At 60.5% G+C, this 69,485-nt stretch overlaps 3 protein-coding genes across 3 annotated transcripts in view; 1 reads left to right on the top strand and 2 right to left on the bottom strand.

The window, feature by feature from the left end:
* Positions 1–924: 924 nt before the first annotated feature.
* Positions 925–49,136, bottom strand: LOC117640323 (LIM/homeobox protein Lhx9-like). The gene is made up of 7 exons (XM_034376742.1): positions 48,847–49,136; positions 35,467–35,546; positions 34,957–35,274; positions 8,720–8,950; positions 8,358–8,566; positions 6,752–6,963; positions 925–3,415 (listed from the first exon to the last, which is right to left on the bottom strand). Exons 1-7 carry the CDS (start codon positions 48,892–48,894, stop codon positions 3,227–3,229), a joined length of 1,287 nt encoding a protein of 428 aa, XP_034232633.1. The 5' UTR covers positions 48,895–49,136; the 3' UTR covers positions 925–3,226.
* Positions 49,137–58,655: 9,519 nt separating this feature from the next.
* On the top strand, positions 58,656–66,376 carry LOC117639989. The gene is made up of 9 exons (XM_034376124.1): positions 58,656–58,700; positions 61,301–61,430; positions 61,512–61,664; positions 62,167–62,302; positions 62,543–62,670; positions 62,907–63,032; positions 65,491–65,655; positions 65,743–65,967; positions 66,057–66,376. Exons 1-9 carry the CDS (start codon positions 58,683–58,685, stop codon positions 66,176–66,178), a joined length of 1,203 nt encoding a protein of 400 aa, XP_034232015.1. The 5' UTR covers positions 58,656–58,682; the 3' UTR covers positions 66,179–66,376.
* A 1,355-nt stretch (positions 66,377–67,731) lies between these two features.
* The window catches only part of LOC117639988, a 9,022-nt gene continuing 7,268 nt past the window's right edge, over positions 67,732–69,485 (bottom strand). Inside the window, 5 exon segments of the mRNA XM_034376123.1 lie at positions 67,732–68,071; positions 68,158–68,321; positions 68,694–68,815; positions 68,895–69,115; positions 69,200–69,481. Coding sequence (XP_034232014.1) covers positions 67,982–68,071; positions 68,158–68,321; positions 68,694–68,815; positions 68,895–69,115; positions 69,200–69,481 — 879 coding nt within the window. The 3' untranslated portion in view covers positions 67,732–67,981.

The raw sequence follows: 69,485 nt of genomic DNA on the forward strand, positions 1-69,485 counted from the left end.
CTGCCGGGGTCCTAGAAGGGGCTCGCAGGGAAGGGACGCGCAGCGCGGCGCAGAAGGCCCTCCCCCACCCTCCTTCCGGATGTTCTCTGAGAGTCGTCTGGGAGGCGGGGAGGCTTTGGGCTGATGCCGTTGCATTAATTGACAAGTTGGCTTCCGAGCGCCGCGTGACAGAGAGGGCTGTGAGGGGCGGGCGGCGGGGTGGGGGGCGGCGCGCCCGCTGGCTGAGCGGAACGCCCGAAACGGGTCGGGCTGGGCCGGCCGGGGCCCCGGGGCACCCAGTGACCCCCAAAGGGCCACCGGTCCGACACCACCCCGACGGGACAGGGACGGAGACACCTTGGGGGCACATGTGGGCGCCCGGGCGGCGGGCGGGCAGAGCCTTCTTCTTCTTGACAGGCCAACATCGTCGTCTGCCGAACGAAAGTCGCTTTGTGAAATTTTGCCGCAAAAGTGCACGCCAGAAGAATGTTGCAGTCGTGTGGCCACTCGGCGGGGAGGGTACCGCCTCGCCTCTGAAATTAGGGATGCACGAAAATCGTTGCCGCATGATGATGCGTTAGGCCCCTAAGCCAACGGAGCAGCGGAGCGTGGCGCCCTCGGCGTCGCGTCGCCTCGAGACGCGTCGCGGAGACGGAGTGAGAGGGAGAGAGAGAGAGACGGGAGACGGATGGGGCGTGGAGCGAAATGGCGGGAAACTAATCGGCGGTTCAAACTTCGTGGCCAAGCAGGGTGTCGCTCAGGCCGAAAGGCGGAAGGATATGAGTCGAGGCGAATTGCGCTGCCGGTGGAGGGGGAAACATGTCACCTCGACGACGCGCGCGTGGATTCGGAAATTCGGATCTCTTTTTGATGTTTTGGTGCTGCTGATGGGAGAATGTTTTCATTTCGGGGTTATAAGGGAACTGTGAAATAAATACGCTGGGATTAAATAATGTGCCAATTTTTTTAATCTCATGTAGGTATTTAAAAAAAATGACAGTCCAATTGACAAACAATTGGTGTTCTTGACAGACAATATACAATCACAAAAACGAGGCGTTCGTCTTGTAATTCATCACAACTGCCAAAATATGAAAAAAAAAACAACATCAAGGAACATAACGTGATAAAAATAAAATTAATATTTGTATATCATTTTGACATTGTACACTAATTACAAACCGTAAAATTTAAAAAATCCTTAACTACATCGATCGTTTTTCTGCTGTTTGAAATTCTAGAATTCGGGCAAGGCAAAATGAAGTACGGCAAAGTTTCGGCATGCATGCGGGGCGCGCGGCCCCGAGCAACGACCCGCGGCCCCAAAAGTTCAACCATCCCATAAAACCGAAACGCGAGGATGGCCATCGCGAGAAAAAGCAGTCCGACTGAGGAAACGGAAAAATAAAATAAAAAAATTTTGTCTCGGCGAAAAATAGAGGCCGCGAGAGAGTATGCAAATTGAGTCTAAATTCGGGGCTTCCGCGCTATCGGGATCCGTAGCAACAAAGTGGCCGACTACACTACTTGAAGTGCGGCGCGGCACGAGAGCCCCGCATCGGCCAATGAATAATTAGCATAATTAATTCGACAAGCTTTTAACTAACGCGACTCGAAAGAGCAAAGAAGTGAGGCAACCGCACACTCTGACGTCCAAACACATTCATGTTTTTCTTGTGGTTATTTTTTTGCGTTCGTAATTTAATTTTTCCACTTTCTGAAATTAACTAAACGGCAATATTTCTTTTCAGGTTCGCGAGCACGCGGGCACGATTCGTAATTTTTTTTTTTTTTTTTTTTTTTTGCAGTGCGTGAATGGCACGGTACTACACCCTTTTGTCCTTACAGTGCTGGCTTCGCACTGTTGCATCTGCCCCTTCACTGCTATGGCCCTGCCTCGCCCCACACGCTGTTCAAGGAAGACGAGGCCGGCCGGTCGGTCTCCCACGACTGGTTCCCCCTCCCCTGTTACATGCTTGCCAACACTGCAGCAGCACTGCTGCCAACCTGTGAATTTTCGCCGATTCTCTCGCCAGGCTTCTGAATCAGCGATAGCGCTTCGGCGAAGCAGCCAATGGCGCTGCAGCGCTGCAGACATAAGCAGCCTGCCCGCAGACCTCGTATGCTTTCATACCCGTGCAAAAAGTATTTGGCCATGCCCGCAGTTTGAACAGTAAGAAACCCGTTTTAAAAGTGCCATTTTCATCCTGGTTTCTAACGTTTCCGAAACTTTGCCGTACTTCAAGTTCCTTTGTCCCGGAATTTGGGGATAAAAATCCGCCACACACTTCACCCTGTGGCCAAGCAGTCTTACATGAAGGAGTTCACATAAATATCAGTACTCGAAACAAAAAAAAATCAACAAAAAACAAATCGTTGTTGTTCGGAGAAAAAAAATAATCCTGCGAAAGCGTAGCTTCATAATATGCACACTTTTCCTTTGCGCAGATAACACCTGCCTCAATCACATATTGCTACAATGCAACAACACAATAACGAATTCACAGACTTTTCCATACATTTATGTTCAATATTATAGCACTGTGTCCCAGCAAGCCTTGCGTTCGCCTTGGAGTAAATAGTCATTACAAACAGGTTACACTTGTATACACTTTGTACATCGCTCAAAAAAAAGTCAATAATTAAGATCACAAGCCACGATTTATTATCATTAACACACATTACACTTATGTAATGCCATTTGGTAGGAACTTATACAAGAAGTCTCTGTTGGGGCCATGGATGTAGCGCGCGCGCTGTGTGCCATTGTCCAAACCTCACGATCCGAGAGGGGGAGGGGGCACGAATTGTCTGGAGAAAAAGGGGGGGGGCAGGGAAGACGTTTGTTCATCAGGTACTTCTCTGCTTCATCCACAGCGGGTATCACAATGCACTGGCGCGTCTGCCGGACCAACAGCGCGCGCCTGGCCGCACCGAGCCCAATTTTTCACAATTAAATCGACGTTTCGATTAGTCGACGGCACGGCAGGCGGCGGGGCGACGCGGCCAGCGCTCAGAGCTGGGCGAGGCAGAGGTACCGCGAGGGCGCCGTCGAGCAGGACGACGAGGACTCCTCGTCCAGGTCCAGCAGCGAGGACGACGAGGCGTCCTGGAGGTGCTCGTCGACGGCGCGGTCCTGGCGGTGCAGGCCGTGGAGGAAGTAGGGCGCGTCCACGGCGCCGGCCTCGAAGGAGGACGGCAGGTACACGGCGTCGGACTCGGCGGTGCGGTCCGACGCCGCCCCCTGCTAGCATTCCAGCGGCGAGCCCCCCAGGATGAACTGGGGGCTGTGGGGGCCGCCGGGCGCGCCGCCCAGCGAGCCTCCGAAGCCGTGGTCCATGTCGCCGGGGCTGTCGCCGCCGCACTTGTCGCCGCCCTTGCCCTCCTGCTTGAGCATGAGCCGCCTCCACTTGGCGCGCGCGTTCTGGAACCACACCTGCAACAACAACAACAAGGGCGTCAGGACCAACAACAACAACACGGCAGTTACGGCACGGACACGCAGCGTGCGTCGTAACTCGCTCTTTTTACGCGCGAAATCGCTGTCACATTAGAGCGGCATGCAGATCGCGCCACCGCACCGCTCTGTCTCTCTCGCTCCGCTACGGGGCGCCCCGCGAGTGCGAGAGAGACGGAGCGGCCCGCCGCGCGTGGCAAGGCGGCAAGGCGCCCCCGTGAGTTACTCCGGCTGTAAAACGGCCCCAGTTTGGAGGCGCTGCCCCCTGCACTGTGACTGGGGCTTCCCATGGGCTTCCCGACGCGACTCGGCTAGACTAGACCAGACTCCCCCGCCGTGCCACGCCGTGCCACGCCGTGCCTGTTGTTCTAGTGACGTCGATGCCTATCAGGCAGCAGCCAGGCAGGGAGACACTCCAACCGGGCAGGGGTCGGTCCAAGTCCCCCGCCAAGTCCCCCTCGCGACAAGTACAAGCGATGCGACACGGCGATGTGTACCGCGGCGCGGCGCGGCGGGCACGGAGCCAGTCTCGGCGCCAGCACACCGTCAGCGCGCCAGCCAGCGCCAGCGGGGCGGAAAGGAGCCGATTTCAGGGAAAGGTGTCGGAAGGGCGCCGGGACTCGCGCCTAGCGGCCGTCGCGCCGTCACCGTGCGTGTACGTGTGTGCACGTGCATGTGTGTGTGTGTGTGTGTGCTAGGCGCGAGAGCACAGGTGCGTCGAGGGTGCGGAAAGCTGAGAAGAAGCGACGAGGAGAATGAGCGCTGGCGAGAGCGCTGCTCTGTCGCGCGTGTGTGTGTCTGTGTGTGTGGTGACGACGGTGTGGCCGTGTGTGTGTCTGTGTGGAGACAGCAATTAGCCACGGTGGAAATAACCCGCGAATTGAAGCGTGGTGCCGCGGGCGGGGGCGCCGCCGCGCTCGCTCTCGCGCCGAGGCGACGCGGGGCAGGCTACTAGGCGGGGCACCGAGGGGCACCACAACCACACACGGCCCCCGCCACCACCACCGCGCAACCCCCGACCGAACATATAAAAGTAGCGACAAAAAATAGGGGGGCCTTTTCTTTTCCTCGGCGTGTGTGTGTGTGTGTGTGTGTGTCCTCCTCATCCGAGGCTCATCCCCGGGTCGTCACGTCGTGCACCCAGACGGCACGGCGGCGGGACGGATCGGGCGGAGGAAATCAGCCGTATGAGCGATCACCTGCTGCCCGCCGCGCTCGGCACCACGACGACGACGACCACGGGGACGGCGGGGACGGCCTGCCCCGGGGCGCCGCCGCCACCGTCGCAGCCGGCAGGGGGTGGATGAGAGGAGGGTCCGCGCCGACGCCGCCAGCGCGACTGTGTGACGCACTGCAGCGCCTCGTTGCAGAGCAGCAGTCGTACACACACACAGCGCACCTCTTGGGCAACGCAACGTGTTTGATTCACTGGCGACCCCCACCCCCTCGGCGACGCGGCTTGGCGGCGCGGAAGTCCTTTCCGATCGTCTCTCTCTCGACGCGCGTGCAAGGCGGGATTCAAGGGACGCTGCTAGGGCTCATCGGCTCTGTGATGCCGGACACAGTCGTCCTCTCTCTCTCTCTCGCACTCCTTGGAGACCAGCGGGACGGCCCGTGAGTGCGAGGGGGACGGCGTCAGACGGCGCGCCAATTAATGAGAACGGGGCAAAGTCTTTGATGCCTCTGTGTGTCCGCGGCGTGTCCGTCAGCCCGGCCATGGGGCTTGGGGCCGAAAGGATTGGCTCGGCGTGCCGCTTGGCGCTTACTCCTCGCCCACCTCGCTCTCTCTCTCTCTCTCTCTCTCTCTCTCTCTCTCTCTCTCTCTCTCTCTCTCTCTCTCTCTCTCTCTCTCACTTCTCTCTCTCTCTCTCTCTCTCTCTCTCTCTCTCTCTCTCTCCCCGGTCGCGGCTCATCTCGTTTCCAGACGCCATTTGTTGGCCGCAGAGGCGGGCCGTGGTCTGCGGTGATTTTCCCGCGGTCGCTCTGTCTCTCTCGCACTCCGCTGGGACGCCGCTTGAGTGCGAGAGAGACAGGGCGACTGCTGTTTGTAATCGCCCGCGCTGGTGGTGTCCGCGACACGGGTAAAAGGTGAAGAAACAAAAAACGAATGCGAGGGTGGCGGGGGGGGGGGGGGGATTCGAACCGCAGCCTGTCGCTTTGTGGCGCGCTCGCTCATTGGCCGGGTTCTTTTTGCAGTGCAGACGCACCGCAGACGCAATGCGCAATGCGCGAGGTAAACGCACACTATAAAGTTGATTTATAAAGCGACGCCTTCGTCATGACAAACTGGCTGGCTAGCCGCACGGCCTACCCCCGCCGTGACGCCCCGCCCCGCCCCGCCCCGCCCCGCCACGCCCGCCCCGCCACGCCCCGCCCCGCCCGCCACGCCCGCCCCGCCCCGCCCCGCCACGCGCTACAGCGTCGCGGCCGCGTAACCCGAGCCATCCCGCGCCAGCAATAATAATCGAAACGGAAAATCATTCCAATTATTGCAGGGGCTTTTCAAGGCAAACAGACGGACAGGCGGACAGACAGACAGACAGACAGACAGACAGACAGACGGACGGGCGGCGGGTGGCGTCGCGGTGACACAAGGGGCAGAGTGCAGGCAGCGCAGGGCAGGGGATTTGTCATCACGGGTCGAGTGCAGCGAACAAGCCGAACAGCACAGAAATAACAAGCACACACACAGACACGCGCGCGCACGCAGCGCACGCACACAGACGGGCGGGGCGCGACCCTCCCTATTTAAATTTACGGGCGCGGGCCGACGGGACGGGCCGCGGTGGCAAGGCAGCGCGGCAGCGCGGCAGCGCGGCACCGCCAGGCAAAGGGAGGCAGGGCCGTGCAGGGCGCCGCAGGGCGCCGCAGGGCCGGCCGGACGTCGGGGCGACAAGTTCGGGGCGCCACAGCCAAGGGGTAGGGCAGGCCACCCGCACGACGGCCTGGTGTTGACGCCGTGTCGACGCCGTGGCGCGGCATCCGGCGCGGCCAGGCCGGCGAGGAGGACAAGCACCGCGAGTTCCGCGGAATAGGACGGCCGTTTGGGCAGACGGCCTGCTTGTAGTGCAGGGCCGCGTCTGTTTTCCGCGCCGGGGCGCGCGAGGAATGGAGGCACCGCGTCCACGCACACACACACACATCGACACTCACAGGCGCCGATTGCGACGCCCGGCTCCCCTCCGCCGGTAGGGAGAGAGAGAGAGGGGAGAGAAGGGCGCCAGACGCAGAAAAATGCCCTTTTAATTGATGGCACGGTCGCTGCCGAGCAGTAGCACCACCAACAACAACAACAAACAACATCAGACGACTCACCTGCAGTACTCTCTTGGGCAGCCCCGTCTTCTGGGACAGCTGCTTGAGGTCCTTGGCGTCGGGGTTGTGGTTGATGGCGAAGTACGACTTCATGGTGCGCAGCTGGTGGTGCTTGAAGGAGGTGCGCATCCGCTTGGAGCGCGAGTTGCCGTGCATGCCGGGGGTGCCGGGGCCGAAGGGCCCGTCCAGGTACGAGTCGCCGCCCATGTCACCTGCAGCAGCACAAGCAACAGTCAGGAGAAGCAAAGCCATGACGCGCGCTAGGCCGTCGCCAAGGTTGTCACGGAGGACGGCGCCGAGGCCGTCACCGAGGCCGTCCCCCAGGACGTCACCCGGGACGTCACCGTGACAGCGTCGTGGCGCTCGCCTGTCGCTCAAACGGCGCGGCGCCAGTCCCCGCCCCTCCCCGTGGCTTATGGCCCTCGCCGTGCTCGACGTCCCCGTCGTCCTCGTCGCGCATGCTAACAGGCCTAATCGGATTGGCCTAGTCCATCCACCCACCCTCCACCCGCTGCCTTGCCGCCCCGCCCGCTGCCCCGTCAAGCGGACATCCCTCGCGGGGCGCGGCCAGAGAGCCAGAGAGGCCAGAGAGCGCAGAGCCCAATTAGGCCATATCGGTACAGCCAAAGCCCCCACCCCCCACCCCGCGGAACGACCCACCGGATGAAAAATTCTCAAGCGCGAACAATCGCAAGCGCGCCGTGGAAAATTTGGACTTTGGAGGCGCAATGCCCCCTCGTGAGTATTCACGCCGGGCGCCTCAGCCGCCGCCGTGGGCCGTGGGCCTCGATATGCCCCGGCGACCGTCGTCGTGAGGCTGCCCCGCCCCGCTCCGCCCCGCCGCGCCGCGCCCCGCCCCGTCCCGCCCCGCCCCACCCCGCCGCGCCCCGCCCCGCCTCGGCGCCGTGTCAATGAATCAAACGCGGCAGCCACGCAGGACAGCGCGGCCCGGCCGAGGCACGACGTCGCCGCGTCTTTGCGGTGCCGACTGCGCCGACTGTGCCGACGCACCGGCGTGCTGCGGGGAGGGGGAGGGGGCGCCGGCGCCTCCATCGTGATCGAGCAGCTGACTGCCGATCGTGGCCAAGGAGTGGGAAACGTTGCGGGGGCGCTGGCGGCACCGCACAGGGCACCGCGATGACGCTTCAGTGACCACGTGGCCGAGGTGGCCGACGCGGCCGGGCCGCCAAAGCCACCTCCAAGTCGTGGGAACGTCGCCGTCATCGCGCCGCCGTCATCGCGCCGTCCGCCGCGCGGGATCATCCCGGGTTCGACCCCGGCCGGCGGCGGAAGTGAAAAAGGACGGCGATGGAGACGTCGCCGTCGTCGACCCGATTTTCACGGCCTTCACGTCAATGGGTGGTCCGCGGGGCGCACTCGACGCCCAAAACAAACGGCTGCTGCCTGCTCGGGCTGGCCGCCCGGCCGCCTGTTACGCGGGCAGCGGAGCGTGCGCCGTCTGGCCGCGGGCAGCGGCGGCACCAGGCCGTCGGCAGCCGGGCCAGGCCGACCAGGCCGACCAGGCCAGCGCGGAAGTGGGTTAGGGGCCGTCCCTGACGCGGGAAAAGGCACCGACCGGGGCTCGAACTGGGAGGACTGGACTTACCCATGGCGGCAGTGATGCCCTCCAGCTCCTTGGGCTTCCGCTTCCTCGGCCGGCCCTTCTGCCGCGGCCCGGCGGACACGACGCCGACGGGGGGCACGCCGCCGTTGAAGAAGGGCAGCTTGGGGTCGTGGTGGTGCGGCGGCATGGGGCCGTGCGGGCCGTGCGGCGGGCCGTGGGGGCCGTGGGGGCCGTGGGGGCCCATCGGCATCATGGCCGCCCCCGGGGGCAGCGCGCCGGCCAGCCCCCCGGGCGGCATGCCGGGACCGCCGGGCCCGCCCCCAGGCGACATGCCCTGCGGCGACGGCGGCACCGTCCGGAAGGAGGCGGGTGGCGCCAGGGTCGGCGAGAAGCAGGCCGAGTCGTGGGGCGGGAAGGACGGCGTCGGCGACGTGGCCGGCGGCAGCGTCTCGTAGTGCAGGCGGCACAGCACCACGCCCTCGCGCAGCCCGAAGTGGTCCCCCTTGGACAGCGGCGAGTGGCACAGCGCGCACGTGAAGCAGGCCACGTGGAAGACGAGCTCCCTCGCGCGCATCACCAGCTCGGACGACGAGATGGCGGCCTGGCAGCGCGCGCACCGCTTCATGCCGAACAACCTGCGGACACACAGAGGATGGCGATGAGCTTGGGCTTGGTCAACTTTGGGACGTTGTTTGTGGCACTGAGGGCGCCAAAGGGCGCGCTAGGGCAGCGAAGGGTGCGCGCCGACGCCCCCCGCGGTGCGTGCGGCCCGGTGCGGCCCGGTGCGCCGTGCCTTGGCGCGTCCACACCGGATGCACGGGGCAAGCGGGCAAGCGGGGCAAGCACCCAGCCTTGGGCAGCGCGGCCACTCGGCCAGCCCGACGGCCAGCCGGCAGCACATTGTCTGCGGACACATTCATCACGGCGGGGCGGGACGCCGGGACCCTGGGCGCCCTGCGAGAGCGAGCGAGACAGACGCCGCCGCCGTGGCGCGCCCCGCGAGAGCGACAGAGACAGAGCCGCGGCGCCACACCGCCACACACAACTGCACCCGCTCATAAGGGAGCTGGCTCTATTTATTTGGCCGGTGATACCCGTCGACGCGCACCGCGGCCCGCACCGGCCTCTCCCTCGCACACTGCGCAACGCGGCGCGAGTGCGAGAGAGACAGAGCGTTGATGGATGTCGGCGTGCCGCGGGCCACTCAGCGGCCCGGCAAATTTGAATACTTGAACGCACGCCGGGGCCGGGGGTCGAACCTTCAAACCGCGACCGCCGAAACGCGCGGAGGGAAATTAAGCGCGACTTTTAGGACGCCAACACCTCGGTGTGACGCCCCGGGGGGGCGGGGGCTGGCGGGGGCCTCAGTGGAGCGAGAGAGGGGGGGGGCGCGTCTCCCTGAGAGATGCGCCGCGGATAGGGGGACATGCTGATGAGGCCGCGTTTGTTTTTGGAAGTAAAAGTCGTGTCGCGTTGCGCTGCAGTGAGGGGCCATGCCGTGAGGGGCGGCCCCGGGAAGCGGAAACAGATGCTGGGGCGGGGAGCAGGGGGCGACGCTTAGCGGGGAACGCTTAGCGCACCGACGGTGGCAGGGCGGGCCGCGACCGCGACACCGCGACACCAGAGGGGCTCACGGGGCCACACGGACGCGCGTGCTCAACAGACACCGATGAAAAGAATTACACGCTCACACACACACAACATCCGCGTCGTCGCCACCCCGCGCAGGATTGACCGTTGAAAAGGTGCTGTCATAATATGACAGGGTGATCCCCTTACCTTGGCCGCTCCCTTGCCGCTCCCCACCCCCCTTCCTTCCTCTTTCCACACTCTCACTCGCTCTCTCTCTCTCTCTCTCTCTCTCTCTCTCTCTCTCTCTCTCTCTCTCTCACACACACACACACACGTGGAGATTTTTTCAAGCGCATAAGGGAGAAATAGTGGTGGTGTTGTTAGGGACAATATTGAGATGTATATAAGTTGTATCAATGGCTCGCTGGGTGGGGTGGCTGCGCTGTAGCGCAGGGAGGTGCCCCCCCCCCTCTCTCTCACTAGCAACCGGCCCCGCCGCTCTTGTTCGGTCCTTTCATGTCCACCGAGACGAACGCGGTCGCGGGGTGCAGCGAGACGCGAACCGCAGACTGGCAAGACTAGCCGAGTGGCAAATGTTGTTTGCACCCTGATCTCGTATTCAGCGCCGTTTTTGTTCCGTCCTGGGCTTTTGGCGGCGCGCTTGGCCGTACGCGGCACGTGCTGGACTCACCGCGAGCAAGTCTGACGGCGACCCGGTGCGCCCTCGAGCTCGCCGACGGCCTACATCGCCTCGACGCGGCGCGGCCTGCGCGCGCTGCTGCAGCCCTCGACCAACTCCCTCGACAAGCCGCCCCGTCCGCCCGGACGACTACCCGGGTTCGGCGCGGCGGGGGGTGCGCCCGGCCCGGCCCGGTGCAGCCACGAAGGGAGAGGCCTCCGCCGGTCGGCCCAGAAATCGCGTCATCATGGATGGCATAGCACTGCGTTATTGACTCACTCACATCTCCCCGGCAATTTCGCGGGATTAGGTCATCAGTTCTTTGTAAGCGCGGTCCAGCATACGCACTATCGAAAAGAAAAACAAAAAGAAATACTAAAATGAAGAAAAACCTGTAGTTTTGGGATCTCTTGTTCAAATTCCGAGCCGGTTCCCGCTGCTGTTCTCTACCCCGCGCTGTTCGCGCTGCCACACCTGAGGCCGCCACGGCACGGCACGGCGGGGCGGGGCGGGGCGGGGCGGGGCGGACGCGGCGGGGCGCACACCCCGCACACCCTCCCCGCGCTCCCCGTGCATGCACTCGTCATTCACAAAACACAAACAAACAGAAAGGGAAACATTGTGCGAGCCGCGAGGACGCGGCGGCGACGCGGCGGCAGCGGTGGTTGGAAGACATTCAAAAGGAGCGTCGGCGAACAGCTGGTGCGAGTGTGTGTGTGTGTGTTGCACGGGGGAGGTGCGCGCCCCTGTATGCGCTCGCACTACAGACTACACCGTCGTGATAAGCACATTTCCGACACCGAGAGAGAGCGCGCGCGCACACACACACACACACACATGCACACACACACACACACACACTCTCGCAGACACACACACTCGCAGACACGAAGTCTATACAGGCAGAGCGACGTTTCCCGACGTCGATATTTGGCTCATGACATGTGCACGAACCTGACGTGCGGATACCTTTTGTCTGATGGAGGCGCGTCATCGACACGGAGGGTGATGAACGCATCGCGAGATCTACCTCGACGGATTTCTTTCTTTCTTTTTCAATTTTTTTTTCGTTCCGCGACGGCCATTTTTTTTTTTTTTTGCCGTGTATAAACCGTGCGCTGCTGCTGCTGCGCGGGATCGCGGCACATCTCGGCTGGCTTTACCGCTCTGGGAAAATACGTTCAACGGGCCGGCGGGGCGGGGCGGGGCGGGGCGGGGCGGGGCGGGGCGGGACGGGGCGGGGCAGGGGCGTCGCGGCGGGCCGGCGTCGCCTTTGTCTGTGCGCTTTGCTAAGCAGGTGTAGTGGTGTTCCCGAGTCCAGACAGACTGGGGCTCCCTCCGCCGCGCCCCGCCGCTTCGCGCTTCGCTCCGGACGGACGCCAGCGAGACAAGCCCCATGAATCAGCCCCACCCCCGCCGGCCCAGTCCAGTCCAGCAGGCCAGCAGGCCGCCATGCCGTGCGAATGAGACGATCTTGAAATCGTTTGCAAACTTTGCAATCGCGCAAGAGAGACATTGTTTCAGGAGAGTGGCGAGTCCTCGTCCAGGGAGTCCTCGTCCAGGGAGTTCTTGTCGCGTCCTCTGCAGACCGGAAGTCCACCGACTTCAACGTCGTCGTCTTGACCCGGGGTGGCGGCAGACGGTCCTCATCTATCAAGTGCGCGCGCCCTCGTCTGTGTGTGTGCAGGTGTGTCTGTGTGTGTGTGTAAAGCCTCATTCATTTACGGCCACCGCCCACCGGGACGCGATGAAAAAGCATCTGGTAATCGATTCATCCCCATCAGATTAAATCATCATCTCTCTCTGTCTGTCCGGGCCGCCGCCGCCGGGCTCGGCCCATGCCCCCGCCTGCAGCCCTGCGGGGACCGCGGGGACCGCGGGGACGCGCCACGCAATGTGATATCGTTCGGATTTGGCCCGCCCCCACGCCGGACCACTTCCCAGAGCGCGCCCCCACTTGAAGCATGGAGCTCCTCTATTATTCATTTCCGACCCAGTTTTTGAGAGTGGGGGTGGCTTCGGTGAGCGAAAGCGCATTACGCCAGAGTGTGGGCTTGTCCAGTCGCGAGGCCGCGGCAACGCGAGGTGCGCCCCAGGCAGTGTCCACAGTGTGTCCACAGTGGCTCCACTTTGGCGGCAATTACTGCTGCGCCCTGTTTGTAGGCCTCTCGCCTGGCAAACACAGCCCAGTGTTGACGCTTTGCTTTTCCTCTATGGCGCACTCAAGATGCAAACACACTCGCAGTTTCTAACACACTCGTAAAAAAAAGTTCAAAATTTTGAATCAACTTCTTTTTTATCAACTTTTTTTTTCATGAAATTTTTAGGCTTGAAGTGTCTTGTAGCCCCACGAAAATCGTGATTTTTTTTTCAACGTGCTTCTTATGGCAGTTTGCGAACTACTAGATTTTTTCAGTAATTTTGATTCATCAATTTTTTTTAAAGCTTTAATCAATTTTCTACGATTTTCAGTAACTTCTGATAGTTTTGGAGAGGTAGTTATTGACAGATGAAGACGTCACAGAGGGGCCCCGGGCGTGTGCAGCAGCTGGCCATGCCGTGGCCGTGCCGTGGCCCTGCCTGCCGGCCAGCCGATGCCTTGATGACGAATCGCTTTTGGACAGGCGATGAAGGGCCCCACCGCGCATGCGCCCCGCGTGATTGATCGAGCTGCTACCTGGCCCCGGGTTCGAGTACCGGCGGGGGCGGAAAAAGAGATCGCAATGAAAAAAAACGACGAAAAAAAATAAAAACGGGAACATAAGCTACGGACGATGCAACTTTTGCGGGCAGGTGCATCATGTGCAATGCATGGCGAGGTGTTCCGTCCGTCCGTTTGAAAGCCATTCGAACGTTGCGGCGTTGCAGCGAGGCGGCAAGAGGTCGCGTTCTTATCAGGCTGAGCGCATTGCAGGCCAGGCAAGGCAGGCAGGCACCCTCCACCAGGACCCCCTGCGGCTCGGTGCAGAGCGGTGCAGAGCGGTGCAGAGCGGCGCAGGGCGCGGCCAGGACTTCCTCTTGTTGCAGCTGTGCAGTGTGCAGGCAGTTCGCAGTACTTGGCAGTGCAGGCGGCAGATTTAGTGGCCGTCCGGCCGTCCAGCTGCGGGGCTGCGGCCGCCACTTCCAACAAATCGGCAAACCGTTTCGCCGCGAACTCCTAGAGGGACGCCAAAAGCGGGGCGCGTGTGCCGGGGCGGACCATAAATTTGAATAAAACATACTTCTCTGACGTTTCGGGACCAACAAAAAAAAAGGGAAAGGTGATTTTATTCGCGACTGGCAGCAGCGGGCTATAAACGCCGTGGGGGTCGACCTGGCCAAGCGAGATGACATATCGTGTGAGCGAAACATGCTTCTCCTTCTTCCTCCTCGTTTTCGGCCCCACTCGGCACACCGCGCGGAGCCAAGTGTAAACTGCCTGCAAACACTCACTGGAAGCGAGGCTTTTTTCACCCTTTTTCGCGAACTCGTACCGCGCTGTTCACGTCCAAGCGCCACGCACACCGACAGCCGTCGCCGCCACGCCGCGTTTGAGAAAAAGTGGCCGACCCGAGAAAAAGGGAGCAGAATGGCCGCCTTACATGTATATCCGTTCTCTAGGCGAGAAGCCGAGCGTCCCGTCTCTCTCGCACTCACGCCGCGATGCGCTGCGTCGGCCTGTCAGCGCCCTCGCACTTCTTGCAGACGGCGGCCTGTTCAAACGCCAGCCACAAGGCCACTTTACATGAAACGCCGGGTTAAATTTAAAATTTTCAAAAATAATTTTTAGAATCATTTGTTTGTTGGTAAATTTGATGCAAAGTCGAAGCGTCGTGGTTTTGAGTTGCTCCGACCACCCCAGGCGGTCCCTAGCAGCCCCGCGTGGTCGACGACACAGCCCGAGCGGCGGTAGCGGCGGTAGCTGGATAGAGACATTCAAAGACAAGCCGCGCGTCCACACGCAACACACACACGCACGCATTCATACGGGTCGCATGGAGAGTTGTCACCGCCTCCTTCGACAATGACGACAGCAACAATGACAACAATGCGCGCCGCGCCACACCGCCGCGCCTGGCCGCGCCTGGCCCGCCACCGATCTCGCCGCGATAAAATGTTTACATTTCATTCCTCCGTTATTATAACCGCTACTGTGTCGCATTCAATTGAGGTCCGTCACCACAATAGATCGGACGGACCGCCTGTTTTAGGGGGGTCGACCCCCACGGCCTCGCTCTTGGAGACCCTGTCGGACCTTGTCGGACCCCCCGGCGAGCCGCGCGGCGCGGCGCGGTCGAGTCCCCCGTATATTCTGGCGAGATATACTCACCGATATACCCCGTCCCCCTCTCACCTTCCCCCGCCACTACAGCAGAAGACATGCTGGCCACTCTGCCTTATTCGGTAGTCGAAAAAAAGATGCAGTCGACGACAAGCAGCACCATTGTCGACACTTGTCCTACTACGACGCACCAGAAAAAATTTCATTTTTGAAAAAAGGAAAAGTTGAGAAAAAAATTAAATAGGCGGTGCGGGTACTCGAACCCGCAACATACGGCGCGACTCGGTATCAGATTTCGCGCGATAAAGGCGGCGATCGGCTCCTGGAATGGGAACGCACTGCACTGGAATTGGCTCCGATTTGGAACAGGGCTTATCGGAAAAGACTGGCGGCATCGACCAATTCCACGTCCTTCCTCTCCTCTGGAACCGGACGGACGGACTCCGGGTCCCGGAGCAGCGCGTCACAGGTCGCCATGACGACAGTATCAGCGGGCCGCTGTATCAGATGGGAGAGGGACGCCGTGCCGCGCCGTGCCGATCAAGACGTGGAGTAGTTTCACGGCCCCGGAATGTAGAGACTCGTGCCGCCCGTCGACTTACGCCCCGTCCTGCTGGCCACTCAGGTGCAAGAGGTGTGCTTAAGAGGAGCGCTTAAGAGGAGCGCTTAAGAGGTGCGCTTAAGAGGTGCGCTTAAGAGGTGCGCTTAAGAGGTGCGCTTAAGAGGTGCGCTTAAGAGGTGCGCTTAAGAGGTACACCCGCAAGGCGTGTGCCTTCGATTAAGGTGCATCTTTGATTAAGGATTTGATTAAGATGTGCGCAGAAAAGGTCAAGCGTGCGGGTTGTGTTTGAGTCGTACGTTGAAGCAGAAACCTCGAGAAGATCTTGTTACGCCATTTGACAGTTACAAGATGTTTCAAAGCAAACAGTTTAAAGCACGGTGAAGTTGTGGCTGCTTGAAGGGGACAGACTAAAGACTCCTTGGCGAGCTGCATCGCGAGAGCACTCGCCGGAGTGGTCCTGTCTGGACCGAGTCCTGGACCGAGTCCTGGACCCCCTCCCCAGGAGTCGGCCGAGCTGCCAGCCACTGCAGCCACAAAAACAGCTCCTAAGTTATCACTGGACTCGCTCGCGCTGACAGTTTGTCCCTCTCGCGTCGCGTAGCCGTGGACAACCGACAACGCGCGCGCGCACACACACACAGACACACACACACGCACACTCGCACGAATGACCGAGCCATATTCTTCCACGCGATGTCTGTAAAATGACTTTTTCAAGCTCGGCTTGCCGTACGGATACTCTACCACAAAACCGAGCCTTGTATATTATTCCCCGAGAAAACTTTCGGCTGCAGTGGAGTGCACGTAACACGCTGTCGGGCGATCCTGGCGTCACCTCCCAAAGTGTGAATAGGGTGTGCTCACTCTATCGGAAAAGCACAGTCCATAACTCAGGCTGACCCGAGCGAGGTGCAACCAGAAGAGAGTCCGCGGCGCGGAGAGCACTGCCAGCGAAACCGGACACAAGGTGCACAAGGCCGGCCGGCCAGTCCGCCGAACGGAAGTGTGGACAGATTTGCATCGGGGGAGCGGGGCAAGGCGGGGCAAGGCGGGGCGGCGCGCGGGTCACTCTCAAAGGGGTGCCCCGCCTAATTGAGAGCGCCGATCATCTTATCTCGACAACAAAGGGGGGATGACACTCTTCAATCACGGCATTATACAGTGTGACGACGCGGGGGAAAAGTCGGGGGGTCGGCCGAACCCGGGACGCCGAGGACGACGTCGAGGACAACGTCGAGGACGCCGGCGCGACCGCAGGGAGGATTATCTCCCTGCCCATCGGGAGGGTCTCGTCTCGCCTCAATGGTCCGGCCGCGAGGTGGCGCTCGCAGACTCGGCCGTCAACGCGTCGCCGAAACTCCAACAAACTGGCAAAACTGGGCCAGCGGAGCCGGGAATAAGTGGAAAGTGTTTTGCCCCCTTCGCGGCCACTGTCACACGAGCGCGCTCTCGAGACGGCCGTTTCCGCCACACACACACACACGGTGCCAATAAGCGCACACACGGGGACGCCTGGGCGTGCTGCTTGGCAACGAAAAGTGAATAGCCCGTCCCGTACGTCGGGGCGACTCTGAATCGAGAGCGGTAATCTGAGAGGAGCAGAGTGTACGAAACGGACGGTCAGACGGACGGACGGACAGACAGACAGAGAACGGTGCAGTGCGCGGCCGCTCACGCGCTCAGCCCGTACGGGATAGATATGGGCCAATCCAATCCATCGCTTTGTGCCAAGTGAGTCGTCATTGCAGGTTATGGCCGCCGCGCAGCCGCACAGCACCGGGCAGAGGAGAGGCGGCGACGGATCGAACCCATAATCGAACCCCGCGAAAAAAAAAATGAAACAAGCGGCGACGGAAAACCATCAAGGAAAAAATCAATTTTGGAAATTTCCCTGGTGCGCTTTCGCTCTGCCCCGCGTCGAAGTCTCCGACGGTGTGGCGACAGCAGCGCCCCTAGCGGTTATCGAGCGACTTGCTGGCGCGGCTGGGCGCTGCAGCGACGCGACGTGTCTGCAGCCCCCCCCCCTCCCCCTTTTTGCACACGGCCCCCGCCAGGTCACGCCTGCTCCATTCATTCGAGGACAAGCGCGACGTGACCGCCAGATTACTGTGTAGTTTCGCGCGCGATAGTTTTAGAAAATAAAAAACAGTGCACTGAACATGAGGAGGAGAGAGAGAGAGAGAGAGAGAGAGAGAGAGAGAGAGAGAGACTCACTTTCTTCAATTTCGAGATTCCCCAACGGCCGGCGTGGCGAGGTGCGGCCCCTATCTGACCCTGCACGGCCTGCACCCTGCAGGAAGTGCCCCTGGGTGCGTTTTATATTTTTGTTTGGCGGGCGGTGAATTAAAAACAAGCCGGCAACTTACTTTCTTCACACCAGCGTCTCGCCCTGCGTCTCGCCCTGCGTCTCGCCCTCCCCCGCGCCGCGCTGCCTCATCTCCATAATCCGTCCCGAGAGGATGACAGGTCCGTGAAGATAAGTCCCAAGCATGGCGCGAATATCATTATTATTTTCATTGCGATGCGAAACAAAAAAAAATTACCCCGCCCACGCCGTGAGTGTGTGTGTGCGCGTGTGTGTCATTTTCGGTTGGCGCACATTTTTTTATACCCGTGGGTGCTGCTTATTTTTGAGCGGCAGCGGGAGAAAGGCACGCCTGGAATTGACGCACAAACGCCCATGCGTGGGTCAACCTCCAAATTAATTAAAATACTTGTGCCGAAGCCCGGTGAAATAAACCACACGCACGAGAGTCAAAACGAGGAAAAGAGGAGCAGGATTCCGTCTAATTGTTATTTCGCGGCGCATCCATCATCCAAGGAGATGAAGATAGCCGACAAAGCGGTCGCTCTCCTAAGCCGGGCTTAGTGCTTCCGGAACACAACGCCTAGTGTGCTGGTTGACGGCGTTGACGGATGTCCGTCGCCCCGGCGAGCGACAGGCGCCGTCCAAACACGCAAGGCCTCCAAGCGCCGCCCCACAGTGGGCCAGAAGACCGGTGGGGGCGGCCAAAACTCGAGAGTCCAGAGTCGCTGAATGGCACCACCAATGGATTCCTCGTTCGGAGAGCAATCCATTGGTGGGGTCATACAGTCGGTTCAAGTCCCATTCAGCGACTCTGAATCCCGTGCGGGATTGTGACCCTAACCCAGCGGTTCTCAACCTTTCTCGGCTCGCGACCCCAAATTTGTAGCCAAAAATTTCCGCGACCCCCAGGAAAAGTTTCGCGACCCCACGGGACCCCTCCTTTAGCATGCCACTGCGTCTGATCCGAGGCGGGCATTTTGCTCCCTCAACGGGCAATTGGTCTTTGGACCTTCCTTTAGCATGCATCTGTTACGGAAGGCGATTATCAGTCTTAGTTTGGGAGCAGTATTGTCTCAAAGTTGGCCAAAACGCTCAGAAATGTCTTTAAAAAATCATGTTTTGGGTCGATTTTAAGCAGCCACTGCGTCTGATCCGAGGCGGGCATTTTGCTCCCTCAACAGGCAATTGGTCTTTGGACCTTCCTTTAGCATGCCTCTGTTACGGAGTGCGATTATCAGTCTTAGTTTGGGAGCAGTATTGTCTCAAAGTTGGCCAAAACGCTCAGAAATGTCTTTAAAAAATCATGTTTTGGGTCGATTTTAAGCAGCCACTGCGTCTGATCCGAGGCGGGCATTTTGCTCCCTCAACGGGCAATTGTTCTTTGGACCTTCCTTTAGCATGCCTCTGTTACGGAATGCGATTATCAGTCTTAGTTTGGGAGCAGTATTGTCTCAAAGTTGACAAAAACAGGCACAACGATTTTTCAAAGACATTTCTGAGCGTTTCGGCCAACTTTGAGACAATACTGCTCCCAAACTAAGACTGATAATCACACTCCGTAACAAAGGCATGCTAAAAGAAGGTCCAAAGACCAATTGCCCGTTGAAGGAGGACGACGAAATACCGCCTCGGGTCAGACGCAGTGGCTGCTTAAAATAGGCCCAAAACACGATTTTTCAAAGACATTTCTGACCGTTTCGGCCAACTTTGAGACAATACTGCTCCCAAACTAAGACTGATAATCACACTCCGTAACAAAGGCATGCTAAAGGAAGGTTCAAAGACCAATTGCCGGTTGAGGGAGCAAAATGCCCGCCTCGGATCAGACGCAGTGGCTGCTTAAAATCGGCCCAAAACACCACCCCAGCTACCTCGCCGCGACCCCTTAAAATTTTTTCGCGACCCCACTTGGGGTCGCGACCCTAAGGTTGAGAACCACTGCCCTAACCAAACAAAGAGGAGAGAAAACACTAGAAGAAACGCGAGTGTAAAAAGTAGTTTTGCTTGCGTAGGTCCGGGTGGTTTGCTCGCCGCCACCTCCCCGTGCCCTGCCCAGGCCGTGCCCAGGCGATCTCATCTCTGATTGGTCACCGATTAGGCCGGAAGTGCGGCTGCCTGCCGGGCAGTGCCTGCTAGGCTGTGCCTTGCCGGCCAGTCCCAGCGTGAGCCCGATAATGACACTGCATGCTCGCCGCGTGCGCCTGGCTTGCCGTCGGCTTGCGTCGGCTTGCCGATGCGAGTAGCTGCCCCGAGTAGCTGCCCCGCAGGCTGAGTCCGAGGCGGAGGTCTCTTCGGCCTGTCTCCCTCACACCCATGACGCTCCGCGAGAGCGAGAGAGACCCCCCTCCCGGAATCGGCCTGCCGCCTCGCTGCTGTGTCGCTGCTGCCCGGCTTTTCAATCAAATCTCGGCGCTGGGATCTCCGGGGCGGAGCGCGGGGCAGCGCGCGCCACGAGACTAGCCTGATAAAAAAGGAACTTACACCCCCTCCGACCGGCCGGCACGGCACGCCCGGCACGGGCACACACACTATATAAATCATTTATGGAATGCATCGGGCACTGCGTTGCTCCGCGTTGCACCGCCACTGCATTTTAAACGCGCAGATGCAACAGATGCACTTTTTTCCGGCCGCGCGGCGCGCACTTCTCGTCCTCTTCGCGCAAAAATAGCGTTATTTCGTGTGTCGAGTTATCTTGTTCCAGATTGCATGAATAAGCCACCGCCTTCTGGCTGTCCATCGACGTGTCCTACAAGGCGGCGCCTTTTGCAGTGCAGCGACTGGCGTGCTCGCTCATCTCCATGCCAGATTTGTCCAAATTAGTGGTCTATCGGAAAGGCGCTAACAGCGTGCGTACACGGTCTGGGCCTGCCTGGGCCGGCATTTGCAAAAGCTCCGTCTCTCTCGCACCCCTGCGGTGCGCCGGGACGCCCAGCGAGTGCGAGAGGGACGGCGCCAGGCCGCGCCAGGCCATGAAACCGAATGGCGCGTGACGGTCTGTGACGCCGCAGCGCAGGGATTAACGCGATTACCTCAAATTGGCGGGGGAGTTCGTCAAATTAGCCGACCGTCTCGGACCGGGTTCAAATCCCGGTGCGTCTTTTTTCCGTTTTTTCCCTGTTAGGTTGGCTACACTCCCACAGCGGCAAGGGCGGCGTGCCTCGTGGCCAGCCACCCGAGCGCAGGGCAGGCCGAAGCGACTGTCTCTCTCGCTCCCGCGCGGCGTGCCGCAGGGAACCGCGGGGGTGCGAGAGGGACAGAGCGACGGTGCTCGGGAGCAGCCCGCTTGCCGACGGCTTTCGCTCGAATTCATCACCTTCGGAAGTCGGAAATGGACATCTTTATAGGACGAACGACCGAGCCACTTTTTTCCTCCGCAAAATTCCTCCCCGGCCTTTATTCAAAGGCCGGGTTACCCACGCTCGCAATTAATGCCAGAGTTCGGCAGGTCGTTCTTGCCGGAGTATAATTTTTGACGGGCATTACCCAAAACGGCCGAGACACCGCGTGCATTTTTATAATTCTTTGCGGAGAGGCGTCCGTTTTGGCAGGAGCCGCTTCCTACACTGAAGAACGCCCGGGGCAAGTCGGCCAGATCCGAATCTACACCGGAAGTAGATTTGGCCGAATGAAACGATACGGCCGGGGCGGGGCGTGGCGGGGCGAGGCGGGGCGAGGCGGGGCGAGGCGGGGCGGGGCGAGGCGGGGCGGGGCGGGGCGCCTCCTCGATGACCACAAATGACGGGGCAGGGCGCCGGCCGTACGAGCTGGCGGTCCGCGGCGGCGCTGGCGGGGCTGGCGGGGCTGGCAGCCACGGACGATTACCGCGTAAACGCAGACAAATTCATCGCCAGCCCACAGGCCGCGCGCCTATTACACTCTGTTAACGTTTATAGGCGGTGGCAACGCGAGGCGAGGCGCCTCTTCGCCGCTCTTCGCACGACAGCCGGAAGCGACGACGCCTTCCCCGCGACGGTATGAAAAATTTCGAAGTCGCGGCGCGCAAAGCGTTTTCCGGCCGTATGGAAAGTGCAGCGCAGTAAGAATCCCTAGAAACACCGCGTCACACACACTCACACTCACTCACACACACACTCTCACTCACACACACACTCACTCACACACACACGCACCCACACATATGGGAATAAACGTGTCGGGCGACTCACAGCCGTGCACAGACGCGTATCGGGCCCGGTCTGGGGCTGCAAGACCTGCAAGACCTGCGAGGTTCCAAGGCTGCGAAAGGCTGCAAGGCGCACTGCTTGCTGGCCGAGAAAAAAACACACTATTTGCAGGCCGTCTGACATGGCCGGGCCGGCGCGGCGATATTGTTGCAGTCAAGCAGCAGAAAGGGGGAAAAAAGACAGCAAATCTTTTATTCACAGAAGCCTGCCAAGTGCGCGTCAGCGGCGTCAGTTTGTGTTTCTTCCTTTTTTATTTTCCGCTGCTGCTGCTGCCCTTTCTTCGCCGCCGTTTTCCAACGCGCGCGCGCGCACACTCACTTTTAAAAATCAAAGTAAAACGTACGCAAAATTTCAAAAAAAAAAATTAAAATAATTGTTTGAGAAGAGCATTTTAGGTTTTGAAAACGTCGTGAGAAAGCGCACGGAAAGCACAACACAGCGGGTAATCGCGCCTCGGGGGCGAGAGAGAGAGAGGGGAGAGAGAGAGAGAGAGAGAGAGAGAGAGAGAGAGAGAGAGAGAGAGAGAGAGAGAGAGAGAGAGAGAGAGAGAGAGAGAGCCTTATCGGCGTGAATGACAGATCGAGGCTGCGTCGCCGCGTCGATAACAGTGGCGCGGCCCGGACGGTCTCGGCCGGCAGTGCCACGACGGCGTTCACTAAATTTATTAATTATTTATTAAATTTATTAATTTCATGCCGCGCCCCAGCGGTTGGCCGCAGCGGCCGCGGCCCGCACTGCATTCCCGCTTCGCGCTTTTTCAGGACCCTTTCCGCGAACGCCGCGCCTGGGCGCGCGCTTCCGAGAACGGCGTGGCGAGGCGATGCTAGCGGCGTCGCGACGCTGCCCGCCGACGCCTGGCCGACGCCTGGCCCCGCGCGCCGCTAGACACTCCGTCTCACTCGCACTCACGGGGCGTGGCGGCGCGGCGGAGACGGCCTGCGCGATGCGCTCGTCCTCGCCTCCCTCAATGAGGCCCTCAATGAGGGTCGTAACGTCGCCGGCCGCGTCCGTCGCCAATCACTCGCCAATTACCGATCGGCTGCCGCCGAGTCCGTCGCTCCGTCCCTGTCGCACTCGCGGGGGTGCGAGAGGGCAGCCGGCGAGGTGGCCGTCGTCGCGTGGCGGCGCGCCGGGCCGCCAGGTCCGCGCCAGGTCGTGGGGGGCAGGGCGGGCAGGCCGGGCAGGGCGCAGCGGCCGCCGCTTGCAGGCGCTTGCTGCGTGCCGCGGGATGACGGCGGTAAAATTGTGTGGACGTCATGGCCCTGTTATTCATCACAGAGGCTGAGGTATGCGTGGCCACAGGTGGCGGGGCGCCGTGGCGCCGTGTGTGTGCGGGGCGGGGCGGGGCGGGGCGGGGCGGGGGCCCCGCTTGCCACTCCAGCGTCCACTCCAGTCCCCTCCCTCGGTCCCTCCGGCAACGGCTCGACCCGCTATTATCCCACCCCCTGCTGGAGCTCCTGGAGAGACTGGAAGGGCCCGCGCCCCGCCGCCCCGGCTCCCCCAAGCCCTGCAAGCGGCTCGAAACACACAAAACTATCGTATTATTATATATTCGTGAAAACGAAACGGCTGCGTCATCCGACGGGAAATAACAACACGAGAAACCGGAGCCGGGGAAATAAAAGACAAGATTTTTTTAAACTGTTATTTTTTCTTTTTCTTGCTTGCACTGAGACATTTTTGCGCGAGAAAAAGGCTTGTTTAGCGACCGCCAGCAGGGGTCCTCTTCCCCGAATTAATTATTCATATCAAAATGGCATTACAAGCTCAAAAAGGCGGCGGCCAAAATATTCAAACATTTTTGGGTGAAAGGAGGAGAAGCGACCTGTCCGGCGCGGCGCCGCATTGAAATTAAGCAATTAGCATAAGTCGGGCACCCGCGGCACCGCGGTCATGTTCCCCCCCTTTCCCCTTTTCCTCATTGAGCTTCCTCCCCCCCCCCCTTCTTTCTCCGGGAGTTCTCATATTTTAACGTAAGAAACGTATACGAGTCAATTTTTCTCCCACACGTCTTATATCCACACGCAGATTGCATCCTTTAGGCCAACACCGGACGCTATCTGGACCACCGAATCTAGACGCAAGTCGCGTAGTGTAAAATAATGTTCCCGCAATAACAATAAATAAATACGGCGAGACAGGCCCACCGCCTAAAAACATCATCTCAGATAAACAGGTTGGAATAAAATGAAGAAGGGAAAAAAGAGAGGGCTCCGGTGGGGCTCGAACACACGGACGCGGAGGTGAAATGTTGCAAATTCGTTTTCGTTCCGCTGGCCTCCCGTTCGTCTTCGAGTCTAGCGCCGCCGCGCCGCAGCGCCGCGCCACAGGGGGTCGCCACTTGGCCCGACCTCGCCCATTCGGCTTTTGTTTACATTCAATCTTCACCGAATTTAATTGCTCTGCCCACACGTGTGGTCACTCGCCGGAACGTCAGCGCACAGATCAAGATACAGAGAGCGTCAGAAAGTGCATTGTTCCAATAAGTAGTTTTTAATCTTACGCTTTTTTATTGTTGTTCGTAAAAAGCTCGCCGCGGGAGTCACCCTTTTTTGTGGGCCCACCGGAAGAGGGTCTCAAAATTTTGTCGCTCCGCTTCTCCGGCCGCGCAGCCAGGCCTCGCCAGGCTTTGCGAGGGTTTATAGCATTTTTAGGGAAACGTTATGAATTTAATGAAATCAACGGTGCAAACCCTTGCCTCCCCTTATCTGCGGGCCGCCTGGCGTAACGGGATGTTCCGTGTGAATCGTACTCCCAGATTAGCCACACATTTAATTTCTCTCGGCAGGAAGACGCTTATTTTATGTCTGCTGGCCGGCCTGGCCTGGCTCGTCGGCCTTGCCCTGCGCCCAGCGAGCCCAGCTGTTGGATGACCTGACCCTTTATGCACCTGATTCCCCAAACAATGTCGCTCTATCTGTCTGTTCTAGGTTAGGTCTGCCCCTCTCTCGGTGGGACGCCCTTCGCGTGCGAGAGAGACAGCGCTTATTTGGACTGAGTCGTGACCGTTCAGGAGCACAGCGAATGCACTTTGCGCAAGGCACAGAGGCACATACAATGCAGCAGGCGCACAAGAAAAAAAATGCTAAAATTAAGGTTGTCATCCTTTGGGACTCTGAGGACGCGCGGGAGGAAGAGCGGGCAGAGAGAGACAAAAGATAAGATTAAGATTTAAGGCGACCCGCTGCACGACGCCAGCGGTTCATCCACCACGTTACATTCATGAGCTGCGCAAGCGCACGCACACAAGCGCGCGCACACACACACACACGCACACACACACACGCACACACACGCACACACGTGCTCACGGCACAGGAAGCGCGCGATGCTTTAATTATCCTACAAGGCTGCGCCTTCTTTTGAATGAAAACGTTTTACGCGCCGCGTACACAGACAAGGCAGAGCACGGGCCAAAGGTGAGGTCACCGTCTTTCCCACACACAAGGCGGTGCACCGCGCGCGACTGTACAGTGGACCGGTTCCTCCTCACGTTTCGACTCTCTAGTCACGGCCGGTGCGCGCCAAATTTCAAACTGAGAATACCAAACGGCAGCCCTCGTCGTCGCCACGACGGCCTCTCGTTTTTTGTCAGTTTTATTCGAGCCTCCATTTTGCTGCTCCCTTTGCTTTCTCTGCGCATCTGCCGGCCGGCCGGGCCGCGCTCCGATCGGCCATTGTCTCGCCATATACAGTCCAGTCACTTTTCGACCAATCTCCAATCAAAGTTGAGACTTTTTCTCTTTGCTTGTCGTCGAGCGCGGTGCGCGGTCGTCCTCTTCGATTGCTTCTCTCTGTCTCCTCTTCTCCTTCTCCTTCTTTTTTCCGGTCGGCGTGCCGATTTTTTCCCCGCAGCGGCAATAGCAGTTCGTGTGAACATGGCCGTTGTTTGCGCCATTAGATTCCGCGCGCCGTGCCGTGTCGAGCCGGGCCGTGTCGAGTCGGGCCGTGTCGAGCCGGGCCGTTGCGAGCCGCGGCGGACCGAACCGGACCAGACAGTGTTCAAAGTGCCGGAGCCGAGCCGAGCCGAGCCGAAGGGCCGAGCCAGCGCCGCTTTCGCCGACTGATGACAGTACAACATGTGTCGGCAGCTCATCAGCGCCAATTGCGGCAAGTGCTCGCGGCCGCCTAGAAGGCCTAGAAGGAGGCGCGCTTTTGGCAGTGTCGGCACGGACAGCCCAGCGGCCGCAGTAAATCTGGATCAAGTTCCGCGCCTTTTCATACTGGGTCATCTAGGGCGTCCAGAAGGACCATCTCGCGTCCTTGTTTCGCCAATGTTGTTGCCGTCGTCGTCGGGGACCTGCTGCCCTCGGGTAGCGTGCGGGGTCTCGGAGGACGCGCGCAGGACAACAGGTCGCCGACGACGCCGTTTCAAAAGACGAGGCGCACGTCTACCTCGGGGTTCGTCGGGGTCTCGGTGACACGGTCTCGGTGACACGGCGGGGGGCGACCTGTCAGGCCGCGGGTGCCACGCTCGTTACCGCGGTCCACACGTAGCCGAGCGGAGCGTGGCAGCGCGGCGAAGCCGGCAGAGCCCGCCGTCAACCTAATTTGCGTCTGTCAGAAAGCGATCACAAAGAAGCGGGGAGGACGTGCCGTGCCGTGCCGTGCCGTGCCGTGCCGTGCCCGTGTCCTGGTGGCCACGATGCATTTTACGTGATCTACCGCTAACTACCTCAGCGGGCCGTGATGTCTCAGTCTCGGGAAATAAGATATTATTCGGAAAGAAAGATGATACACATGAGATGCTGGCCCGGCTGGCTCGCCATAGCGACGCGTGTCGCGGCGCAGTGATTTGTCGCGCGCGCTCCGCGGGAATGGCTTGGGACGGCCTGCTTGGCCTGCTTGGCCTGCTTGGCCGACGAAAAGTCGGCCGGGGGCTGGTGTTGAACCCACAACCTACGGTGAGTGCGGTGGCGGGCTGCGATCCACGGCCCCGGTCACCTCGACGCGCGCAGACCGGCTGCAAAACGTGATTCCACAGGTGCTGATAAGTTTCAAACAGTGCTTGCGCGTTTGGACCGCTTGACGATTGAGGCTCCTGGTGTGGTGGGGTGGTCCGGCACTGTAGCGCGTGTATAGTGTGGTGCACAAGGCTTGCGCGCCGCCCGGCTAGAAGAAGCTCCAAGTGCGTTCCGCTTTTCCGCGCCGCCCCCGCGCCGCCCTGACCCCCAAGCGACACGCTTTGCTGGCCGCCCAAACGCGCGCCTGGTCACGGGTCGGCCGGCCAGCACGATATTTGGGGCAAGTACGCGAACCAAGTCCGGCGGGGCCGTCGAAATAAAATTTCAAAAAATAATAATGAAAAGCAAATTTTAAAAAAGAAGAGTTTTCCAAAAAAAAGATCCACTTGACGGCCGCGCTCCACGTGCCCAGTGAGGAAGCAGCCCAGTGTTTTGTCGTGTGCTTGAAGAGCGTGTAATTAAGAGTAATGTCACTTTAACTGCGATAGAGAGAAACAGAAAAATATATAATTATTGCGCGGATTGCGATCTAGTCCTTGTGATGAGAGGGCCCCTCCCTGGCACGCCTTAGGCAAGCCTTAGGCACGCCTTAGGCACGCCTTAGGTACGCCTTAGGCACGCCTTAGGCACGCCTTAGGCACGCCCCCGTCCTTCCTGGAGGACTACTAGCAAGCACCCCATCTTTTTATCCTTTTCTCGCCTCTGACAGCCCCGACCAAAATATTTTTTGTCTTTCTTCTTTTGTCCTTTTTTCCCCTTTTTCTCCCGCTGGCTCCAGCCGCGAAGTAAGAGAACACGGGACGCCTCGTTGGGAGAAGCAGAAATGTGAAACCAGTCGTCCACCTCGTTGTCCAGCTCGGTGCGCGACTGCGCGTACGTGGTGATGTATGGAGGCGGCGGCCGCCCTAGGGCAGCGCAGGACAGCGTGCCCCTCTCCGCCCTCGCCGACCATCTTACCAAAACTGGCAAAACGCGGCATCTCGCAGCTACCTCTCTCGCACCCTTGCCGCAGGCCGGCACGCCCCACGAGTGCGAGAGAGACAGTGCCACACTGTCGCCATCGGGAGTGGCGCAATCTTTCGCACTCCATAAACAGTGCGGCCGGCCGAGATGGCCCCGCCGCGGACACACTGACACACGCACACACTCGCAGCGCGAGGTGCCTTGAATTTAAAAAGTCACACGTGTGCTAGACACCTGGAGTCATTCCCAGGACGCCCAGGACGACGCTGGACCACCTCGAGGCAGCATCCGAGGCAGCATCTCACGAGATGACAGATGGCCCGGGCCCGGGAACGGGGACGCAGCGTGTGTGTGCGCGTGTGTGCGTGAGCTTGCGCTTACACGTACCCGCGTGCATGCGCCTGCCTGTGTAAGGGTTTTCCCCTTCTGCCCATCTAGCGCCGCATCTGCCCAGGCTTTCCTCCGCGACGCGAACGACGCCGCCAGTCCAGCCCGTCGTCCGGGTAACGCACGGCGCCCGCGTAGGCCACCCGCTGGGTACGGGTCCGGAGCGGGCGGCCGACCTCGCCGACTGCAGGCGCTCCGGCGGTGCGTACACTGTAGCAGTGCCGCGGCCGGCATGGCGTTGGCCGGCAGCCTCATGGGAGTCTGATGGCGGCGCGTCGAGGCCTGTCGGCGGGAAGGCCTCATGGAAGTCTGATGGTGCGGCGACTCCGCTGACGGCGGCCTGACAGCTTCTGATGGCGGCGGCGTGGCGGCCGAGGCGGTACGCGGCTAGCGCTGCTCTGCGCGGGCCAGTTGCGGCCAGCCGCCAGCCCCCCCCCCCCCTCCCGGCACTTAGGCCCTTCGCACCGCTCTGGCGGCTCTGCCTTGCCGCGCCATTGGGCGGCTTCGCCACGCCTACGGTCAGCCTACGGTCAGCGCGCGGGGGCCGCGGCAGCGGCTCCGCGGCCGCGGGACCCGGGTTCAGATCCGCATTTTCAACCCGCCTTTTTGGCACTTATGTTTGCAGCGTTTTTCGATCGCTCGATCGCCTTGGCCGTGTCTCCGTCGAACGCCGGCCGGGGAAGGGACCTTGACCAAACCGCGCACCGGCCCGGCTCGGCTCGGCTCGGGTCGGCTCGGCTCGGCTCGGCAGCCGGCTGAGAATGGGACTAGCTGGTTGGCCCGGCGTGAAGCCGCGAGCCTCTCGGCGTGCCTCTCGGCGTGCGCGTCGAAGCCGCCAACCGTATCCCTGGCCCCAGTCACGGCCTGGAGAACGCCTGGAGAACGCCTGGAGAACGCCTGGAGAACGCCTCGAGAACGCCTGGAGAACGACTGGAGAACGCCTGAAGAACTCGGGTCGCGACCAAGGACTCGTCCAAGGATCCAAGCTCTATTTCTGCCCTTCCTGTCGCCTTCCTTATGGGACGCCCATCCGGATGGCTGCGCGCTGCGCCGTAGGGGATGCGTGCCTTCATGTTCGAGTTCGTTAGCCGAGCCGAGCCGAGCCCGGCCAGAGGGCTTCGGTATGGCATCGGTACGCCGCGCTGCCGCGCTCGTATGATTGGTCGACACACGTTCCGCCGAGGGGCAAGACACATGATTGGCTCACCGCGCCGACCTCCGAGCCGAGCCGAGCCGAGCCGAGCCGAACCAAGTCGTGACGTCCGGTGCGCTTGACCCGCGGCTACGATTGGTCGGCCATCCGTTGCACGCCTCAGCACGGCGACGACGACGGCGGCGGCGGCGGTGGCGTGTCACGTGAACCTGTCATCGTGCGGCAGTGTGTAATTCGCTGCTTCCTTCCTGAACGTCGTGGACGTCGTGGACGTCGTGAACGCCGTGATTTCGGGCGCTACACGCACGCCGTTGGCACGCCGGCACGCCACACGCAGGAGGCCTCAATTAACACGGGCACGGTGTGTCAGTCGCAGCGAGCAAGCAAGGACCGCCAGGATCTTGCCTCTGCCTTCTTCCTCCTCCTCCGTTTTTTTTACTTTTTTTTTCGTGCAGCGTTTACGAAAAGTCGAAAAGCGGCGTGCGGGAACGGACGCGGCGAAACCCCACGCCACTGCAGTGAGTGACACGCGGAAAAAAAAAACAAAGAAACGCCGAAACTTGCGGCACGGACACACGCACACACACACACACACACGGGTCATATCATTTTGGAGGAATAATGCGTGGGACGGGGAGACGGCCGCCACCGGCCGCCACGCCCACGGCAGCACGACAAGACCGTCGCCGACGACGAGGCGACGAGGAGTGGCAGAAGCGGCGGCGGCCATCGTCAAATTACAATCATTATTACATTCCGTTTTCCGTAATTTGCGACCATTATTGTTTCCAACAGTGTGCCACTCCAGTCGGCTTATTGGGGGTTGCTGCTCGTTTTGCCCCCGTGCGTGTGCGTTAGGCCCCGCCCCGCCTGAGCCCTGCCTGGGCCGCGCTGCCGCGGGGTGCGTCCACGGCCAGCCTCGCTGGAGCCTCGCTGGAGCCTCGCTGGAGTCCAGCGGGGCCGTCTTGTCCAGGAGGGGACCGATAATGCTGGAGCGGCCGCCGGGCTCGGCCTGGCTGCCTGACCCGGTCGGACGCCATTGGCCGGTGTCCACATTCCGATCGCCTCACCTCTCCAGCCTCTCCAGCGAGCCTCTCCAGCAGGCCTCTCCAGCGACATCTCGCGGCTCCCAGCGCCCGGCCGCGTGCTTTCCAGGACTCTCGGTCCGGGACGGTCCAGCAGCTTCGTCATTTTCTCCGGGACTCATTACTCATTAGTACCCGGGCGGCCATCGACGCCACGCCGGCCTCGCGTGTCGCCGGGACCCGCCGAGTCGCGGCGAGCAAACACTCATTACACTGGAAATTGGTGCGAAGCGCTCTCCGGCGCCTGGAGTCCGGCCTGGAGTCCAGAGGAAGCGAAACGGGGGCCGGGGATTCGAACCCGGGACCGTCCGGACCGACACGAAAAAGGGGGCGACACCGGCAGCGGCGCGGCAGGAAGAGCGAGAGAGAGGAACAGAGAAAGAATCTCCGAATGGACCGATTGGGCTGCCTGGACTCCAGCCTGGAGTCCAGCGTGGGAACCCGGCGGTGGCGACGAAAGGCCGGACGGCAGAACGGCCCAACGGACTCAAACGGTGGCCTCGCCTCTGTCGGATTGGAGGTGCTGTTGACCCGCCACGCCCCGCCCCGCCACGCCCCGCCCCGCCCCGCCCCACCCCGCCACCCGACAAAATAAAACAGCAGCGGGTTTCACTGGAAAGTCGCCAAAAGGATCGCCAGCGCAGAGGATAAGACCGCGATGACGATCCCTTTGTACACAGTAAGACGGCATTCATTCATTCATTCATTCATTCATTCATTCATTCATTCATTCATTCATTCATTCATTCATTCATTCATTCATTCATTCATTCATTCATTCCCCCTCGCCCATCGCGTGCTGTTTGTTGGCTCCCCAAACGTCAGGCTCCAGATTTCGGGCGCCTCCAAGCGTTGCGGCCCCTACACCGCAACACGCGCGCGCGGCGCCGAAACGCATGCGAGTGTGAACAGCGCCGGTTTATGAAAATGATGCGGTGGACAGGTGGGTGTCGGTGACGTCAATGCCCGGCGGGCAGGCGAGGCAGGCAACCTGGCGGGCAGGCGAGGCGGGCAACCATTCGTTCGGCCGGCTCCTCATCGGCAACCTACATGGGCATGAGCCGGAATGGGCCCCGAGTGGCCTGCAGCCCGCAGGGAGGCCCAGCCGCGTAAAAAGGTTGACGAGCAGTCTCCGCGGAATACATAATGCGCCCGTGTGTGAGTGTATATGTGTGCGCGCGCGTTGTTCGCTCGGTGCTCTCCCGCCGCGTGCGCGTGTGTCCGTGTGTTATGTATGAAACCGAGGTAGTCTCTTCATCTCGCACACACGCAGTCGCATTCACGTTATACTAGTCCAAATCTGCGGCGAGCGCGGCGCCGTGGCGCTGGCCCCAGCCGTCGGCCACCGCCGCGGCGCCGCGGCGGGCGGAGCGGGAGCAGAGCAACGTCATGAAAAATGCCTTCAATCATCATAAAAGTTAACACTGGCGCACCGGGAGTGCCGTGTGGCCGGGCGCGCTGGCCGCGCTGGCCGGGCCGGCCGTGTGTTGCATACAACACGCCAGCGCGGCCGGCCGGCCGGACCCACCGCGCCGCGTCGACGGCTGGCCGACGGCACCGCCATCCGTACGAGCAGCCCGTCGAGCAGCCCGTCGAGCAGCCCGTCGAGCAGCCCGTCGAGCAGCCCGTCGAGCAGCCCGTCGAGCAGCCCGTCGAGCAGCCCGTCGAGCAGCCCGTCGAGCAGCCCGTCGAGCAGCACCGTCCCGGGGCAGCCCGTCGAGCAGCCCGTCGAGCAGCCCGTCGAGCAGCCCGTCGAGCAGCCCGTCCAGCCCCTAGCCTAATGGCCGGCCAGCACGCCACCGAGTGACCCATCCTTTTCCCACAACCGTCCTCTCCCGCCGGTGGCGGTGGCGGTCCTCGCCGAGGCCGCGCTCCCGGTGAACCTCGCCGCCGTGGCGCCTGGCGCCGTGGTGGAGGCGCTCCTCTCCCTCGCGGAGGTCGCCGTCGACGGCCGTCGAGGTCGCGTCGGCCGAGGGCGCGCAGACGGGCCGCAGACACCGGCAAGCCCGGCAGGCCGAGGAGGCCGAGCAAGCCGAGCGGGCGAAGAAAGAAGAGAGGAAGGCGTTTCCGCGAATCAGCCAAGAAGTTTGATGTCGGGGGGGGGGGGGAGGTGGGCAGCGGGCCGTGCAGCCTTAACAAGCCTAGAGTCAGTGTAAAGCTTTTATTGCGCAGCGTAAATGAAATTAGAGACTGTGTCTGTGAGTGTGAGTGCTTGTCTTATTGTCTAGTACATTTCGTGCGTAAAGCGCTACCGTGTGTGAGTGTGCGCGCGGGTGCATGTGTGTGGGTGAGCGCGCGCGCACGTGTGCGGCTGTGTGAGTGAGTGTGCGTGTGTGTGTGAGTGCGCGCAGTGAATTATTTCACTCGTGATAAATGTCACTCTACAACGTTGGGGAGCGCCGTGTGAGGTACCAACAGGTACCAGGCTACCTTTTCATATTTTCCTTTTATCTCTCCGTGAGATTTAGGAGGGTGCGCCTCGCGGCCCGCGGGTCGACGCACCGTGCCATACAGCTCGCTATTAAAACACGAGGCGGCGCCACCGAAATTCTTCATGCCGTTCACAGTGCCACAGTGCCACCACACTGGTCCGCCTGAGACTGCCAGGCCTCGCGGCAACCAGGCTGCCAATAGAGCTTTGATGGATGAGAGCCTGCTGGCTGGCCGGCCGGGTCGATTCCTATCTGGAGCGACGAAGAGTCACCGCCGAGGCGAAACGCAGCGACGCGGCGACACGGCGGCATGAGAAATCGCGTCGCTGAATTTGGCCTACGGCAGCCCGGCAGCGCGACGTGGCACGACGGCGACGACGCGGTGGAGGCCATGCCGGCCGCACAGTGGGCCAGAAGACCGGCGGAGGCGGCCAAAACTCTAGACGCGTTTTGAGCTCCAGAGTCGCTAAATGGGACTCCAACCGAACGTGTGACCCCACCAATGGATTCCTCGTTCGGAGAGCAATCCATTGGTGGGGTCACAGGTTCAGTTCGAGTCCCATTTAGCGACTCTGGAGCTCGAAACGCGTCTAGAGTTTTGGCCGCCTCCACCGGTCTTCTGGCCCACTGTGGGCCGGCCGGTCTGCCTGCCTGCCTGGAGCGAGCCCGTCTTTGTTTTATTTTCCGTTCGCTGTGCTGCCGATGTCTTTTTATTGCCTTTGTTTCCCGCGGGCGACATCCGCCATTGCCCTGCTCGCTGCTGCCCCCCCCTCCTTCCTTTCCCCCTTTCCCCTGCTGCAGCAGGCGCCCAACACGGCCGCGCTGTACATCGAGGCGAGGGGGTTTCAATTCGCCGGGGCGGGGCGGGGGGCCGGCGGGGAATCTCGACCGGGACCCGATCGGTCGGAACCCGCCGCCGCGCGCCCCGCCCCGCCCCGCCCGCGAGTTGTACCGCGTCGAGTTTGTGGTCAACTTATATCTCTCCGTGGCGGTGACAGCAGTACAGCAGGGCACACAGTAGCCTGCACCGCCTGCACCGCCCCGGACCGCGGACACGGCGTCGACGAGGGAGGGCGCGGTGCGGCCGGCGCGGTGACATCACCGCTAGAGTCGGGGAGGCTGGGAGCACCAACGCCCAGCGCGTCGACCAAGACCAAAAGAAAGCCGGGCTTGCTCTTTTTATCACTTCACTTTTTTGCACCTGGGAAATATGGCCGCGGCCCCGTACAAGGGCCTCGCCGCCAGGCGCAGTCCGAACAGTGCATTCGTCGCTCTGTCCCCGCCACACCCGCGGGCCGTGCCGTGGGGTGCGAGAGAGACGGAGCGGCACTGCGGAGAGACGCGCCGCCGTAAAGCACACCGCTGTCGCGAAAGAAGCCGATAAAATGTGACACCGCACTCGCGCACTCGCACGGTAGCGAGGAGTGTCTTCATACAGCAGCAGACCGCCGCCCCGCCCCGCCTCGCCCCGCCCCGCCTCGCCCCGCCCCGCCCCGCCCCGGCGCGGCAGTGACCCGCCCCGTATCGTCCTCGGCATCGCCTGGAACGCAGCGGGGCCGCGTAAGCGCAGCGCGCAGCGCGCATAGCTCTGTGCCATGCAGTGCAGTGCATGCCAAATGGGGAGGCAGCGAAGCAGCGAACCGCAGTCGGTGGAGTCGGTCGAGTCAGCCACCGGCAGCCACCGGCCGGCAGGCAAACAGCCCCGCAGGCAAAAGAAACAGCCCGGCAGGCAGACAGGCCACTTCCAACCGGCCACGGCGAAGGGGTTCGCGGCCTCTGGGTCCTCCAGGGGCGTCGGGGGACGCTGCCGGGACGCTGCGTCGGGACGCTCGCGTGAGGCAGGCCGTGGAACAGCACAATTGACTTGTCCGCACGCGACGCCAGCCACGGCATCCCTCTCGCACCGCTGCACCGCGTCGCAGTGGCATGGCACTCCGTCTCTCACGCACACACACACTGACAGTGTGCGCACCGCACCGCCGCCGCGGTGGTGCCAGCACACCGTTTGCGTCTCACACGCGCTGAAGGCGCGACCGCGACCGCGAGCACCGCAGCCTACCTCCCAGGCGCAGGCACGCTGGCACTCACCGGTAGTAGTCCTTCTTGCAGTAGATGTTGCCGTCCCGCGAGAAGCACGTGACCTCGCCGTCGAGCGCGTGCCGGCACGAGCAGCACTGCAGGCAGGCGGCGTGCCACCGCCTGTCCACGGCCAGGAGGTAGAAGCGGTCCGAGATGCGCTGCCCGCAGCCCGCGCACGGCCCCGCCGCCTCCAACTCGGTGGTGGTCGTGGAGGCGGGGCCGCCGTCGCCGGCCAGGGACGACGCCGGGCTGCAGGGCCGCTCCTGCTTGGGCCTGAGCGTGGGCGTGGTGGACGACGACGAGCACGAGGACGCCGACGACGAGGCCGGCGGCACGGTGGTGGCGGCACTGCACTGGTGGCAGCCGGCGTGGTCCTCGTCGCAGCCGGCGCCCATCAGCGCGCCGCCCGACAGCCCCGACAGCGCGCTCGCCGGCCGCTCATTGTTGTTGCTCGAGTTGTTGTTGTTGTTGTTGAAGGGGTCCAGGCGGTCGCCGCGGTCGCCGTGGTGGTGCGCGTGGTGGTGCGGCAGGTTCGGCGACAGGTCGCGCGACGGGTCGTACGCGTGCTGCACGCACGGCTGCTGGCGCTCCGGCTGCGGCTGCAACAAGCCAAGCAAAGCTCGGTCAGACGATGGAAAGGATGGAACGCAAAGCACGCTGTCTTCCTCTGCAGGCCTCGGCCGACACCAAAGACCTGCTCCCCCCCCCCTGCTCTAATTCTGCATATTATCATGGGCATGACGCTCCCGTCCCGGCCGTCCCCATAAGGAGCTCGCGTGAAAATGATGTTATTATGATCACCTCGTACACACTCGCGGCATTGCCCCTCGGGCCCTGTGGCTACAGATGAGGGCAGTTTGCTTCCGCGGCACGCGCCTACGGCAACACCAGTGGGCTGCCAGCCCTGCCTGCCCGCCTGCCCGCCTGCCAGCCCCGCCAGTCCGGCCGTGACGTGACGCGCCGCGCAATTCGCAGGTGTTTCCGACACAAGGTGTGGCGCGCTGGCTGGCGGGCTGGTTTGGGTGGACAGGACGTGTTTCACGGGGTTGCCCTGATGCCTTGTCCGGCAAGCTCCCTTTCCGCCGATCTGGCATTCCTGGCGGCCAAGACCGTGGCGCTGGCCGCCACCGCCAACACCACCACGACGACCAGCGCGTCGTTCCCGCACGGCTACCAACGTAGCACAAAAGCGCATAATGCCGGCATTTATTATCGAACGCGTCTAGCAGTGGATAAGCCAGTTCCCCGCTCAGAATACTAGAGAGAGGGACTCGAGCAGACGCCGCCGCGGCAGCGACGCGCGGTTGCAAAAAATGCAAATTCACACGCAAAAAAATATAAATCAGACCCGTGCTAATTTTTTTAACAGATCGTTTTTAGCACGGGCGCTAAAAAACTAGCACAGCTACAAGCGACCTCAGGTGCGCGCGGCCAGATGGTTAGCTGGTTACCTGCCAAGCAACCACTCTCGCAAAACACAAATTTGTGGCGGATATAGCCAATTTTGTTTGTTAATACTGCTAGTCGTGGGCTGCTAACTATTGTTTGCAAGCCTTCAAAAATTTCTAGTAAACAAGCTAAATGCGATCTGACGAGACCAGTTGATGTCATCGTCGTCCAGTCGCCGTCGCGGTGGAGGAGATCGCCGCGAGAGTGCGCTGCGCGCGTCGCGCCGCCGCTCGCGCGCGGTGACAGTGTAGCATGCGTTTTCACTTAGTCTGGGCGCCGTCGTATTGTACAATTGTCTGCCAGGTGGCGGATCGCTTCCCCTGCTGGAGTAACACTTGACTCCAGCGGGCAATTCTGAGTAATTCGTGAGCGCGTCAAGGGTCACTGACGATTCCGTCCTACTTAAGATGTGTCCGTGACCGTTAGACCACGTGGAGTAGACATTATTCGTAATGATGGTTTCATCTTTTCATCTCGGAATAACTAGGGGGCAAACAACTTGAGTAGTTCATCAGCAAGATTTGATTGGTTTACAGCTAAGGATTCCTTACAGTTCCAGCTAGGCCGTTAGATCCGTTGCTAGAATCGCCCAGCTAACACTTTTTAGCCACACAGTTAAAAAATTAGCTGCGCCTATAGAGCTAATCTTATTGGTGCGGGTGCTAATTTTTTAGCTCTGATGAAAATTATTTTTTTGCGTGCATAGTGCAGCGGCGGGGCAAGCAGGGCGAGCAGGTCGGTATGAAAAGTGAGTCGTCGTGAGCGGCTCCGGCGGGGGGCGCCACCCGGCACATCGCGTGAGCACTGCGAGTACGACTTGGTGTTGACTGGGGAGTGGACCAGGTCGACGACAACACACACACACACACTCTCACAGTGGCGAGGCCCCTGTGCGTGTGGCCGCGATGACACCGGCGGCTTCTTCGAGGGGTTCTGCAGGCCTGGCGCGAGTGCCGTGGCGTGCAATGCGTGCAGGGAGCGGAGGCAGCTCGCCCGGGAAGAGGGCCACGGGGACTGCCACCTACAAATTGTTTATAATCGTCGCCCTCCGCTCACACACACACGCGCGCGCGCACACACACACACACACACACACACACACACACACACCACACGCACACACACACACACACACACACACACACACACCGACTCGGAAGGCCCCGCGGATCGCCTCACGATAGAAAGGCGCGCGCACAGGAAGTCGGCGGAAGAAAATGATCCGAAAGCGAGGAACAAAAAACGGGTAAAATTGAGGTAAATGAATGACACCTTGTCACCAAGGAGCCGAGCGGCAGCGGAGCCGGGGCGCGCCGCGTTCGGGCCCCGCGCCCCGCGGCCCGTGAAGGAGGGCGATTAGGATCTGGTCCTGGCCGTCCTGGCCGGCAGGCCGTACAGGATGGGGCACTTGCTCGGGCCGGACGGGGATCAAAAACGGCACGCCGCGCAACGCGACAGGTGCAACAAACTTCCATTTTCCCCCTTTTTTAAGAGCGGCTGTGAGTGCGTCTGTGTGTGTGTGTAAATACACAACAAGTCGGATAGACGATTTCGTCACGCGGCCCTCCGCTTATCGCCGAGAGTCCGCCCCGGCCGCCCCGCCCCGCGATGGCGATGACACTGGCCGATGTGTGATTGTGGGCAAAATTGTTTCTAATGGACTCGTTGATGAATTGCCGCTTAATCTTTACTGCGCCGCGGTTTGTAAATAAATGAATAAATGAATTGTCGCGGCCGTCTGCGCGACCCGCCACCGCGCTCCGCCGCTCCGCCTCCGCGCCGGGGAACCATTTCGCGCGTCAGCGCGTTCGGCGCGTTCGGGGAAGACCTTCGGTTCGGGCCACCGCGACGATCTCGACGTTCTCGGTGTCCGAGGTATTTTCGGAAACAGTCGCACAGTGAGGGTAGCTACGTACTGCCGAGGCGTGCCGAGGGGACGACGGCGGCGGCCACCGTCCGGGACCACGACGACGACGACCACGACGACGAGCGCGGCCGGCGCGGAGACGATTGGCAGTGCGCGCCAAAATGCGCGCTGCACTTGTTGAACGCGATGGCGCAACGCCCCCGGCCGCCACGCCGCCACGCCTCGGCGCTCTTAGAAGTCTTCGAACGACGGCGGGGGGGCGCGTCCGAAGCGGCCTTGAGGCGGCCCGTCCTTTGAGGCGGCCGCGCTGCCGCGCCGCCCCCGTGCGAACGCGTCCGAAAGAGCAGAGGTCGCCGATAACGCGGCGTGGCTCGGGGTCGCGGGGGCCATCGGAGTATCGCCGCCACGCGGGCGGGGCGGGGCGGGGCGCGGCGTCGTGCACCCCAAACGTTTATCGTGACACAATGTGACAGCCGCTTCGTGACATGCGAGGCCCCGACCTCTGGCTGTATCGGCGGCCAGGCCGAGGCCCAGGCCAGCACGTCCGGTGCAGAGACTACTCGACTCCACCTCGGCGTCCTCGCGGCGTCGCGCCCTGCCCGCCCTGCCCGCCCTGCCTGCCGGGGACTGGGTTAGACCATCGCACCACTCGAGGGCGCACACTGCCAAAAATTATTATTTATCAAAAACATTCCATTTTGCACCCCCGTGATTATTCGCTTGCGTGGCCGGGAAATGCATCCTTATTTTCTACTTCGTCGCGGTTGGCGTCGGTCTGTCTGTCTGCCTGTCCGTCTGTCCGCCGGCCTGCAGGGCTCCCAGGGCATTACCATCCGCGTCCGACCACATTTTCGGGGCCCCGAAATATGCAAACGCAGATCTCCATCATCTTCTCCAGCGCCTCCACTGGCAGGCGACCTGCACCCGCACACGCGGCGGACGCGGCGGACGCGGCGCAGCGGAGGACTTCCCCCCCCCCTCCCCCCTTTTCCTCCTCCACGCCCACCTCGCAATGCTCCCCATAATTAAATAAAGCAACGACTCACTCCGCGGCGTGTAAACTCGGTGCGTCAACTATCAAAGCATCTTAATTACGCCCTCGTCGTCCCGGTGGCGTCCCAGTGTAGTGGGACGACTGGGACGCCGCCACCCGCAAGGAAAACAAAAACAAAGACATGAGGCGACACCGCCGTGCCCAACGTTGCCGGTTCAAACGCCCAGAACGCCACCGACAAACGACAAACCTCCGTGCCGTTCGGAGCACTTCGGAAGCTGCGCGCGGGAGTCATTGCTCTGCCTTATCCCCATCTCACTCACACACGCACGCACACGCACGCACACACCCATCATCATCTTGTCCACCGCGCATCACTATCATCAAACGCGGACGGACACGGCGACCTGGAGGAACCTGAAGGAAGCCGAGGGAAAAGACTGATGGGGCATGTGTCTCAGTCACTGCTCCCGATCGATTGCATCGACACACACACGCACACACACACACACACACACACAGACACAGTCACAAGGCACAGACGTGAGGCAGTCGGGCAGACAGCCGCTTGCAGCCTCTGCGCATACGCACGTACAGTGTGTGGTACTCTTTGGCCGTGATTGCAGAGCGGTTCGCCGGTTCGCGGTGCCGCGCGGTGCTGCAGCAGCACATGGAGCATATAATGCTCGGCGTGGGCGTCCCCGCGTCCTGGAGATGCCCGAGGACCCCGTGATGATGGCCGCCGCAGATACGTGCGGACGTGCGGGGCCCTATATACGTGCCGTGGGTGCAGCCCCGCCCCGCCCCGCCCTCGGCCGCCGCTCCAGGACTGTCCAACACGCCGACCCGCGACGCCGCGAGTGCGCGGATGCTTGGACGCGGACCCCATCCTGAAGGAAGCCGTCGAAGGCCGGCAATGAGCTGTCGCCCTCCCCCTCCCTCTCTCTCTCTCTCTCTCTCTCTCTCTCTCTCTCTCACAGAGCGCCACGCGAGTGAGAGAGACAGAGCGACACAGCAGCGGTGCAGCAGCAGCCGGTAGCGCCCAGTGCAGGGACATGCCCAACAGGCGGGCCACGCCCACGAACACAAACACACGCACACAAGCGCATGCACACACACACACACACACACACACGTCGTGTAACTCCCGCACCGTCCCGCTAACAGCATGGCCGCTGCCAACTGCAGAAAAAGGAGTCGCGACACTGTTGCCAACTATCGATCGGCTGATGAAATAACGAAATAACGCCGCCATCGGGAAATTGGGATAGAAATGTTGCAGCGGGTCGCGGCACTGTGCAGCGCTGCGCGGTCCCGGGGGACGCAGGGACGCAGGGACGCACGGCAGGACGACAAGAAGACGCCGAGCCAGAGTCGAGGAGTTAGTTGTCCCTGTCAGCTGGCTGGTCTGCTATCTCCACAGGCGATCTGCCCGCACGGCTGGCCGCCAGCCCCGTCCGCCCGGCCGGGGCCCGGCCCGCCTCCAGCACCGGACCCCAGCACCCTTCCAGTGCCTCCAGTGCCTCCCAGGCCTGGCTGCCTGGCCGGCTGCCTGCCTGGCTGCCGGCAGTGGCTGGATGAGTGACATGGGGCAGCCTTTGTCCCAGTCTATGACTGCCATGATCGGATAGGGAGGGAGGGTGGCACCTGCTCGCCCTAGGCTGCTAGACTACCCGGGTCGGAGGGCCTGACCCGCCTGACCGGACCGACAACACAATCACAGACTTGGTTCGACTCCCGCCGGCGCCACCAGGCGTCGTCCGAAATTCGCGCTGCCAGTCGAACGAGGAGGACGCCGCATCAGATAAGGCACGAGATATTTTGTTGCGACACGAGGACTATAGCCCCAGGGTCCTGCGATAACATTTTTATGGAGGGACACCAGATGCGCGGGCGGTCCGATGGAGTCCGATGGAGTCCGACGTGGTCGGCGGGGCTGTCCAGCAGCGAGTGGCACTCCTCCACCTGCATTGCCTGCATCCCGGCAAGGCCGCCAAACAGTGCCTCTCCGTCTCTCTCGCGCTCGTGGGGCGTCCCGCAGGGGTGCGAGAGAGACAGGACGAGGCACTGCTCGGCCTGCTGGCGCGCGTGCAGCCCGGCGTGGCGTGATGAGCAGTCATATATCGTTGCCTTGATGATGGACTCTCTATCCGACCATCAACACTTTTATGCCGCCCGGCTGGATTAGAGCGCAGCAACAAAGTTACAGTATCGACAAGGAGGTGTCTCTCCGGCCGCGGTCGCGGGAGTATGCGTGCTGGTGGTGGTGGTGCTGGTGGTGGCGGTGGTGGTGGTGGCGGTGGTGGTGGTGGTGGTGGCGGCGGTGGCGGTGGTGGGGCGCACAGCGGGCCGCGGGGGGCGTCGATAGGATCAGGACGTCGAGATGCTGATAAGGGCGCAGTGAGGGGCCACCAGCACGACAGTGCACGACGCAGGCGACGCGGGCAGGGCCGCTCGCTCACACCCGGAGCAAATCTCGCGCGAGGACAAATTTGGAGGAGCGCCGCGACCGAGGCCGCGGTGCCGCGGTGACGGCGTTGACGCGGTGGTCATGTGGCGGCGGGGCGGGGCGGGGGGCAAGCCCATGGGCTTAGGCCGGCCGGCACGACACCGCCAAGGCGCCAAGGCTTTCCCACCGCCTTCGCCGACATTCAACAAGTCGGCTTCCCAGCGCGGTCGGCGCGGCTCGGCGTGCGTGTGTGCGTGTGTGTGTGCGAAGTTTGCCAAGGACACCGCGCAGCCCTTGCTTGGCTTTGTGCCGTGACTGTACCGCGGGCCGCCGAGCCACCTTAAAGACAATGTAACCGGGCCGTAATTTGGGGCTCCTCTCCTCCGGCCGCGCACCGCGCACGCACCGGCCCGGCCACTTCTCTATAATTATTGACACAATCGCATCTTAGCTTTTTCGTCGTATCACACATCGCCGGCGCAATTACTCTTGTAGGACAAGCCATTACTCGGTCGGGGGCGGCACTCTCTGGCGGGGACGCCGACGTCCCGGGCCTTCCGGGCCTTCCGGGCGGCAACGCGCTCCTTTCCGGACATTTTGAATACCCGACCAGAACGGCCAGGCATTCAAATCGAGTGGGCCGGCCGGGGAAGGCCGGGCCGGAGCCGCAAGGTGGCGCCCTGCCGCACTCACACACAGACACACACGCAGGACGGGGCCTTCGATTATGTCGTCAATTTTACGCCCCGGTCCTCCGGGTCCTCCGGGTCCTCCGCCAGCTGCCTCCTGCCGCCGACGGCCCGCCGGCCCGCCGTGTCGTCGAGACTCGTCGGCAAGCACCCTCCCGGAAAAGGGGCCGGCGTCGTCATCTCCCTCGCACTCGGACAAGATAAGGGGCCGGGGGCGCTCGGAGTCCTCCGGAGTCCTCCAGAGTCCTCCGGACGCGGCCCATGGCGATGCCTGAACCACTGGGCGAGGTATCGAGGCCGTGCCGTGGCCGTGCCGGTCCCCGTTGTTTATCGCCGACCCCGGCCGCCCCGCAGCCCCGCCCCCTGCAACACGGTAGTCGGGGCGCCACCGCGCCGCGCGGCCGTCGCTCTGTCTCTCTCGCACCCGATAGGGAGCGCCGAACCACCCCACGAGTGCGAGAGAGAGAGAGAGAGAGAGAGAGAGAGAGAGAGAGAGAGAGAGAGAGAGAGAGAGAGAGAGAGAGAGCAGCGCCGCATCGGCAGCACGGCAGCACGGCGTAGCACGGCCGGCTGCTGGAAAATAAGCTGGAACGGGCACTGCTTCTCCTGCTTCTCGATACCGGAATTAGTGGGGTGGCGTGCCGGCTGGGGCGTTGTGTGTGTGTGTGTGTGTGTGTGTGCGTGTGCACGTGGTTAAGAGGGGAGAGGCCCCGCAGCTCCGCTACCGCTGCCACACACTTTGATGTCACGCTTAAACAGCCAATTTCACGTGCGAGCAGACCGAGGGGGGGGGGGCTGAGCGCCGCCGCGAGGGTGGCGGGGACACGACGGTACGTATATGACTCTTGCTGCAGCAGCGACAGCCATAATACCGGAACCGCTAACGCCGTTATACAAATCAATTTGTAACAAAAACAAAAAGAATCGATAGTTTTTAGTACAGTGGCGCTGGAAGGGCACGCGCCTCGATGATGAGGAAAAGCACATGGCCGTCTTCGGCGAGGTCCCCGTCTTCCCAGTGGCGGAACCGCGAGGGCGCTAAGACATTTATAATGTGGGCGGCGAGGGGGTGGGGGCAGCGCCGGATACGGTGTCGCACCCACCCACACACACACAGACACACACACACACAGACAGACACACACACACAGACACAGACGCGCCGAGGGAAGGGCGTCAGACAGCGGGGGTGGGAAAGGTGCGCGAGAAGTCGGCCAGGCACTGCCAGCCACGCGGCCAGCACGACGAGCAGCCCATCCACGGAGTGCACGGTGTGCACGGAGCGGAAGCCGAGCCTGTTTTTGGCACTGTCGTCGCCGCGGGTGCGAGAGAGACAGGCCAGCGCGCGAATCAGCGACCCAGCGCCCCGCCCCCTCTAATCGTGTGCCAGAAACCCTTCCGGAGCGTATCCTGTCTGCCGGCCGTCGCTCATACCAAACAGTGGCGCGGGCCCCCAAAAAAATGGTTTGAAAAGCCGCGCCTCCGAGTGCACGCGGTGCACGCCGTGCAAGAAGGCTGCCGGAGACGTCTATATTAATTAGAGCCCCGGGCCTTCCCCTGTTTGCCCATCCAGAGGTAATTTGGCGGTCGTTTTCGATTCGTTATTTATGTGGTGCATACACACGGATGCATTCTTCCGCGCCTGCGCGTGTGTGCGTGTGTGTGTGCGTGGGCGTGCGTGTGTGTACGTGTCAGTTCCGGCGCGCCACGCACCCACACACTCGCACACTCATCAGGCCCACGTCCAATACGCCTTAATTTTGTGTATCATCTTTTTTTTTTTGAGGCGTCAGGCGATAATTGCCGCGGCGGGCATCAAAAATTAATTTGAACGCGAATCAAGAAGTGCAGCGCTGCTGCGTCCGTTATTATCGCGTCGTTTTCACGGCCTAAGAGGCGCGTTATTAAAAAAGCCCGCCGAAAAAACAAAAACAAAAGCCAACAAGAGGAGGAATATTCAATCAAACAAAGGCAGCGCGCGCGGCGGCGCGGGACACACGTAGTACGCGCGCGGCAAGTTCAACGTACTAGACAAATGGAAAAACGAAATGCGTGCGACACGGCCGCTATATTTCAGTCCCCTGTCGGTCGCTGTTCCATCCGTACGGCCGCCGCGCCCCACCGCATGTGTCGCAAGCACAAGATGAATTGGGGCGTTTGGCCGCCCTAGCCAGCCTCGCCGCCCCGCCCCCGAGGGCCCCGCCAGCCAGCCAGCCGGCCGGCCCCGGCGCCGCCACCCGCCCCCCTCACAATGAGCGCAGCACCGCGACACTCGACTTTCCGCGTGAAATTGGCGCGCGAACGACGCGGACGTGCAGCGAGGACGCCGTCGAGGAGGCCGTCGAGGAGGCCGGGTAAATTGGCACCGTCTTGGCGTCCGCCAGCGCGGCCCGGCGCCGACGTGCACCAAGGAGGACGCCGTCGTCACTGCAGCCGTCGAGGCCGTCGTCGCCGACGGCGCCGCGGTTGACGAACACGTGTCGGATGGGGGCGCCACACCGCCACGCCACCGTTTCGGCGGCCTCCGCGTCCACGGCGCGGACCCTTCCGTCCCGGCCAGCCCGCCTCATTTGCATAGGCGTGTTCAGAGCGCCGCGGCGGATCGTGACAAAACGCCCCACAGCGCGTCCCAGACAGACTTTACATTTCATCCTCTAATTATTCAACCGCGGTTCCTTTTTTTCTCGCGCGCACTTTTCCCGTTCGACGTTTGAGTCGACATGGGCGAAATCCGCGTCCTAGAGAGGCCTCGAGCGCGACGTCGTACACACACACACAAACACACACAAACACCGAGGGGCTCTCGAATTTTAATGAGACACTGATGAACGAGCCACCTGGAGTGGGGCGGAGGAAAACTGGAGCTGGACAAGCACGCTGTCTCCACGTATGCAACCGATTACGTTTTCCCTTTCCCCGGCGAAACTTGCAAGCTGCAAGCATTCTTCAGCCTCGGCTTCAGCGCGCCCCCTTTGATCTTGGAGAGCCCGTGGGCGGCTTTTCAGGCCATGTCGTTAGTCTGAAACACCGCCTGGTATCTCCCCGGAATACTCCAGGCCGCTCCAGTGGGGAGGGCTTCCTGCAGGACTCTCGCAGTTCCCCCTGGAGCGGCCCTGGAACCGCCCTGGAACGGCAGGTTCTAACTGAAATCCCTTGTAGGCGCGATAGCGGGTTGCCCCTTATTTCATTCAAGGCCTGCGCAAAGGCAAGGCGGAGCAGAACCCTTGCCTTTTCGATAAAGCCAGGGCTGCTCCAATTCAGAGGCTGGGACAATAAGTTTCGGTTTGACACGGCGCTATCGGGCGAGCAGCCGCTACAAAAAGGTGAGGTTAGGACACAGCTGCGCGACGAAAACCAGCAGCGGGAGGCGGGGCCGTGGCGGGGCCGTGCACTGCCGGTAGCGCGTCCTGCCTTCGGCCCGCCTTCGGCCCCTCCCACACGAACGGGAACGGGGTGTCTTCGATACGCACATGTTGGCCTCCTCGCAGAGCGTCGCACCCACCACGGTGTGCCCTCAACACGCCGGCATTTGTTACCGGCCGAAAAATAACAGGCGAGCCGCGGTAAAACGTGAAACGCTCCAAAAAGTCGTCCGTCAAAAAAAAGGCAGCGCGTTTTCCCGGATGAGGGAGATGAATTGCCCCGTGTGTGGAGCGTCGCGGTGCGTCGCGGAGCACTTGAGGGCGTGCTCGGCGTGCCGGTGGCGTGCCAGTGGCGTGCCAGTGGCGTGCCACATAAAACTCCCTCCGCGGCGCCATTGGCTGCACTGCGATGCACCGGCCGCGCTGGCTGCGCCGGCCGCGCCCGGCCGCCCGGAAACAACGGGACGTACAAATTTATAGCGTCACATTTCACATTTTTGCCCCGTGCACCACTTTTTCCATATTATTTAATTAAGTGCAATAAAGGCTGTACTAGTTAGCAGAAGGGCCGGCCGCCCTGGGTGGTAATGGCCACTGCATAAAGTGCCACTGCGAGGTGTGCGCCTGCCTGCCGTGCGGCCAGCACATCAAGAAGGCCTCGGCGCGGGCGCCCCGGCACAGCCCGGCCCGGCCCGGCCCAGTGGTCCGCCAAGCAGCACGGTTACAATATTACTTTCCGGGACATTGAGTTCCATGGCACTGGCGCTGTGGCACGGCGGCCGAAGGCGGCCGAAGGTAGTGGAGGGTAGCCGAAAGGAAGGGTAGAGCAGCCGAAGGCAGCCCGCAGGCAGCCTCGCAGTTTGCGCTCTTTCCATGTCTCACGACTTTTACTGGTTGCTGATTTTTAAAAAAAAAATTGTTGAAAGATTTTGGTTTGTGTGTGTTTGGATGCGGTTTCATTCTCCAGAGCTGGGCTTCCGAGATAACTGTTTGCTATACAGCATGCACCGCAGACCGAAAACAGCAAATTTAACATGTAGTTTTTAATGCCTTTCGTTTCCTCTCCGGAGGCATCGCGGGCACACACAACATAACACGCGGTCATGAGCGAGGCGCCGCAGTAGACCTCCTAGAAGGAGCGCGAGATCTCCCTCTCGCTCCATCGAAACAATCCTCAATAATTTACAATGCGGTTCCGCACGATAAACTTTGAACATAATTGGAGGCATATTGCAATAAAAGGGGAATCGCGCTTCCGCCCTTTTCCCTTTTTCTCGCAGCAAAAACGGCCGGGCATTCCTCGGGGCGCGAAACACTCGAAAGGCTCGAAAGCCTCCGAGACGATCAACAGCAAAACGGAACGAATCCCATAAATTGAGCGCGAGTTATGGAAAAAGAATTGTTTGTTTTAACAACTGCCTTTTAATTTCTCATTAGCTAAATGCGAGCACACGTTTATGGCCAGCCGAAATGTTTTTACTGCGGTCAAATAATCATCGTTTTACGGCGCTCCCCGCGCACAGTCCCGCAAAAGCCCTCACGAAAAATGGCTCTTGAATGGAACCGCTTTGGCGTCGCTTGGCGTCGCTTAGCGTGCAGCGACCAAATCAATGGAGGGGTAATCAATGAGCGGCGACAAGCCTATTGGCAGTCGAGTGTGACGTCATGGCGTTCCTGCGAATAGGCAGTGCTGCGAATAACGACCCCTCTGTTATCGGCAGACGTGCCTTATTCGCAGTCGAGTGAGACGTCGTCGCGCCGACTTGGGCCGAGTCGAGCTGTCACGCGGTGCACGTACATATACAGTGCAGCGAACGGTAGTCGCCAGCCCTGCGAGCGCACGGAGCACGCAAGGGACATAAACCAGGAGGATCTTCTATCTTTGGACCACCCGACGAGAAAGTTTTTATTATTTCCCTCCACTTGCTTTTTCTCTTTTTTTTCCGCGGACACCGCGCGTGCTCTCTTATTCTTTTAGCAAACACGCAGAACAACAATAAAAATCCGTCAGTTTGAAATCTGGCGCGGGCCGTGCCGTGCCGTGCCGGCTTTCCGCTGCCGAGGCGTGGCGAGGCGCGCTCGGACACGGCACCCGTTTTGTTGCAAATCATTCGGAATGGAACTAGATATGCATGCACGCCGGGGCTCGGCTCGGCTCGGCTCGGCTCGGACTGGTCGGCTCGCCGCGGCTCCGCAGTAATTTACCAGACACATTAGCATGATGAGTCCGCGACACCTGCTGCAACACGTGTCTGCTGCACACACATGCACACACATGCACACACACACACACACACACACACATGCGCACACACTCACGGCAACCGCTGTAAACAGAAAATGCCCAAACTTTTGGAGGACGTGACCACTGGCATTGGCCTTGCAATGCGATTCACTATTACAAACCCCTTTCGTTGACAAGAGCACGGTTCCTCAAAAATGCATGCATGTGAATACAGTACGCCGCGCAGGCACTCGGCGGCACGCACACTGGCGCACGCGTTGACAGGGGAGGACCATAGAGCGGATTTCAAGCCGGGGGTGGGGGGGAGGGGGCGTATGCAAACGGAGACCACCGCGTGAGCAGGGCTGCTTCGCTCGTTGTTCTGTCTCTCTCGCACTCGTGTGGCGTCCTATGGAGGAGTGACGGAGACAATGCACTGGCTGGAGAATGAGTCCGTGCGTGGTCCAAAATGTCCAAAATCCTGTCCGCCACTGCCGGCGCGCGGTCCGGGCGTTCAAGTCTCCGGCGGGGCGACGGGGCGCCCGGCCCTGCGTGACGGCGCCTGGAGGACCTGGACGGCCTGGAACCGGATCCAGTGCGGCGCGGCAGTCCGCCGCGGCGCCAACGCGTCGAGGTGCGAACGCGTCCGCCGCAATTTTGGGCCGACATTTGGCCACTTGGCGCGGCGCGCGCGGCGCACGCACTGCCGTGTTGATCGCGCCGCACGCCCTAAGCGCACGCCGCACGCGAGGTCGCGCGAAGCACGCGAAGCACGCGACGGGTTCATCACGCGCGGCGCGCGAGCACGGCGTCGACCGCGGCGGCAGACGGCTGCGGCACACCAAGCACTCCACTCGGTACTCACCCAATGCATCCCGGGGCGTTGCGATGGCTGGTTCTCATACACTCCCATGAGGGATCGTTTGGACGGCAGAGGGGCCCGTCCCGGTCCCGTCTGTCGGCTCGGGGACGTCACGGACGTCGTGGTCGACGATGCACCACCACTCCTACTAGCACTGATCACCACACATCACAAAATCACGTATCACGGCACTGGCACTCACTGGCACTCACAAACACTGCAACTTTCTTGCGGTCTTCATGTCGGCGCATACCCATCGGGGGCGGCGGAGGGGCGGGCCGAGTCGCGCGCGTCCCGGGGGTGGCGGCGGCCCTGGAGGCGGCCCTGGAGGCCCCCGAGGGGGTGGTGGCGGTCGCGGGGGGGGGGGGGTCGCACGCACTGCGCAGGTCACTACTACGTCGCGCCGGCTCGGCTAGGCCGGCTTGGCTGGGCTCCGCGGCTCCGCTCGTCCCGTCTCGCACGCCGCACGGCACGGAGGTCGTCCGCGGAATGACTGCCGGCGCGGCGCGGGCCCGGCCGTGCAGGCCGCCGTGCAGGCCGTGCAGGCCGTGGTCGAGGAGGCGTTCAGGCCGGTGGGCCGGCTACGGTCTCGCGTCCTTGTCGCTCGCACCGCGGCGCACCATCGCTCTCGCTCGCTCCCTCCGCGGCTCCTCGCAGGCTCCTCGGCCGGCCGGCGACGCGGCCGCGGCTCGAGGCGCGACGGTGGCGCCCTCCGCGGCGGCAGCGCCAAGCTGTGCGGCCGGCCGCCGCCCGAGCGAGCGACGCCATTGGCTGCCGCGGCGCGCAGGCCCCGCCCCTAGGGGGTGGTGGTGGGGGCGGCACGGCGACACGGCGCCTTCTCCTTGTCCTCCTCGAGGCGTCCCCGCCTTCCCTCCTCGGTGCCGCTCTGCCGCAGTGTGTGCGACCGCGAGCCTGGTGTGAGTGGCGTCCAGTGTCCCGGCTCGGGAAGGGGCATGGTCTGGGCAGGCAGTGCCTGGCAGTGCCCGCAAGGCAGTGGCCGTCATGTCTTGGATGGCCACGAATCACGTGTTGAGCGTTTTGATTTATCGCCGTTTCTTTTTCTTCTTCTTTTTCCCTTTTTTCGCGCACTTTTCACTTGCTCTTCTTGCGGGGCGCCTTCGCCTGGAGTCCGTCTTCCCGCCCGCTCGTCTGTCTGTCTGTCTGTCTGTCTGTATGTCTGTCTGTGCGTCTGTCTGTCTGTCTGTGCGTCTGTCCGTCCCACGCGCGGCACTCAAAACAGCCAATGACAAACGACTTCCGAGGCAAACGAGCCGCGCATATAATTTCAAAAAGTAAACATAAGGCGTCGCGGCGGCGTCCGTCCGGCCGACGGACCGAGGACAGAAGCTTGGACAGGACGCGAAAGCACGCAAAAGCACGCCAAAGCTGGAAACGGGATCGCGCATCGGGAAAGGGAAAGGGGCGAAGGGGTGGAACGGTGGAGTCACAGCGAACGGCCGAACGGCCGAACGGGGTAAAGGTGGAGCGGGCAATGTGACAGGGCGGCTTGTGGTGTGGTGGACGTCAAGGGCCCAGCCGAGCCGAGCCGAGCCGTGCTGAGCCGAGCGGCGTTGCGGCCGTGCCGTGCCGTGCCTGCCTCCTGGCCGTGCTCATTCTGTATTTAGCGCAGGCATGTGAATGGACAGGTGTCCACGGAGCGAGGCGGTGACCGCGCACCGCACGCCGGGCTCCACGACGCGGTCGTCCAGCTGGACCAGGCTCCAGGCTCCAGGCGGCGCGGCGGTGCCCCTTGAGTATAGGCCTGCGGCCTGTGGGTGTTCAAACCAGTGGCCCGAATCCCGCGGCCGCGGCGGGTCCCCGGCGCCACGGTGAGCTACCCTTTCGAAAGCGACTCATTCGGGGTTCGATTGTCACCACCGAAAAGTGTCTCATCGAGACGAGCTGTGCGCGGGTTCGTCCTCTCCTTGAGTGGCGGCGAGTTTGCAGAGTTTCTCCGCTGAAGCTTCCCAAGATGTCTCTCGCGGCGACAGCGTGCTTTCTCGGACTGCTTGTTGCTTGCGTTGCTCGTCGCGCTGCCGCGGGGAAAATATTAGAATTCGCGACTAGCCACGCCAAGAGGAGCAACATTTTCCCCGTTCCACAGAGACGTGCAGCTGCTCGTCTCAGCCCTCTCTCTCGCACCCCTAGGGAGCGCCCCTCGAGTGCGAGAGAGACAGAGAGAGGACTGAGCGCGCAGGCCGCGCACGCACCGCGGGAGGATGCTGCATCTCGAGCAGGCCGAGCTGCCCGAGCTGGACGAGCAGGCCGGGATGGATGCGGCGAAATGCGTCCCGCTAGCGGCGCAGCGCGCCAAATTCAAATTCCGGCCCCGCTTTCCTCCCGGCTAGTGTATTGGACAGAGGCCCGCATTGGCTATGCTGATGCCTCCGCGGCGGCGAGGCTCTGCGAAGATGGCCGGCCGCGTCCACGCAGCCACGCCACGGGGAAAAGCCTCCCCTCCGAGCCCTCCGGCACTGCGGCCCTACGGCCCGGGCACTGAATCGCATTGAATTAATTCATGTAAACATTTCCCGGAGACCAGCTGCTGGCTGGTTTTAACCAACAACAATAAGATGGACGACATGTCCTGTTCGGAAGGCCCCGCCTCGGCAGCACCGCGGCTCGGAAGACTCGACTCGGCCCTCGGTCCGGCCAGCGGGCCAGCACACTGCCAGCACAGCCAGCACGGCCAGCGCGACGTCCTGCCTTCGGTCCCTGTCTAATATATGGGGCACGCCGCGCGCTGCCTGCCCGCCTGCCCGCCTGGCTCTCCAACGCTTTGCTGGTTGGTCCGGACCCCGCGCCGCCCCGCGCCGCCCCCCGCATGGCATCCCTTTGTTGCTGCGGTCTTATTGGTCACTACATATTTGGCGAGGCCGCTTGATATTTTATTCATAAATTCGATAGAAATTCAACGACCGGCGAGCGCTGGGCGGCGACGCTCGGCGACTCCGGCAAAAGCGGGCAAAAAGCTGCCAACCCCCAGCGAGACTTTTCCCGTTCGCCTTTGTTCCTCTCTCACGCACACACACACACACACACACACAAACGCACACATGCACCCAAACGCACACATGCACACACGAGTAAGGCTCACACACACGCACGCGCGCGCCTGTGTACGCGTTACTACACCCACCGCAGTGGCTTATGGCTGGGGACCCTTGAATCGACACTCAAAGACGTGTACGCCGTGTCGAGCAAGCAGGCTACGTAACTTTTAAACTTATCGGCCGCGCGCGCCAATCGCGTTGTGCCCCCTCCCCCTCCCCCGCCTTCATCGAGGGACCCTGGCCGCCTGCCCGGCCCGCGCCGCGACCCCCGAGAGGGTCCCCGACAGGCTCCTGCCCGCCCCGCCCACGCTCGGCGACAAAGTTTCAAATGTTTTGATCGAGTCCGCGCGACCTTTTCACACACACAGACACACAAACTTGTTCATTCCGAGGAGTTATTTAGGCAGGGTCGGCCCTTTGGAAGAGTTACCTGCGTCCATTGTGTGTGTTATACGGCTGGGCTATTATTTTATGGGGGTGGGAATTAACGAGTCTGGCTGTACCTGTCTGTCTGCCTGCCTGTCTGTCTGTCTGTCCGGCTGTCTGCGTGGCGCCCCAAACTCCTTCAACACTCACACACAGCGCGCGCCTCTCCAGTTTCCCCCTTTTTCACCTTCCGACTCGCACTTTTTTCCCTCTTTTTCGCCCCTCACAATTTTATTATTATTGTTATTGCTGTGTTACGATTATTTTCACTCCTGCTAGCGCCCTTCACACCTCTGCCGCTCGAGCTCTCCGAGCGCGCGCGCTCCGTGCGTGAGGGGATAAAGGCCTTCGCGTTGGGTAAGGTAAAGGGACGTACGCGCGCGCACACACGCACACACACACACACACACACACACGCCGTGATGACTATATAGCCCCTACAACTCGACCACGCAACACCGCCGCCGCCGCCCCGTCCCTAGACGTCCCGAGATGGAGACAAGGTGCTGACTGTCAGCGGCGTGCATGCCGTACGGTACGGTTCTCTGCGGTTCGTTCATGGGTTGGTGCCGCCGAGGGGGATCCAGAGAGCGCCAGGAAGGCGTCGACGTGCTGCCCTCTCCCCTAGAGTCTCCTGGACGACGAGGCGCCGTCGCGTCTGTTTGACGGGCCTGTATCGGGCCATCGGGTATCGGGCCTCGCATCGCCAGCAAGCCCTGCGAGGGACTTGTCAGAGCCACCCCTCGACCCTTCACCCCGTCCTCGTTGTCGTGTCTTCATCGCCGGTGACTCACGCGACATTTTGAAAAATAAAGTGTGCCCGGTGAATTGACCGGGCCAATGTTTTCGAACAAAAATACCGTGCGTGGGAGCGTCTCCCTCGTGTCTCTCGAGACCTCAGCTCGGACTCGGGGCTGCAGCCCATCGAGGGGGAACGTCGAGATGACGCCACAGAAGCACACCTGTCTACTCAGTGTTTGTTCAGGATGACCCCGGAACCGGCCCGGCCTCGGCCGACAACAAGGGCGTTTACCCTGATCCCAGGAAAACACTTGACCACTTGACTGACTCGGTCGCCTCCTTCGCCAAATTCGGTCCTCGCCCTTTAATTCCCCTTAAGCCCCCGTTTATTGACAGACTATTTTTTCTAAAGCCCGTGGGAAGTTTTTTTTTTCTTGTTTTTAAAAATTTGACCGCCTCCACCGGTCTTTTGGTAAATCCACTGTGCGGCCGGCGGCATCCAGCATCAGATCCAGCATCGCGTCGCGCCGCGTCGCGCTGCGGTGGCCGCCGCGCCGCTCGCTGCGTGCACGGCGTGTTACTTGTTGTTGGCGGAGGGCGAGGCGAGGGCCGCCCCGCGGGGGGTGCCGACCCGACGGCCTGCCGACGAAGGGGCGGGCAGCGCGCGCCGGCACTGCGTTCACTGCGCGCGCCGCGTACGTTTGGCCGCCAGCGGGTGCCATCGGTCCCCGTCATGGGGGTCACGTCGCCGCCAGTCGCCGCCTGTCGCCGCGCGGCCCGCGGTACACGGAGGTTTTCCGTTACTTTCCCGCGCGCGATACCACCCCGCCCTGCCCCGCCCTCACCGCTTGACACCTCACAAAGAAAACGACAGAAATAAATAAACAGTAAGGGCATGGCAGGTCGCGCCGCTTTTCGGAGACGTATCAGTAAGGAGAAGTAAGAAGAATTAAGGGAGATGTGAGTAGAATTAAGGATCGAGGTGCGGTGGGGCGTGGTGGGGTGGGGCGGGGGTTGTTTCCCTGAGTACCTCGCTAATTGGGACGCGGGCCGTGCGCATGCGCCACCGCGCCGCACCACGCCGCACCACGCCGCACCAAGGGCAGGGCGAGCAGGGGCTGCACACTGATTTCGAAGACTTCGTCGCTCCGTCTCTGTCGCTCTCGCGGAGCGCTCCCCAAGGGATGCGAGAGAGACGGGGCGAAGAAACGATTCGTCGGACCGCCCCGCGGCGCCCCGCGGCGCCCCGCGGCCCCGGCCCGGCTGCTGGCACGCGGGCCGAGCGCTCCCGACGCACGCCGCCGCCGTCCACCCCGTCGCCCTCTTGGAGGACCGGAGGCAGGCCGCCCAGCGGCCAGCACGCCACCACCCCGTTCCACTGCACTGTAGTATTTGCTCTGGCATTTGTTTGCGTTGCCGGGGCCATGAATGCACGCTGCATGCGCGCGGCCGGGCCGGGGTAGAGGCCGGGGCACTTGTCGATCGTCATCGGCACGAGGCACGCCGCCACGCCGGAGGGCCGCCTCTCCTTCTTGCAGTGTGTTTGCGGGTCACTTTCAGCCTTTCAGCAAGGAGCCGGTCAAGGGATCTCAGATTGCAATCGCATGGAGGCAATCGCCGCGCGCGCGGCGACTCACAGTGGATTTGCCAGAAGACCGGAGCCGGCGGCCGATACTCTGGACGCGTTTTGAGCTCCAGAGTCGCTAAACAGGACTCGAACGGAGCGTGTGACCCCACCACTGGATTCCTCGTTCTGAGAGTAATCTATTGATGGGGTCACACGTGCGGTTCGAGTCCCACTGAGCGTCTCTGGAGCTGAAAACGCGTCTAGAATTTTGGCAGCCTCCACCGGTCCACTGTGCGACTCACGCGCCAGCCGCCAGCGACACCTAGCGACACCTAGCGGTGGCAGCGGGGACTAGGCGCGCCGCGCGACCGGGCGGCGCTACTCCTCACGCTCAGGGCCTTTTCGCGAACGCGCGCGTCGGGCTTCCCTCCCTCCGAGATGAATCACCCCGCCAGAAGAACTCGGAACGTTTGCAGCAGCGACTCAGGGACAGGACACCCAGGGACGGGGACCGGCATACGCAGGGCGCAGGCAGGGCACAGGCAGGGCCCGCCGATTCGTCCAAAGGTTAGGCCTTTTATGCATTAGGATCGGGCTATACGCATAAATCGGCGTCCAGTCACTGTCTCCTGCTCGTCCGCGGCCGTGTGTGTGTGTGTGTGTGCGTGTGTGTGTGTGTGTGTGTGTGCTGCTCAATGGAAGAGCGGCTTTTGATGTTATCATGCGTACGAACCGCCAACATGGTCAGGTTTGTCGTCAGGGCGGTGAGAGGCGCGCACACACACAAACAAATACACACACGCACACGGATACTCTGGCGGAGACAGAGAAAAGGTACGGACGAGGTGACGAAAGGGGGACGGGAGGCGGCAAACGTGTCAGCAGCACGCAGTGTGGTGACTGGCAGTGACGAGACGCCGCGAGACGCTCCCGCGCAGCCCCGAGGAGCGATACATCCTGGAGCGAGTGCCAACCTGGCGGCAGCTCGGCCGAGCTCGGCGGCAACGGGGACGGGACGCATTTGGTCATTCCCGCCTCCAACAAGCTCGCCAACCGTTGCTAACTCGGCCAATCCAAAATTTTAGAAGGACAAACTCCATCCATCCGGCCGCCTGCTGCGTCGCTCTTTTCTGAAATGGAAGTCTCCGCTTCGGTTTTCTGCCGGACAAGCGCGCCAGCAGGCTGATTCCCAACAGTGCGTCCGCCGCTCTGTCTCGCTTCCACTCATGGGCCGTCCAGTAGGTCCAGTAGGGCGCAAGAGAGACAGAGGCACAGTTCGGACGACGGCAGCCCGTGTTCATGAATGGGAGCGGACCGGCGACGACGAGTCCCCCAGGAGTCCCCCAGGACCTCGTCGTGGTCGTCGTCGAGGAGCTGCCCCGACCGCCAGGACCTGTTGAACACTAAACCTTCCTGTACGTATCAAATGCTCTACTGAATGTGATAAACTTGATAACGTTGAAATAGGTCCATGCATGTCGACGCCTTTTTGTCCCTCGCCCCGTCCTCCTCACACTCAGTACCTCTCCCCCTCCTCCCCCTCCCCTCCGGTCGCCGGTGGACGTAAAGGCTCTTTGATTGATCGTAGAGCCGTTTGATGTCTGTGTTTCGTCGGGCCGGAAATCAGGTGTGGAGCATAAAAACAAAAGAAAAACTGCTATGGGACATCCCCACGGGCGTGCTCACCGGGCTAAAAATCGTCCAAGAAATGCTGAACGGACGACGTCACGGTGTGCAATTGTGTCTTTTTCAGATATTTTTTTAAGAAAAATGTTAGTGTAGACCTCTTTTTGTGATTGAATAGGATAGAGGGTAGGGGATCCGAACTGCATACATATTCCGGCTTTGTGATGACATTAGTAAATGAGAGGGCGGTGGACTCCTCGAGTCGTGACTCTGGGCGGGGGCGGCTGCGGGCGGCTGGCTGGTTGGGTTGCCGGACCCGATGAGATCTCCCAAAACAGATAACGCAATGACACCACCCTTTTTTTCTCTCTTTCCACTTTTGGCGTGGATGATCGGTTAATTTTCATCGGCGACATCCGTTTTGGGTTCGGGCTGCTCGCCTGGCTCGCCAGCAGGACGGACAGAGGGAGAGGGGGGATCAGACTCCCCGATGAAACTCGAGGACCGCGATGGAAATCGATCCCGCGTCGAGTTCGAGACAACTCATTCAGGTTCGCGCTGTGTCGGCCGTGCCGGCGCGGACACCCACGCGAATCTGAATCTAGTCGCACGCCACGCCGGCGCGAAAATTTCTTCGAAGGGATTCTTCTCTTGGTTGGTGGCTTGCCTGGAAAGCTGTAGAAAAGCGTTTGCTGAAATTTAAAATTTAAAAATTTGAAATGCAGCTGAGTGCATCCCGGCGCAGTGGCCTGCTTTAGTCTCGGTCCCGTGGTCTCATCACACGCACAAGCTGTTTGTTGTCTTGCACACGCATGTTTAAATATTTCCATCTGATTTATCGCAACGCACACACACACAGCGCGCGCCTCTGCCGCTTCTGCCACTATCCTGACGAGTAGTATTTTTCATTTATGAATGGCACCGAGAAGAGTGGCGGTGAGGCGCACAGATTCAGATGTGACGTGAGATAGAGGGGCATAATCGAGGTTTCACGCTTTACTTCGCGCGCGCGCACACACACACACACTGGCAGGCACTGCTACACTGTTGGCATCTGCTTGCGTCAAATGGGGTCGACTTTGATGCAAAAGCCACGCGGATCGACATCTTTCTTCGCGGTTCTCAGTTTCGGCATTTTTGTGCTTTAACCTGGACTCAGCCTAACCTAACCTTTCCCGCCATTGGCAGACTTGCCGGTCGAGTGCGGCCCAGAGTCTAACCCGGACTTGACGGCGATACGCAAAACGCGCGGGGCATCAGACATCAAGGCTCGGCCGCGCGTTGTAAACAAAGCTGTTTGAAAGGCCTACCGGCCACGTCGAGTCGAGCCATGTACCGGAAACTTTTCCCCGGCGGGGAACAAAATGTTGCAATTCCTACTCGCCGGCAAGCCCCGGCCGGCCGCGGCCAGCGCCCATTTTTGCATGATTTCGATGCAAACGCAACGTGAGAAGTCCGCAGTGCAGTGCAGGCCCGACAGACTTTGCCAAAGGGGCAGCAGCACGGACACCGCCGGAGCCAGGGCTATGCGCGCACACACACACACTCCTCTCTCTCACACACACAGACTCCACTCCGACACTTTTATTTTGTCGCTCTTTTATTTTGAGCCTCAGATACATTCGAGCTGTAAAGCCGAGAGGACAAGTTAATCTCCAGTCGATCCGGTGGCGTACGCATACCACCAATGTTGCAGGTTGCAGGTTTTTTTTTGCGCGTTCAAGCTTGAGAAACAAATACCTTGTTTCTTAAGAAACAATGGTTGCAACAGTCAATTGATTTCTATATTTATTTTTTTGAAGTTGTGGGGGCCGGTGGGGGCCCCCACACAGTAGAATTTGCCCATGAGTGTCCGTCAGAGGGCAGGGGGCAAAACATTGTCTGAGGCACACGTGAAATATGGACGTCCCCGCCGACGGGTGTAACTGTAACGTGTATAAAGGTGTCACACGCCTCCATTCACTAAAACTCCCTTCCTGTTCATCTTTTAGGACCGTCGTGCCACATTCTTCCAGTCTGCTATCTCTATCAGCACCCAAACCCCACGGGGGCCCTGCCCGGAGTCTGCTTCCGAACAGTGTGCCGTCTCCCTCGCACTCACGGGGCGTCCCGCTGCCGCGGTGCGAGGGAGATGCCCGCGTGGCGACGCAGCCTGTGCCCCGACGAGTGGCTCCATTAATGTGACGCGTATTTCACCCCTTTGGCCGACCCGCCTGGGCCCGCCCCTGGACCCGACACGTCTCCACGGGCGAACGGACGGACAGGCGGACAGACAGACGGACGCGGCGCGCCGGACCGTCGGCCAGGCAACCCGCACACGGCACAGCCAGCCGGCCCAGCCGGGACGGCAGACGGCAGACGGCCGGCAGTGCCTGGGCAGCGCCTGGGCAGCGCGGCGGACGAGAGACCAGAGAGGACGAGACGCGATGCATGTCCCCGTCGAGGTGAAGCAGAGATCTGGAGGCAGATTGTTGAGGATGCTGCCCCGATGGTCCTGAATGGGGACTCGTAAACTTATCGGGAGGGAGGCAGGGAGTGTGTGCAGGTTGGGAAAGGCAGGCGCGAGCGGCGCGAGGAGAGGGGTACTCACGGCCTGGACGCGACGCGGGTTCGAGTACCGCCGGCGGCAGCGCGCGCGCGCTTTCGTGTCGCGGCTGCAGGCCGCCCTCTGTCTCTCTCGCAGCCGAACGGGGCGCCCCGCGAGTGCGAGAGAGACAGAGCGACGCTGTTGGTGACCGGCCTGCGCGTCATGTAAGTTCGGGGAAAGGGGCGCCTGGCTACTATCGGCAGCCAGCGGTAGACGGAGACGACGAGCCGACGGCTGAATGGAACAGCGAAAACGAAAACGGGAAGGCGACACAACAACGTCCGTCTTGTCGTCCTGGGCGCGCAGTGCGGCGCAGTGCGCTGTGCTGGCGGTGCCCGCGGTGTGAGGTCACGGAAGGCCAAGCGCGTGCCAGCGGGGCGGCTCGCCGACTCCGAACAGCACTTGCCTCTCTCGCACCCACACGAGGCGGCCCGCGAGTGCGAGAGAGACAGGGCGACGAAAGTCCGGAACGAGCCGGCAGCGTTACGTCGCGCGTGACACGCCGTGACACACCGAGCCGTGCGCGTGCTTGTCACGGCAGGTGGCGCCGCCTCCTCTCTCTCGCACCGGAACGGGGCGCCCCGTGAGTGCGAGGGAGACGGAGACAGACAACGGCCGCGCTGCTCCGCGCTGCTCCGCGCTGTGAAATGATAAAAGGCCCCGGGCGGGCGTCGCCTCCCGCAGTCACCATCCCGCCCATCCCGCGCTCCGGACCCGCACCCGCACCAGCCGCCGTCAGCACAGGTGCCTCCAGCGCGCCACCAGTGCCCCCCGGCCCGGGTTCGCGCCCCGCCGCCGCCAAGACCCGCCAAGGCGTGCTCGCTTATCGTTTTGCTGCGGCTTATAAGTAACCCAGTGGGGGACCGCGCCGACCACCGCGCAGAGCCATTATGCGTAATTAGGAACGCGTCGGCGGATGGCCGATTTAAAATCCGGACGAGTCCAGTGATGAGACTTCGCGGCTCGCGCGCGTTGGAGCAGCGGGGCGCCCGGTTGATTTAGCGAGCCAGCAGCAGGCCGTCGTCGTCATGTCGCTCTGTCCCTCTCGCACTCACGGGGCGGGCCGTCGGCGCCGTCGGGGTGCGAGGGAGACAGAGCGACGACACTGCTTGGAAGCAGCGTGCAGTGGCGTCTAGGCTAACAACCGAAACGTCGCCGCGCTTGTCCGTTCTCAGTTCTTCTACTCGTCCGAGGGCCTTGCCCCGTCCCGGAAAATCAAATCGTCTCTCGAAATAATTGCGACTAGTGTCTGTTCCGTCCCGTTCCCACCGGGAGGAGTGGCCGCCGTGGCCGCCGTGGCCGCGACGTGCGTGTTGGAGGAGGCCGCCGCCCCACCGACCCTGCCGGGCCGGGCGGCCCTGCGTGTTGTGTTGGTCCTCGTCATCAGCCTCCTGCTTCCAGGACCGCACCATGACGCTGACGAGGATCGTGGCCTTCCTGGGCGTCGCGCTGCTGCTGGCGCTGCTCAGCTCCTTCGCCGCCGCCGAGGAGTCGACGACGCCGCAGACGCCGCAGCCGCACCACCCCCATCACGACAGGCAGGGCGGCCAGGGCGGCCAGGGCGCCCGGCAGAGGCGGCCTCTGCACGGCATGCGGCGCAGGCTGAAACCGGTAGGCAAGCACCGGGCGTGATTACACACCAACCACCACCACACTCTTTCTCTCTCTCGCACCCCTGCGGACGACCCACGAGTGCGAGAGAGACGGCGCGACGAGAGCCTGTATAATCAGCAAGCCAGCCGGCAGCGGAATTCCGCGCGTGATTTTGTCGTTGTGATTAATGCTGCGGTGACAGCAGCAAAAGTAGAGCAGCGGATCCCGCCCGGCGCCCGGCGCCAGCGGCACGGAATTCCCTCCCCCCCCCTTTTCTCTGTCGCACCTGTCCAGTGTAACAACAAAGGGAACAGGTCGCTTGCTCATTCGCACTGTCCACGCGACCTCCCCAATTTTTCGTCCTTTTCCTGCCGTTTATCAACTTTGCTTTTAGTGGGTCAGCACCCACACTGTGCGCGGCCACGGCCGCGAGCGTTTTCAACGCGGAAAGTCCAGAAAAAGAAAAATAGAACGCCGCGCGCGCAAAAAAAGCAAACAAAAAAAGAGCCTATAGTTTGTCCGTCCAGCCGGTAACTGCACTGTGCACGACTCGACTCGCGAGACGTACTGGCACACTGGCACTCAGGCACTCAGGGATTCCGCTTTAATTTTGCCCACAACCGGAGCAGTCGGCTCGCCAGGCTCGCCTAGCTAGACAGACTCGCCGACCGCCTGAGGAACGCGACCCCCCCCCCTCCAGACCAATCTCGCGAATCGCTCGCGGATCGCCGTCCCGTCCATCAAACGGCAATCGCGCGGAGATTCCCCGCGCGGCGGTTTGTTTACAGTGTGCGTCGCGACGCGTTTTTATTGAATTGAAGCTCTCTGGAGGGGTGTGCAAGTGAGACGGTTGCCCGGTTGCAGACGGCCAAGACGGCGGCCGGCGGCTACCACCACCACGGCGGCTTCGTGACGGCCACCGTCAACCCCCAGCAGCTGCAGCAGCTGCAGCAGCCGCCGTACGAGACCACGCCCAACAACAGGGACGCCAGGTGTAAGCGAGCAGCACGCCTCCAGCAGCGTCACGCGTTGGCTTGACGCCGTTTTCCAAAATGGCTTGTCTGTCTGTCCGCAGTCCTGTCCCTGTTCACCGTGGTGCAGTTCGACAACCAGCCCTGCGCCGCCGTGTCCGGAGACAACGGCACCTGCCTCGCAGTGGCGGAGTGCGGCGCCAGGGGCGGCATGCCGTCCGGGCCGTGCGCCAACAGCTTCGGCGTCTGCTGCGTGTGTGAGTGCGACGAGTGCGACACTCTGCAGAGTCGCTCTGTCTCTCTCGCACTCACGGGCCGCCCCGCAAGGCCCGCAAGGCCCGCTAGGGTGCGAGAGAGACAGAGCGACGTGGCGACGGCGCGGCGTCATCCCCGACGTAAGGCCCGCGTCACGCGCCAGGGCGCCGTCCACCCTCCGTGACGCACTACAATGCGACGCCCCGGGCCGCGCCGCGACGCCGCGACGCCGTGCTGTCGGTCCGTCCTCTGGTCGCGTTGCGTAAGGGGGGCGTGGGCCGTGGGTGGAAAGTGCACACTGTGCTCGCCGAGTCGGCCAAAGCGCCCATCCTGGACCCGCCGTCTAAGCAGGCCCGAATGTAGTTGAAGACAGGCGGCGACGATGCTGGAACCAACAAACCCGCCGTTTGCACCAACTAAAATTCTTGATAAAGGCCCTAAATTTTCTTTTGTGGAAAATCCCTTTTTGTTTTTGTTGTTTTTCAAAGGGCTTTTGTGTTGCAGTCATGGCGACCTGCGGCCAGAGCACCAGGGAGAACTGCACGTACTTCACGAACGCGGGCTACCCCAGCGCCTCGGACGGCACCGGCTCCTGCCAGCTCACCATCCACAAGGCCCGGCCCGACATTTGTCAGTTCAGGTGCGCCGACACTGCTAATTAATGCACCGCCCGCGAGCCCCCGCGAGCCACCGCCAGCCCGCAATCGGAATCTGGTCGAGATAGTGTAGCGGCACGGCGGCCACGAAAGCCTGAAGCCTGCTCCCGAAAGGAAAAAGAAAAGGGTCCTGTCCCGGCGGCAGGCGCCTCTGTTCCTGCGCGCAAAAAAAGCGCGTGCGTTTAATCAAAGGTGTTGCTGATGTTTTTGTTTGTTGTTTTCAGACTGGACTTTGACCAGTTCAACATCCAGGGCCCGGAGCCGATGAACCACGTGTGCAGCAACGACCAGTTCATCGTGTCGGGCGGCAGCCCCGTGCCGGCCATCTGCGGCGTCAACACCGGCAACCACAGTACGTCCTTGCCCTCCAGGTTTCGGACGCCACTACGCTCCCCTCGCTGGAAGCCCTTCGGCCCTGTGCCCTGTGACTCACCGTCCGAGGAACGGGCGGCCGACGGGAGTCGAACTGCTTCCCTGGAAAAGGGCTCCGTGCCGCGGCGCCTCCGAGTGGCGGTGCCGCGTGGGGGCCTCACGCGAGGCTTGCCCCGCTTGCTCCACCTCACCTTCTTCCTGGCTTCCTGCTTACAGTGTACGTGGACGCCGGCATGGGCGTGACGAACCCCGTCACTCTGACGTTCGTCACCAGCGGCCCTTCGTTCGCCAGGAACTGGAAAGTGAAGATCTGCCAGATCCCCTGCAGCTCGACGTACCGCGGTGAGTGCAGAGTGCCGAGGCCGGCTTGTCGGCTTGTCGGCTTGTCGCCGGGATGGCCGGGCCATCCTACTTTCCCTGCACCTGTAGCGCACGCGCGTGGCCGCGGGGAGCACGTGGCCGTCAACCGGTAAACGAGGGGCACGACGGGCGCCGTGTCGGAACAGAACGGGACAGCGCGATACGACGCGCGGGGCGGTAATGCACTCGAAAAGGACAAAGACAAAGACAAGAGTCGGCCGGCGTCCTTGTCCTCCTCGACGACGTGGAGCCCCAGGGCCCGAACGGCGGGCCGTGGCGGTCGAAGCCGCGAGCGGGCAGCGAGCACCGCGTCGACGCGGGTCGCGTTTCAGTGCCGCGTGACAATCTGGCCGTGCATCCCGAGCGGAATGCCGTATGAACCATGCAGGCCATGGAGGCCATGCAGCAGGCCGTGCAGGCCGCGCCGGCGGCGACGTGGCCAGCGGACGAGAAACGTGATCTAGTTAGCCCTCTTAATTGGATACCTCGCATTGCTGGACAATATTTCAAACCGCGAAAGGGCCACGCGGCCACGCGGCTGTGCGCGCGAGGGCAGGGAAGAGCAACCCTTTCGGAAGGTATGGACCCTTAATTGGGACCCGCCTATCAAAATTCCGGCATTTCCGTCGAAGGGTGAAGGGAGGAGGCCAGCGCGTTTTCGGACCCATTTATCTCTTTGGGAGATTTAGAGTCAAGGCGTGGCCGGCGTGGAGCGGCAGCGCGGCAGCGCCACGACCAAATCTCCGATCTCGTAGTCAAACACCGCGTAGGAAGGAACACGGCCTAGCGCCCCGCCCCGCCCGGTAGCATCCGACAGGTGACACTGGCTGGAGGGCGCCACGCCGGTCCAAATAGGCCGGCGTACTTCACTACGCCCCGCCCCGCCCCGCCCCGCCCCGAATTCATCGGCCGAACAAATATTCCCCCGGCATCTGCCTCGATTTTTATCGCGTGGCTCTCCAGGACTCTCCAGACTCCTCCTGCTTAATGCCCTCCTTATACTCCTTATCCAGCGGCGGATTCCCGACTCCCGACGCCTCCGAGCACCCCGTCCTAAGGCCTCGTCCTCCCCAGCACTGCCCGGCACTGCCCGGCACCCAGTCTGACTCCGAACAGTGCTTTCTTCGCCGTCTCTCGCTCGCACCCCCGCGCGACGCCCCTTGAGCGCGAGAGAGACGGAGCTCAGTTCGGGACCAGCCTCCTGGAGCCCCCGGCCACGTGGTATCGATGTATCCGCGGGAAGATGATGAGAAATCGGCGCGGTCCGACGCGGTCGGAAAATGGCCTCAAATTGCGGCAAAGTGCGGCCAGCGATAAGCGTGTGTGAGTGAGTGAGCCGACTGCTGTTTGCTCGCCACCGACTGCCGGGCGAGAGAGGCGAGGCGAGGCGAGGCGGCGAGTGCGGCGATTTGTATGTGGCGCACTATCTCGCTTCGGGAGCCGCCGCTACCGCCGCCTGCCGCCAGCGCCACCTGCCGGCCTGCCGGTCTGCCGGGGAACGGGGAAGGGAAGTCCGAGCCGCTCCCCGCCTCGCCATTCATTCGCCGACTGATTCCGAGTGTCCTTGCCTTTTCGTTGGCCTGTCTCTCTCGCACTCATGCGGCGTCCCGTGCAAGGTGCGAGAGAGACAGAGCGACGAAAACGACTCTCGGAATCAGTCCGCTGGGGCTCCGTGGTCATTCATCCGCCAGGTCCGCCAGCTGGCTGCTTCCGAGCAGTCCCTCTCTGTCCCTCTCGCTCTCCTCCGCGCGTCGCGGATCGGTGCGAGAGAGGCAGACTCTTGACGCGCCGCGAGGACCGCGAGGGACCGGACTGCGTCCCGAAAGGCCGAAAGGGTTACGAGCGTCGCGTTTATGTTCGGAGTTTAATTTCCGCCCTCTTGCCGTGCGACTCCTTGTGTCCGAGACGTGTGCCGCCGCCGCTTGCCGCTCCGGCACTTTCGCGCCTCCCTCCGCCTTCGGCTGCCTTCCTTCGGCCTTCCGCCGTTTCGCGAACCAGAACCGCCATTTACGAATCCAGCGAGTGCCGACTCGCTTCTGCCGACTCGCCGCCGCCGCAGGTCCAGTCCGCGGCCGGCCGGACGGACAGTGGACAGCGGTTCCAGTTTTCGGCTCGACTTTTTATGATTAGCTCCTGTTTCGCTGTCGGGCCGCCTCCTTGCCTCGGCCGCGACGACTCGCGTAATCGGAGGGAATTAATGGCGCCGTCGTCGCCGGGGAGGGGAAGGGCCGCCGCAGGGCTGCCGGCTGTCGGGAGCTGCGTGCTGCTACAAATCGCGCCTCACGTATGAAGTGTTGGCCCCATCCAACAGGAGCGGCGGCGCGGCGGCAGGGCCGGTCCACGCCAACTTGTCCCTGTTCCTCTCTGACGGCCGCCCCGTCCGGCCCCGGCGCGACTGTGAACCGTGCTCTTGACCATGCTGTTGTTGTTGCTGCTGCAGCCGAGGAGGGCTGCCTGCAGTACTTCACGGGGGTGTCCGGCACCATCAAGTCCTTCAACTACGACCCCAACGCCGGCCTGCAGCTCTCCAACCAGGACTACTCCATCTGCGTCCGGATGGAGAGGAACTTCTGCGGGATCCAGTACACCCAGTGCACCGACACAAGTAAAACAACATTTTTCTCATTTTATTTTTGAAAAAGGCACGACAAAGTGCTTTTGGTGTGTGACGCGATGCTCTGTCTCTCTGCAGTCAACAACCGGACGCACTCCTTCACCCTGTCGGGCAACACGCAGGGCCAGACGCCGCTGAGCTCCATGACGGGCAGCGCGCAGTGCAACGCGGACTGGCTGGTCATTCCCTGCGTCAACAACGTGGGCCGCGTGTCCATGGGGCCGGCCACCTCCACCTGCGTGGACCGCCTCTGCGGCGGCACGCTCAGCGCCGAGATCGGCACCACGCCGTCCACCGTCTTCAGTCAGTCCACCGCCTTCCCTTTCACATTTTACAGTGTGTGTCTTGTTTTGTTGATTGAAACGCCCCCTTCCGTTTCCGTTCCGTTGCAGGCACGGTCAAGCCCTTCCGGCTGGCCTACCACACCAACAACGTGGAGGCGCCCAACGACGCGGGCAACCGGGGCTTTTGCCTCAACTACGTGCAGCAGCCCTGCACCAACAACCTCAACTAGAGCCGCGCGGGTCCACTGTGCGTCCCGCCATCCCGACTGAGAGGGCCTGTTACCTCAATTGTGTTCATGAGCGCTTAGGCAGGGGGTGTCTAAGATGTGATAAAGAGTGTCGACGAAAATGTTGCGCTCCTGCATTTGTTAAGCTGTGTTCATGTTATGTTTGGTCCTTTGAATCAGTAAAGTAATTGTTTTTGTTTACTTCTTGTGGAAAACTTCTTTCATGCAATGTTTTCTCCTGCAGGAACAGCGAGATTAGGGGAATGTTTATGGGAAGATACTAAAAAACCAAAGCTTTTTCATTAGGAAATATATTTTTCATTAAAGAATAAATATGATAAAATAAGAAGGTATTTATCATGAAATATAAAGGATATAATAAAGCAGTAATTATATGAGCAATCATGTTACAGTAAGGCACAAGTGGCTCTACTAAGGCACATCAGTAGAGTCATATTATATGAAAGCCAATATAGAGTAGCAATACGTAATTTGAATGTTATTCAGAAATAAGGAGTATGATTGACATTTGTTCTAAAATGGAAGGTAAATGTGGAGAAGACAATTAGGAGAGAATGATATGAAATCTTTAACATATTATCCAACTCATCAACACTGAACTAAGCAATAACACAGAGAAGCAAAGTGTATGATCTATAAGTCATCACATTACAGCTAATAATGAATGTGGCTTAGGTAGGCTTATGCAATCTCTGTGCATAGTTTAAGTGGAAACATAAATTAATTCATGTTAAAATCTAACATCTACAGAATATGCTACAGCTATTCAAATTCAAGTCACAGTCCCTCCAATTAAAGCATTACACTGATTTTCATAATAAACAATAAAAAAATTAATGGCTGGGGCAATAATAGACAAACAAAGAAAAGGCCACGATGTAATACCTATTCTTCAACAAACAAACAAACATGCATATTCAATCAGCTTCAGTCTTTTAAACAATTAAGAAAGTTTGAGCATCCAATAATCACTTTATTGAGTGATACCAGCCTACATTGCATCACTGTCATCTAGAACATTATTGGGTGACAAACTTTCAACAACACCATTGTCAACATTAAGCCATACATAATTCTGCACATCACGAAACTTAGATACTCTATGCAACAACCAACCCATAACAGAAGGAAACTGTAAGCTTGGCTAACAAGATGCCAATCAGCTACATTTTATAATTTTGTAGTTTTATTCAAGGTGGGAATGTACAGCATGAATTATTTTAACTATGATTTGTGTTAAATTGAAAAAGGAAAGGCACACAAATCAGTGTGAACTTAGAATTGTTATTTACTCAATGTCAGCACCAACAAGATACAAGTGAGAACTGATGAAATGTATCAATACTGAGAGGCTGTGACAAAAAGTCAAGAAGTTTGACAGCAAAATAAAAATCCTGTTATGACAAGACAAAATATTTGAAAATGAGAGGTTCCCTTCAATCAGGGACCAGCATAGAAAATTCTCTGAAGTGTCATACTATATGGAATACTCAAGGCAAGTTGCAATGGATTAAGTGCAGGAAGAGAGCAAAAAATAAAATCATGAACTGGCAATGATTTATTTACCATTAAAGAGAAAATCAAGCTACTTTTTTTAAAAAATGCAGTCACAAGATAAAACTGCATGGATAACATCCATACCATGTCACAGAAAATAAACAATAATATGGTTCTGGTATGGAGACACTTAGTAAAAAAGTTCACATTGGTTGGGGAGGCAAAACAAAAAAAATGTAATTTTTAAAAAAGAAAGAACAAAAATCTATACCTTAAGAGGGAAACAAATCAACCCAATGGGGGGAACTCATCAACCATAGTTGAATGTGTTCTGCAATTTGGACACACACTTTCCTGCTCAAGCCATTTCTTGATGCACTGAAAGCAAGGGTAAACAGTTAAAACACAATAACAAAAAATTCATTCAACTCAAACAGGACTATCATACAGAAAAAGAAACTCACGTCTTTATGAAATGCATGCTTGCATTCCAAAGTATAAACTTCCCTTGCCTGCATTGGAGCCATGCAAATACAACACTCATCTTGTTCCTGTCCTTCCCACTCAATAACAGGCGTTTTGGCTGTACCCCATGCTGCTTGTCCAAATTTCTCCCAGCTCATTGATGCTGCAAAGAGTAATTTTTTAAAAATGTGACAAGGAACAGGTAAGGTACAATTTAACCAAATATGCAGTCTGGATTGGTTCCTAAATCCAGGACTCTAGCTAGTGTGAGCTGGCTGGCATCAGGCTTATGGAAGGTGGGAGTTGTCCAAGGAGGCATTGAGCCAAATAAACGGACTGATTTCAACCGCTTCCAAATTGGACTTACAAAGGGCATAGCAGATGCCAGGGGGAGTTTGGTAGGGGATTAAGAACGGGTTGTGGGGAAGGAGGGCTTATGATGCGGCATGATCCAGCAGGGTTTACTAATCTTCCACTCCTTCTACTAAATAGCAATAAAATTCTTATTGTAACTAGTTTTGACAATTCAACTTACTCTGCTTTCGGAATGTGTTGAGAATTTCTTCAACTCTGGACACAATCTCAGAATGAGAAAGAGACGACAAGCTGTTATTGTTACGCTCTCGGGCAAGTTTTAAGGCTTGAGTGAGCTCCATGCTGCAAATTAAAGTTTTCAGGAATCAGAAGTCAAGTCTTTCTGGATCTCTGTATTATAGAAACTAAGAAATGCACTTACTCGGTTCTAGTAGGGAACATTTTTTGTAAATTTCTCATTAATTTTTCATAATTTGACTCATGTCCCCTGACTCCCTTCAGAACGGGTTTAGGTTTGGAGGGAACGATGGGCGTCATGGATGCAGTTGCAGTCTGAACTCGAGGTTTTGGAATAGCTCCTTGAGGGGGAGAAACAGGAGCAGGTGCACTGGAAGGCACTGGACTTGCTGTTGTCTTCACAGGCTAAAATTTAACATCATACAAAATCTCAGAAAACCAAAATACACAATTCAATAATTATGGAGAATGTAAGACCACACAACACACCTGGCTGATCACTGGTGTTGGGTTTCCAAGATGCTTCTGACTGGGGGGTCCCAAAGGTGGAATTTTAGAACCAGGAGCAGCAAGAGAACCAAGTGGAGTGGACAAACCGGGAGTGGAAGCATTCGAGGTGAAAGCCGATCCATTCACAGAAGAGAGGGAAAGGGAAGGACTAGGAGTAGTGCGCTGGGCAAGCATCGGATTTTGTGTGGAAGACTGATACATCAGGTTAGGCATTAAATTCAAAGAAGGTTGCTGCATAATTGGATTGGAAGATCCAAATCCCTGA

This window comes from Thrips palmi, unplaced genomic scaffold, assembly GCF_012932325.1.
Source record: "Thrips palmi isolate BJ-2018 unplaced genomic scaffold, TpBJ-2018v1 HiC_scaffold_12, whole genome shotgun sequence".
NCBI lineage: Eukaryota > Metazoa > Arthropoda > Insecta > Thysanoptera > Thripidae > Thrips > Thrips palmi.

Bases quoted from the DNA above. Each gene is read 5' to 3' on its own strand.
- LOC117639989 (XM_034376124.1), top strand. The intron at 61,431-61,511 runs GTAAGCGAGCAG...GTCTGTCCGCAG, and splicing joins CAACAACAGGGACGCCAGGT to TCCTGTCCCTGTTCACCGTG. The intron at 65,656-65,742 runs GTAAAACAACAT...GTCTCTCTGCAG, and splicing joins CACCCAGTGCACCGACACAA to TCAACAACCGGACGCACTCC.
- LOC117640323 (XM_034376742.1), bottom strand. From the start codon at position 48,894: ATGGGAGTGTATGAGAACCAGCCATCGCAACGCCCCGGGATGCATTGG. The intron at 35,547-48,846 runs GTGAGTACCGAG...GGCTTGTTGCAG, and splicing joins AACGCCCCGGGATGCATTGG to CCGCAGCCGGAGCGCCAGCA. The intron at 35,275-35,466 runs CCACGCGCACCA...CACCGTGCCGCC, and splicing joins TCGCCGAACCTGCCGCACCA to GGCCTCGTCGTCGGCGTCCT.